The 72089-nt window shown below is 38.7% G+C and overlaps 5 protein-coding genes across 10 annotated transcripts in view; 2 read left to right on the top strand and 3 right to left on the bottom strand.

The window, feature by feature from the left end:
• The window catches only part of LOC139816409 (serine protease inhibitor dipetalogastin-like), a 4359-nt gene extending 3566 nt beyond the window's left edge, over positions 1 to 793 (bottom strand). For both annotated transcript variants that reach the window (XM_071783895.1, XM_071783896.1), the window contains exons 1-2: positions 651 to 793; positions 329 to 505 (exon numbers count right to left, since the gene is read on the bottom strand). In XM_071783895.1, coding sequence (XP_071639996.1) covers positions 329 to 505; positions 651 to 699 — 226 coding nt within the window. In that variant the 5' untranslated portion in view covers positions 700 to 793. The remainder of the gene's footprint in view (positions 1 to 328; positions 506 to 650) is intronic.
• A 1177-nt stretch (positions 794 to 1970) lies between these two features.
• Beta'cop (coatomer subunit beta') lies at positions 1971 to 9881 on the top strand. The gene is made up of 8 exons (XM_071782742.1): positions 1971 to 2130; positions 2646 to 2997; positions 3084 to 4022; positions 4093 to 4328; positions 4416 to 4754; positions 4841 to 5440; positions 6031 to 6336; positions 7581 to 9881. The coding sequence occupies exons 1-8, from the start codon at positions 2128 to 2130 to the stop codon at positions 7617 to 7619; spliced, it is 2814 nt and encodes a 937-aa protein (XP_071638843.1). The 5' UTR covers positions 1971 to 2127; the 3' UTR covers positions 7620 to 9881.
• A 5548-nt stretch (positions 9882 to 15429) lies between these two features.
• LOC139815676 (uncharacterized) lies at positions 15430 to 46903 on the bottom strand. Of its 4 annotated transcripts, none has more exons than XM_071782746.1 (9): positions 46653 to 46903; positions 40704 to 41200; positions 36257 to 36389; positions 19965 to 20600; positions 19404 to 19605; positions 19097 to 19145; positions 18700 to 18778; positions 18472 to 18630; positions 15430 to 17849 (listed from the first exon to the last, which is right to left on the bottom strand). In XM_071782746.1, the coding sequence occupies exons 2-9, from the start codon at positions 40755 to 40757 to the stop codon at positions 17671 to 17673; spliced, it is 1491 nt and encodes a 496-aa protein (XP_071638847.1). In that variant the 5' UTR covers positions 40758 to 41200; positions 46653 to 46903; the 3' UTR covers positions 15430 to 17670. The 4 variants fall into 4 exon arrangements, with proteins under 4 accessions (XP_071638847.1, XP_071638848.1, XP_071638844.1 ...); XM_071782747.1 differs by having other exon boundaries at positions 18472 to 18621; positions 46653 to 46902; XM_071782743.1 differs by having other exon boundaries at positions 18472 to 18778.
• An 8478-nt stretch (positions 46904 to 55381) lies between these two features.
• Dis3 (exosome complex exonuclease RRP44-like protein Dis3) lies at positions 55382 to 60217 on the top strand. The gene is made up of 14 exons (XM_071783016.1): positions 55382 to 55543; positions 55652 to 55825; positions 55911 to 56068; positions 56231 to 56418; positions 56496 to 56722; positions 57073 to 57351; positions 57428 to 57712; positions 57853 to 58090; positions 58166 to 58424; positions 58523 to 58766; positions 58966 to 59186; positions 59269 to 59437; positions 59546 to 59821; positions 59896 to 60217. Exons 1-14 carry the CDS (start codon positions 55490 to 55492, stop codon positions 60055 to 60057), a joined length of 2934 nt encoding a protein of 977 aa, XP_071639117.1. The 5' UTR covers positions 55382 to 55489; the 3' UTR covers positions 60058 to 60217.
• A 652-nt stretch (positions 60218 to 60869) lies between these two features.
• Wda (will decrease acetylation) lies at positions 60870 to 64616 on the bottom strand. 2 transcript variants are annotated; one of them, XM_071783018.1, is made up of 10 exons: positions 64382 to 64616; positions 64112 to 64269; positions 62983 to 63322; positions 62557 to 62789; positions 62298 to 62480; positions 62065 to 62220; positions 61608 to 61755; positions 61363 to 61531; positions 61096 to 61279; positions 60870 to 61029 (listed from the first exon to the last, which is right to left on the bottom strand). In XM_071783018.1, exons 1-10 carry the CDS (start codon positions 64454 to 64456, stop codon positions 60906 to 60908), a joined length of 1770 nt encoding a protein of 589 aa, XP_071639119.1. In that variant the 5' UTR covers positions 64457 to 64616; the 3' UTR covers positions 60870 to 60905. The 2 variants fall into 2 exon arrangements, with proteins under 2 accessions (XP_071639119.1, XP_071639118.1); XM_071783017.1 differs by having other exon boundaries at positions 62983 to 63230; positions 64112 to 64524.
• Between the last annotated feature and the right edge of the window lie 7473 nt (positions 64617 to 72089).

Genomic DNA, 72089 nt, shown 5'->3' with positions numbered 1-72089 from the left:
TCGAACAGTATTTTTTACTCATGCAAACCTCTTTGCAAGACTTGCATTATGTATTTTTAATTCATCAACATCTCATTATCGTTTCAAAAGACAACGTGATTAATATTGTTTAACGCGTTACTATCATGTCGTTAATTTCTGTCAATATATGAAAATTAATACATTTTAAGAAATTAATGACTTTGCTTTTGATTAACGCATAATGTATTATATGTATATTTGTGGAGCACGACTTATATTAACATCTCATTGTAAGTCAAGAATTATGATATAATTTTAAAGGTATCGTCAGTAATTTTTTCTAATTGAAAAAGAAAGATTAACTTACCGGTTTCGCGGCTGTGATGATTTTTACAATCTAAGTAAAGACTATTAGCATACGTCACACCGTCGTCGCCGCATATCGGACCGCCGTATATATCCGGTTTGTCGAAAATCGTACAGTTCTGATATAATGCCATCTTGTCGTCCAAGTTAAGCGCAAGTCCCACTCTATCGTGCATCCCTGTAAGATTTTTAGTTTTTTTTTCTGCAAATTGTTTCGTATCTTTTTCGTATTTTTTCGGAGAGAAATATATATCTGTGCATGAGATCAATTAATAAAATTCGAATTAAACTCGGCGAAGAGATATCAATGAAATTTGAGTTACCGGCAAAAAGAAGAGGAAGAAGAACGTAGCGCGCAAGTGAAAACGACATTATATGCTGCGAGTGCAGATTGCAGTTTCGAACGTTGAAGAAGCCGTCGCAACTATGTCCGCTCGTGCACCTGCTGCGCCGCTTTTATTTTTTTCCTCTCGATTGGATATATTGTTACGCATTCCTCTCCCGTCGTAATAATCAGGGAAATTCAATATCGAAAACGTGTCACTGCCAGGCAACGCTAGCGAAATCAATCGTAACAATGCGTCATTATTGATCCTCCGCCGCCAATTTGTCCACGTTGATTTAAACGTGATCTGTCATGTAAATTAATAATTTGTCGCGTAAAAACACGTCATGAATAAACGTGTTTTGCGTAATACGTCTGTTATCGGCGAATTAGTCAGCGTCCAAAAACGTGACGCATAATGGCAAAGGAAGTAAAGATGGAACAGAACGGAAAGCAATGAAAAGAGAACGGGAGAAAGAGAGAGAACTTATTCTTAATAATATTTTATAATTATTTGTTAATATTATCATGCGGATATTGTATAATTACAACAAAATTTTAATAAAGCTATAGTTCCATTTATATTGTAACTTTCCCATTTCGTACATGGAAACAAAAAGAACAGAAGACCAAAACATAAAGATGAAAATAAACAGACGCGACGTGATGGAATGTCGCGGTCTATTAGGCCTTGCACAGTAGAGCGTATATTAGGAATAAGAATAAATATGAAATATTATATAAGATATATAAATATAGGAATATTCCCGTAATAAATATTAAACGTTAGACTATGTTAATGTAAAAATATTTCTATATTTATTTCTTATATTTCATTCTTTTCCATTTCGCGTTACGTTTAATTACATTATTTCTAATTCTGATTCCTAATATTTAACATTTATTCTTATTCCTGATATATGTATGCTCTCTTCTGCCTTAGTTTGAAGATTTTTTTGCTAATTATTTTTTTAGGTGTTGCTGTGGCATAATCTACATTATCGACAAATAAATATCTACGTTATCAACAGATGATTGCAACAGATAATTATCTGCATTACCAATACAAGAATAATCAATTATCCATCGAGTGCAATATTATCTGCTGAGCGAGTCTTCTTTTCAATGCACACTCGCATGATCTAACTATTCTAAATATCAAAAGTATTACTTTCTTTAGGGCAAACTTGACGTTCACCCTCTATACCAACGAGATATACAATTAATAATTATCTTTAATAATGTTTTGTCGATAATTGCAGACAGTTCGAGATCACGCGCTCAAACGATATCGCGCAGAATTTGGATGGGTAACGTCATTCGCCGTGCGCGGGCGCCATTTTCGCTCGTGGCACAAGCCACGTCTCAACTTCATGGCAGGAGTATCGTGTATGGGGCTCCGTTAATACAAGCACGGCGATAATTTCGATACCTGCGATACGCGGTGGACGCGGCGAATAATCAACGGCAACAAGATGGTACGTAGAGAAACGGTAACGATGCGGCAATGCGAGGAGAGGGCGAGTCAGCAGCTCGCAACAATACTCGGAGTAACACTACTCGTGCGCTCGACGCGTTGACATTTGTTCTCGAGACACGTCAAAACATCTCTCAAAACCGCTCCCTTCTCAGGATGACGAAAAATTTATTTGCGTAGCGTAACCAGCTTCTTCGCGCGAAAAGCGTCTCGTTTATTTTCCGCGCGAATTCCCCGAGAGGAAAATTAAATTTAACACGAACCTCAAACGTAACGTTTGACTTGAAAAACCACTGTAGAATGACAATCTTGATGGCACGGCAAATTAAAAAAAAAAAGCATACAATATGGATCTCGTCGCGCAACAAATTGTATGGGTTTAATTCTATTAGTTCAGAGTTTATCTTTTTTGTCCCTCCAACGTGGAGTAAAGGAGATATAAGCTCTGAACTGGCGCAGGCACTTCAGCAATAAAAAAAAAAACAGACCCTAAATCCAAGGATTCTCTTCCCTTAGCCTCTAAGATTAGACATCAAGCGGAAGCTGACGGCCAGGTCGGACAGAGTGAAGAGCGTGGATCTTCACCCGACCGAGCCGTGGATGCTGTGCTCGCTGTATCAGGGCAACGTCAACATCTGGAACCACGAGACGCAGACTCTGGTGAAGACGTTCGAGGTGTGCGATCTGCCGGTAAGGACGGCCAAGTTCGTGCCGCGCAAGAACTGGGTCATCACCGGCTCCGACGACATGCAGATCAGAGTGTTCAATTACAACACTTTGGAGCGCGTTCATTCGTTTGAGGCTCACAGCGATTACGTCAGATGTATAGCCGTACATCCGACACAGCCGTTCATACTAACGAGCAGTGGTAAGTTAGACGACAATCCCGTTTGTCCGTCAAGCTTATGCTTATTCCTATAATTTATATACAATATCAATGTTTCTCTTATGTAGATGATATGTGGATAAAATTGTGGAACTGGGAAAAGTCCTGGATCTGCCAGCAAGTATTCGAGGGTCACACTCACTACGTCATGCAGATCGTATTTAATCCGAAGGACAACAACACTTTCGCCAGCGCGTCTCTGGACAGAACTGTCAAAGTGTGGCAGCTCGGCTCGCCCACAGCTAATTTTACCTTGGAGGGTCACGAGAAGGGTGTCAATTGCGTAGACTATTACCACGGTGGCGACAAGCCGTATCTGATATCGGGTGCCGACGACAGATACGTCAAGATATGGGATTATCAGAATAAGACCTGCGTACAGACACTGGAGGGCCACACGCAGAACATCTCCGCCGTGTGTTTCCATCCGGAATTGCCGATCGTTCTCACGGCCTCGGAGGACGGTACCGTCAGAATATGGCACGCGGGAACGTACAGATTGGAGTCCTCCCTCAACTACGGTTTCGAGAGAGTGTGGACCATAGCGTGCATGCGAGGCTCGAACAACGTTGCCATTGGGTACGACGAGGGTAGCGTTATGGTAAAAGTCGGCCGTGAAGAACCGGCCGTTTCGATGGATTCGCTTGGCGGAAAGATCGTGTGGGCACGTCACAGCGAGATCCAGCAGGTGAACTTAAAGGCGTTGGGCGAGGAGGCGCAGGACGGAGAGCGGCTGCCGTTGGCTGTCAAAGATATGGGCGCCTGCGAGATATATCCGCAGACCATACAGCACAATCCGAATGGTCGATTCCTGGTGGTCTGCGGCGATGGGGAGTACATTATATACACGTCAATGGCACTGAGAAACAAGGCGTTCGGACAGGCGTCGGAATTCGTGTGGGCGGCGGACTCGAGCCAATACGCAGTGAGGGAGAGCAACACGACGGTGAAGGTGTTCAAGAACTTCAAGGAGAAGAAAAGCTTCAAGCCAGATTTCGGAGCGGATGGTACGACACATCTTTTATCTCTCCGTCTCTTCGTGCCGACTTGACTCCTATATATCGTTGTCGCTTGCAGGAATTTTTGGTGGATTTTTACTCGGCGTATCGTCCGGATCTGGGCTCTCCTTCTTTGACTGGGACACGTTAAAGTTGATCCGTCGCATAGATATACAACCTACGCATGTGTATTGGGCAGAGAATGCCTCGTTGGTGGCATTAGCTACGTCAGATCAATATTTTATACTGAAATATCAGGCGGATGTTGTCGGTAATGCCACAGAAAACGCTGAGGACATTGAAAATGCATTTGAGGTACGCTTGTATGCTTAATTGCTTTAGCAAGCTTTTGTGTATTTTTTATCTTCCAGTTTTAAGTAATGTTTTAAATAATATTTTTAGATGGTAGCGGAGATGAGCGAAGTGGTGAAAACCGGCTTATGGGTCGGCGACTGTTTCATCTATACTAACAGCGTCAATCGCGTTAATTACTTCGTCGGCGGCGAAGTGGTCACTGTCTCTCATCTGGACAGACCGATGTATCTGCTGGGATATGTACCGAGAGACAATAGATTATACCTTTGCGATAAGGAACTGTCTGTCGTATCGTACGCCTTGCTCCTATCGGTGCTAGAATATCAGACTGCGGTTATGCGAAAAGATTTTGAAACTGCCAATAGAGTATTGCCGACGGTCCCGAAGGAACATCGAACGCGAGTGGCTCACTTCTTAGAAAAACAGGTGTGTAATTTAGTGCGATATATGTATATTGTTGCATTAATTATGATTTATTGAAAACTGTTTTTATCTTTGTCTTCATCTTACAGGGTTTCAAAGAACAAGCTCTAGCGGTATCGACGGATCCCGAGCACAGATTCGAGCTAGCGCTTGCACTAGGAAATCTCGAAACCGCGCATACTCTCGCCAAGGAAGCGAACAGCCAGCAGAAATGGCGGCAATTAGCGTCCCTCGCCACGCAAAAGGGAAAACTCTGTTTGGCGCAAGAATGCCTGCACCAAGCGCAAGACTTCGGTGGCCTATTGTTGCTAGCTACCAGCACGGGAAACGCGGATATGATACAGAAGCTTGGCGCGGTAGCGGACGAAACGGGAAAGAACAATATTTCCTTCTTGTCGAACTTCATATTGGGCGACGTGGACAAGTGTCTTGACATCCTAATCAAGACGGACAGAATTCCCGAGGCCGCGTTCTTCGCCAGGACATACGCGCCCAGTAAAATCTCCTCTATCATCAAATTGTGGAAGGAGAAACTGTCGGCGGTGAGCGAGAAAGCCGGACAGAGTTTGGCGGATCCCGAGCAGTACGAGAATCTTTTCCCCGGATACAGAGAAGCCCTGAAGGTGGAAAAATTCTTGCGGGAAGAAAGCAAGAGAAAGATTCCAGCTTCTGCATTTCCTACCGTTACGGTACGATCGTATTATTTATAAATACTAACGATATTAACGTATCATTGATAAGAATCAAATATTAGAATCTCAGTTATCGAAATGGATCTCGAAATGAAATGTCGAGATACGCGATTAGTAGCGCGTTAAGCCGATTGATCGAAAAACAATAAACTGTGATCGCATTAATACGACGCAAATCGTCTCGCTGAGACGAATCTGGTACTCGTCTCAATCTCGAGCGACAGGTATAATAACAACAAAAGCGCCGTGAAGGAGTTGAATAATATTTTTATAGAGGTACTCATAATCACGTGATAAAATCGGGTCACGCTCGTTACTGATAATAAAAAAAAATCTTGCGTCCCCGCATCTTTGTTATCGCGTAGTTACAGCTCGAGAGAACTATATAAAATCGATCTCGCGCTTGCCGATAAATCTTGCGTTTCGCCGACAAAGCTATCCGCCGTGTCATTACGAAACAAAGATAATTAATAATCACATAAAATATTTTAAAGAATATAATATATATTTGCGTATACGTATTATTATTACGTATAGATGCGTTACAAAGAAATTGTATGACTAAACATGTTGTATTAATTTTATAGTCTAATGTCGAGCGGAATCCGTTGGAGGAGATGTTGGCCGCCGAGCAGTCGGGCGCATTTCAATATCAGGGCATTCACAGCATCTCCGAGCTCGAGGAGAAGCCGACTGAAGCGATGGTCGACAGATTACAAGATCTTTCAATATCCGGAATAAAGGATTTTCTAAGTAAAGCAACCACGTCCACCGTGAAGCCAGAAGTACCTGAGAAAGCAACGACGAAGCTCGCGAGTAGTGCCAGGCCTCTCACGATGGACGACGACGATCTAGACATCGATCTGGAGATCGACGATAATATCGATACTACAGTGAGTGTGGTATATTATTTGTAATATTTCTAAAATAGTTCTTGATGCGTTAACTCTGCCTCCGTTCTCTAAATATGTCTCGTTTCTTCTTGTTCCGTTTGTTTCGAAGGACATACATTTTACAATTAGAAGCATTTTGAATGTTTTACAATTAAAAATAATCGTTTTACCTTAAACCGATAATCTATGTACAAAACTTGTAATATAAGCATCAAACCTCGCAATCGTAAGATCGTTGAAGATAAGCCAAAAGCGAGAAAGGCGCGAACAAATAAGAGTTGGAGGGCGTACAATTAGGCGACGGTTTAATACTCTTAAATATGGACGTAACTTTAGACGGGTATAGCATTACGAAAACACGTCAAGAAAGGGGCTGCATGACGTACCTACATACCATATACATGCATAAATCCCATGCACGTGCAGAATACACCGAAATGCACGTCTTATTTACATAACTCCAATATATGTATTATGTATCATGGAGCAATATACGTGTAACGCGATTAATGCGTCGCTAAAAAGCAATAAATCGTGGTGCAAATAATGAAAATGTAAATGACAGTAATGCAAAAAATGGCGAAACAGTTTAATCTACTTAGCAAAACATCCCAGTCTATTTAGGTGATTTCGTATTAACGACGCTGTGAAATTAATGCATATATTTTTTGCAAATTAACTCACTCTCCCGAGAAGAATTTATATACATATTTAGATTTATACAAACCTCATCTATATCAAAATGTATCTGTATCTGTGTGCATACATGTTCATTGCGAAAATCGGCGACAGATCATTAAGCCCGGTCCCGGTGTAACTGATACGAGCGCAGGGAGAACAGTGGTACGCACTCTCTTTCTCTTTTTCTCTGCGAGCTTTTGCGAAAGGCCTCGGGGGCTTGTTTGCTGCGAGGCAGTCACGCCGCATTTTGTTTACAGACTTGTTGCCATAACACACGACTCCCGAGTCGAACCGTACCCCTCCTACTATAAGGTTCCGACCATTACTACGTTTTGTCACGCTCTGCTTCCTTTTTTCCATTCACTCGATGGTGCATTTAGGAATACCTGCGTTTCGATATTTCTCGCTTTTATGATTTTAAGGGAGAGAGAGGGAGAGAGAGAATGTAAAATTCAAATTATTTTTTAATTATTTTGTAAACGCAATGATTATACATATCCCGTAGCAGTTTGCTTGAGTATTGGGGAACGTTTGTAAAATAACTGAATTATTTTCTGTTCCAGGGTGTCAATCTCGATGATGATCTCCTCGAAGAAGATTAACCGTTGAAGCAGGAGCTGAATGGCGTACATCCATCGTACTTTCATTCTCCTTCTGTTATCAGTCATTCCCCAAGAAAAGAAGAAAACGATGAGAGTCGTTTAGACTCGAGTATTAAGATTATAAAATTTATCCCTGTGCGCAAGTATGTTTGTATCACTGCATGAATTAACAAAGGTAACGCAGCGCGTATTTTCCGGTTGGCATTAGCGAATGATTAAAAGTTAAATATATTGTTAATATAACGGGAAGTATAATATGTGCTCCTATATTTCTCGTACTTATCTCCGTTTTATTGCGAACGTTTTTCCGTTTCCTTGTTCCTAAACGCAAAACAGTAAAAGCATTTTATTTCTTTTATTTATTGAAACGCATAGTATAGCGTATTTCTAAGAATGAGCAGATAAAAAAATATTTATTAGCAATGATTTCTTGACGCCAATCAGTCCAGTTATACGTCTAAGTTTCAGGGTTTTTTTTTAAATTAAATTTTGAAGACAAATAAGTGACGCGATATTATTTTTTGTTTAGTTTGAAGCGGATTTCAAGCGGAGTTTTAATTTAGAGCTTATTAATAGATGGATAAAGCACAAATATCCAATTTGTTTTGAGAAGTGACGAATGTCGGACGATGAACTCTTTCATTCGCGCGAAAGGGATCCTAAATTTGCCGAGAAACAAGCGCCGTGCATTTCCAACTTTGGACATCAGCTGCGCGTATTCGTCACGTTGCATTTTCCTTCGGGATTTTCGGGCCGGCCGGGAGTGCGTGCGTAAAAGCCGGAGTCGAATCGATACACTCGTACGTGTCACAAGGTGCCGGGGGGAAAAACAAAGAGGCGCAGTTAGCACGAGCCGTACGTGCCCGGCCGTGCACTCACGAAAGAGGGAACGGGCGTGCGTGTTGAGGCAAAATATACTCGTTATTAACGCCAACAGGAAAAGGAGGTGCGAAGAGTTAAACTTATCTGAGTAACCGAGGAAATAGCGCAATTTTTTTTCATATAGAGAGATTAAACACGATGTTAATGTATCGTAATTTTTTTTTTTTTTTTATTTGACTGCGCAATATTGTTCTTCACGCGCGTTCTTATTTGCATGTTTCAAATAGACCTACATGTTTGCCGGTAAGCAACATCCCCCTCATATGTAAAATACAAAATCAATGTAGCGTAATTATAATATAATTATTTTAAAACATCGATGTTAAAATATTAACGTCGTAATTAATTAAAATGTCGACGTCGCTGAATGTAAAGTAAACATCTAACGCAAGCGTGCGTGATTACTCCGCCGATATCCGGAACGTTTCTATACGTGGTACGGGACGCGAATTTAAAGCGCGACGCGTTGTTTTAATAACGTGTGCACCGATCAAAACGATAATTCTCCCATTCCGGCCGATGTCGGATCGGAGTGCGTCAGCCGTCGGCGCGAAGGTACGGTTTTTTTACGCGCTGAAACGCACTCGTTGCAGATCCTCGGCGGAACGACGACGCTGAGGTCGGCGTTCTCGAATTCGAGCCTCGCTCGCCCGATCGCAAAAACGCACGAATAAGCTCCCCGGGTTTGTCGCATGCACGCCATGCACGCGCATATTGCAACTCGGGTTTCCGACCGGTGGAACGACAATGAGAGAAAGAGCCGCAATAGATCGGGCGAATTATCGCGCTTATGACGATATCATGGATTATTGCGTGCGAATATATCTGTCGCAGCAATTTCGTGTAATTAGCTTTTTTTCGCAAAATTCCTAGAGAATCCACAAAAAACCGTGATATTGTGTGGTATGAATAAAATTACACCATTAAAAATAAAAATTACACAATTTTACTAGTGATTTAGCAAAATTCTATAGGTTCTGTTAGTGAAATTGTGAGCAAAAATGTTTATTAATCTGTATTTATAAATATAAATATAATTATATAACGTTATATTTATAATTTTTATTCATTCCACAATATCCCGGTTTTTTGTGGATTCCTTAGAGATCTTGTAACGAATTACACGAAATTCCTGCGACATATCCATTTGGCGTTTCGCGAGAATAATAATAATCTTTGTTACAATGCACAAAAATTTGAGACCAACAAGTCTCATAACTACGAAAGACATGAAGAAATGAGAAAGAATTGCTCCTCGCTGATCTTTTTTTTTGCTCGTACATAAAAACAATTTTTATTACGATCCTTGGACGCGCGTGTTCACATTCTTAAATATTGTACATATAAAATAGAAAATAAAATGAAATTTTCTAATATTAATATTATTAGATACTATATATGTCCATAATTTAGATATCAACAGATCTTCTCAGGTTGTTGACAAAATAAAATAAAATTTTATAATAGATATTAATGTTATTAGAGCTAGAGAGACTAACATATATCCATAATTTACAATTAGATATCAATAAACATTGATCTTCTACGGTTGCTGATAAAAAGAGACACACGTCGCATAAACCACGTTTATATATAATTCAATATCAAAGTAGTTATATCAAGAAAAATGATATTATGATCTTTGAAACGTGTCCGGCGCCAGGATTACTCATAAAATTATCACGTTCGGATGTTGTCCACGTTAACAAGTCGCGCGATCACAAACTAATCGAAGCACGATTTGCAACTTCTTCGACTGACATTCACGATGCACGGCCGTCTGTTTTCTCACCGATGCCAAAACGCGTCGCGGACAGAGTCAATCTGTCAGCTCCATTACGCTTTGCCATTACTCTCGTGCAACATTTATTTCGCATCCGTGTCCACGCGTCGTAGAGCTTCTCTACATTTTAACGTAATGCGCGTTTACGACGAAATTTTCTCGTGTACGCGACGCAGCGCTTCCCGTAAAATGGATCGAGTTATCGAACAGGAACAATTCCGCGCGGGCGTTCATTTTTTAAGCGGGCGTTTTTCCTCAACCCCTGACAAATCGCGGAACGAAAATACGCGGCTGTTCGCCGCGCGTTTACGTTAAAGGAGCAGAAAACGTAAGCTACCGATAGAGAGAGACGGGATGCGGGATACGAGACGGGAGATCCGCGATAATCCGCTCATCTACCAGCACGCGGACCTCGCGGCTCGCGGCCGGCCTCGTCGTCGGTGGGCGAACGGAGAGGTCGGAGAAACAAGAGCAGGTAGACGACGAGCGAGAGAGAGAGAGAGGGGGTGAGGGAGGGAACAGGGGGACACGAAGATGCAGAAGAAGAAAAAGATAGCTCGGCCGTACTCGAAAATAGAAACAGCCGCGTTGACACTCCGCTACAAATTGTCCGCGTCATGACGCCGTGCCGCCGCCGCCGCCGCGCTTTAAGAGCCACGCGTCTCTCGCCGTGGTTTCTGCTTCTCGCACACGGAAGAAAAAAAGCCGCTGACCGGAAAGATGATGCCTGAAAGAGGAGGAAGGGGATGGGAAGAGCAGAGCGATCGATAAATCTCCTTTTCCTCTCGCGAGACGCTTCCGCGTCCGATCTCTCTTGATCTCCCTAACGGCTGGTCTATTTTCATCGCTACGCGCGACACAACAGCGTAACGCGCCGTCCGATAGTCTGCTAGGTCAACGATTGTTTTAATTTATTTCACTTCGTTCGATTATTTACTCTCTACCTTTTTTTACTTGTTTGTGCGATTTACATAATCCTAAAGGAACACATTTTACTCGCGGAACGAACGTGGTTGATGGATAATTAGCTCGCTCTTAGGCGGCGAGACGCGGAGGAATTCGTGTTTCTCGACGCTAGTTCTCTTCGAGTTCTCTCTGTCGAGCCATCGGGGAATTCATGACCCCGCTTTTCTACGGGGAGGATCACCATAAATCGGTCGGGCGATACCCGACACACTCTCGGCTGCTCGTTTGACCGATTTTCTTTTTTCCGCGACGCTCAATTAAATCCACTTTTAACGACTGTGCTCACCGGTGCATTAACGGTGCCTGCAGTGTTTAAACTTCTGTTGCTATAATCGAATTAGGACGAAGCGAGAAAAATCCACGCGTGTATCGAAAATAGATTTTTTATCGTTCGATCTTTTTCTGTTGGAAAATAGGAAATTACTTCGATCTTTCTTCGGCATGGAATTGTCCCGAGAGAAATGCAGCCTCACGTCCAGCAAAACTGATTTCCTGATTTGCCGGTCCGAAATAAAATAATAAGATAATCGCTATTAACACCTCGATTCGTAAAAAGAAAAATAATAACTTGAAGGTAACAATGAATTCTTGCTATCTGTCGTTCGTTTAACGCTAAGTTTTATTTATTTATTTAACACGATTACGTTCGAATATGAGTACGCGAACAGAGTATAGATAAACGAATAAGTTTTTTTAAAAAGATAATTTCTTAATTAAGAGGAATTCAACACTAATCTATTCTGCGAAATTATCAGTTATAATTAATTCTCTTTCACCGATTAATTTTACTCTCTCAATCAAAAAAAAAAAAAAAAGATTCCTTCTCTTTTATCATTTTTTTCCTACATAGTTACGAACGCAACAAATTTCGCGCATCATTTCGGCTCGCGATTGACCGTAAAGGCACGTAACAAAGTTTTAGTTTTAATCATAAAGCCGTAAGAAAATAGACCAATCACAGTCGATTATTCTTCAAGCGCGAGAAGAATAATCGACTGTGATTGGTCTATTTTCTTACGGCCTTACGATTACAACTAAAACATTGTTACGTGCAATGGCCTTAAAATTGACTAAAACGCGAAAAATCCTTCTTTTTCATCTCAGAAGAGAGTATACACAGGAGCTACACGATGCACACAGGCAGCATCCCGTGAAGCTGCTAATAGTCGCCTAAACGATCGTCCTCCGCCGTCGCTATATGTCACGATGTCACCGCCGCCCTCCACTTACACGCATCGCCACGCATGCACGACGCACGTGCGTGTGAATCCCGTGCGTTCCTCCCCCGAGCGCCTCTGGCACGCGAGGTCGTCGCGTACTCCCTTTCCTTACGTCCGTTCCGGACCGAACCGCGCGAATTCATCCGGGTAATAAAAGCACGCCCGAGATCGCAAGAAACGTTCACATATTCGCGACAAATAAAGACGTGATCCTCGAAATGAGGGTTTCTACACAGAGAACATTGTTCCTAAATTTTCTTCGATTTTCTCTCCTTTTTTAAATAATTAAAGCTCGCTTTTGGACTATCTCTAATTCCCGTGAGATTTTAAAATCGAAATCTTATGTAATTTGATATGACGTGTATTTTAATGAGTATGTACATTCTAATCCTAATTTATACTTACTAATTCTTCAAATGTTTTTTGTATTACGCGACACGTAAAACCATGAATAAAATTTCATCCTGAATTCTGACGCAAACAACGAATCGTACAATGTTGAAACAAACGTAGAGTTCTTCGTAGATACGGAATAATTTCACTAAACTAAACGTTTGATTTGTCAAGTAACCAATTAAGATTACTTTGAGCAACTTTTGAGTAAAGATTGTTTAAATACTCATCAGTAATAAACAGGATTGATTTCCCCAGAGATCGCTCGTTACTCATACGCATTTTACGAGCAACGAAACGCGACTCAAAGTTGCGTACAGCTGCTGCGCGTCATTCAACGAACGTTCTTTCTCCCGCTCGTTGTTCGGATCCGGATACGGCTTATCTCGGATTCCCAAAATCCTTTCGGTGATAAGACAATGAATCGCGAACTTCCGTCGTAGTACTTAGCAATGTAATATAAAATAATAATTGTTATAATAATATAAAATAATATTTTAATAACATAAAATAAATAAGCTTAACAATTTAATCCGCTGAGAGTGCTTCATCGAATCTTTGTGTGATTGATTAATTTTACAAAATTATTAATTAAATTACTATAATTATTAATTAAGTTTAGCCAAGCTGTTGGGATGTTGGAACACCAAAACGCACGTGCACGCGCAACATAGCTGACTCGTGTGATAATTGACTTTTTATTATACGCTTTAGTATCGCGCTCTGTAGTACATAATGCGTAGCTAGCCGAGTCCGCTATCGTGTCTGTTTGGATAAAATGGATCTGATGTTTACGTTGAGCGTGTCAAACTGCGTCATGTAAAGCATTCGTTTCTGAGAGACAAAGGGAATTCGAGGGATTTATACGGGAGTTCGAAGAAGGATGAAATGATGCCTCCTCGAATTTCGATTCTCTCTCCTAAATCGGATAACGGGCACGAACTTGAAAAAAATATCAAGTTATTAAAAAAAATCTAATCAGCAAAGAAGAACTGGCGCTCATTGATATTCCGAGAATCGCGATTCCAGGAAGTCCTACGACGATCAGGGAAGTATTAGTATAGGCATCAAGAAATGTGGTTAGGTGCAAATAAGAATCTCATTGCGCGTTTCCAGAAAAATTCCAACTTTATTATCCTTCTTCGTACACATTACGATCAAGACTGGCCTAAAAAGGAGTGCGAGCAAGTTAGCAAACGTAGATATAAAAACGTAAAAACAACAGTATATAATCCATACCTTTCCAAATAAACGAGCTCTTACTTTTAAATAGGACTTCATTTTGCCGGAAGAGGATATATACGAATATACATTACGTCTAAAGCCTCGTGTCCACGATGCTAGAAATCGGAGATCTCGGACGGAAAAAGAATTGACCAATCGCATTGTTCAAATGTGATTGCTTAATTCTTTCTCCGTCCGAGATCTCGGAGCGATTTACATTCCACCTTCGGTTCATCTTCGTATACGACGTCATTCTTCGACGTCGAAGACTCGCCTCTCGCAATCGTATATAACTACAATCGCCCGCGGACTAATTATTAAATAAAAGTCTTTCGCGCGATACTGTACGGCACACCCATTTATAAAGCCCATGAGAAGAATATTCCGTCAAGTGCTCCGTAATATTCTTAAAATGGGCTTTGAAAAAGTCCTTTAGCAAACGCGACGAACCGGCTGCGGTTCGTTTGTTCAATTTAAATCGGCGGACGATTTAACGTATATATCCGGCGAAATTTATTTGCGGTCCCCAGGAAAAATGCCATAACGGCGTCATCGACGTGCTCCCTCGCGCGGGTTCCCAGGCCGGAAAGCAAAAGATGCACGTGCTATTTCCGCGTCCGATGTACGCGCGGTGTTGACGCGGCCCGCGCTCGTAGCGTTCCAGATTTTACGAGGAATATTAAAGCCCACGGCGCACGGCTTGTTTTGCAAAACATCGTTACTCGCAAAACATTCGCGCCGGCCATTGGTCCAGTTCGCTCGCCCTCCTCCTTTCCCTCCCCCCCCTCCGGTGCACGCTATTCTCCTCCAGGCGTCCTGTGCGGCAGACCCCTGCGCTAGGATGCAGTAGCGCGAAACCGCGTAGAAACTATTCTCGGGCAACCGGATTTTTCCAAGTTTCTTCCTTGTGTGTGGATCGGTTATTTCTGTCCCGCGATATATTAAAATGTTGAATAAAAGGCAAAAAGCCTCCTTAACGAAGTTAGAAATATATTTAGAATACAACGTTTTAAACATGTAATATTGAATATGACATTCATCTAATAACGCGTCGCGTTGTGTAAATTGGAATGATATTTATTTGGTGTATTACATAATATTTATTGTTACTATGACGTTTACATAATAACGCGACGCGTCATATTAGGCAAATGTCATAATAAATATCACGCGTGCAATTGCATATTTTAATAATAATTTTTATGACGTGTTGAAAGTGGAGCTCGACATTTTTATACGTTCTCGGATAGATTCCTGTAATTGTAAATTAAAATATCTAAATCGAAATGGTTTAATAACAAAACTCTCTCGAGTGAAGTGACTTCCTGAAAGAGAATTGTACTTTTCGATGATAAATAATTAAGATTTATTTTCATCATCTCTTATCTATATACGTTGCTGTTACACTTTTTCTTTACACGTGGATTTGCACCACTATACCGCAGCTGCCACAGAGTGCTCATACACGATCTCGCCCACACAGTACAGGATATTTTGAGGGACATTTGTGCATCCGCTGGATATCCACCGGATATTAAATATCCACTGGATATCCACCGGTTATTGAGATATCCCACTTTATCTGTAGGACGTCCCTCAGATAAAGTGTGCTGTGTGCGCGGTGTGTAATAACTTTAACACGGAGCGTTACATTTAATAGAAGCCAATTTTAGTGGTTTATACATAAGATTAATTCGCAGTATGAGTTTTCTTAAAGTCGTTACTATGTCGTTACTATGTCTACGCTAATTTTATATTTACATCGTAATCGTCGCAGAAACAATTTCGTTCTAATCTGCATAGTTCACATAAAACGTACATTTGTACGATTAAACATATATGTATAGCTCTATTAAATTCTATATATTTATATATATCTATATATATATAAAAGAACTCTCTACAACAAGACGGCTTTTCTCTACTCTGCATCGCTCTTCTTATTACCATGGGTTCGTACTAACTAAGAGCTACCGCTTCCGCAAACGTTCATACCGCAATAGAAATATCGTTCGATCGTTCCAGCGCAAAGAAACGCGAAAAGCGCGCTTAAACACGTAAAAATTTTGCGCGCACCGTCGGTCATAACTCTCGTATCTGGAATAACGTTTTTTTTTCTTCCATCAGAATCACACAGGTCTACAAAATTTTATTTTATTATTTTCTATAGTCTTTGTACGCTGAATCCGTACTGTTAGTTTTTCTATGTTCTTCATCGCTTTTGTAGTATGGCGTCGAATCGTGACTCGTGACACACACGTATGGTTCATAATAAAGATAACTTTCTTTTAAGTCTATACCAAATGTATTTGTCTCTCACATGCTCTTATAACCATAAAGTCAACAAAAACAAGTTTTTTTTTAATTTTGTATTAAAAAAACATCTTCAATCCTATGTATTAAATCTATTATAAAAGTACTGTAGTGCAATAGTTAATTTACTGTTTTGCAAAGGTCCAGAATAGGGCAATCGTCGTACTTTATTATAGCTAATCTTGAAAAAAAGTTTGTAATAAAAACGTGTTTTTAAGGGCTTTAACCTCATTTTTCTCGCAAACCTGACGATATAGGACATCTTTGCTTGCAAATTCGGATTCAGCGCACAAAAAAACTATAGGAACCTAATACTTTCCTCTTCCCGACCACAAAATCATGCAGACTTGTGTTAATCCAGAAAGAAACGCGTTTTCTGTTCTATCGCGATGGAAACGATATCTCATTTTTTCATTTCCATAGTGAACAAACTCCCTTTAGTGAACAATCTCCCCATAGTGAACAATCTCGCCTCTCTCGTCAAGATATTAAATACTGTCTAGCAGTCGAAAACAATGTGCGAAGATATAGAGGTATTTTCAAACGTGTTACATCGTCGAAAAAACGAGGGTAAAACCGAGAAATTTTCACGATTATCTTTCACGATCACCCTGCGTGTCGTTCTCACGCGGCGATCTGCGACCGATCGGGACCGCGACAGGGCGCGATCGCAGCTGTCACTCTCGCGAAAAAGATTCAGGGATCGCCGAGAGAAATCATCATAGGTATCTATTATGTGTCGTAATATTTCGCACGATAAGCGCGGATTACCTTCGTATACGTATTGCGTGTCGCTTACGTATTTAACGAGCGTGAACGAGCGCATCTACGCAGCAAAGATGCAGCACGAGGTAACATATACCTTTAACATCGAATTAACACAACAATAGCAATTACACGTACGAGTTTCACAAACGTTTACGTTGTATTTGGTTGTATTTCCCCCCTCCCTCCCCCCCCGCGCGGTTAGATTTCGCGAACGGCTATCCAAAAACATCGCTAAATCGATTATCAGACATTACTCGATAATATTTGTTGAATATAATCCGCATTATACCGCATTATCGTCGAGAGATGCGTTTCCGCGGGATCGCGCATGCATCGCTCACCGTTCGTCGAATAGCGAATCCATCTCGTCGCGATCTAACGCGCCGCGCGATAGATCACGTAGGATCGTCCCTCGATCCTCGCAACGTCGCGTCGTCGCTTCGTCACGTGGCACGTAGCGCTGCTGCTGCTGTTTGACGGCGTCGGTCGGTTCCTCACGCGTTCACATAAAGCACTTGGAACGCGTCTGGAACTCCATCGGCGCGAATCCGGTCGTGGAGACGCCCGACGACGTCGCGGAGCCCATCATGCCGGACGGGACGCCGACGCCGCCGACGCCGACGCCGACGCCGACGCTGGTCGACACGGCGTTGGTCCCGGGCTCCTCCTTCACGTTTACCACTGCGACAATCGTCAGACGATTCCAATGAGACCGTTAAAAAGAATTGCGTATATGTCGCGGTATTTACGACCGCCCGCCCGCGTGAAAAAAAAGCCTGTTCGTTTTAGCTTGATTTCTTCGTACGGTTCATCTTTTCACTTTTTCTTTTCACGTTGGGGAGAAAAAGAGAAAAGATGAACCAAGAAGTTCAACTAAAACGAACAGGCCTAAAATCTCGATGTATATTAGCCCTAGCTAGCCGCACTTATCTTCGAGTTTTTAATTCGCCACGTTCCGCTCGACTTTGTCGCATTATTATTTTCATTCTAATTAATATTTTTAAGCTTGCAATGTAGGAATTGAAAGTACAGAGTCTGAATAACATGTATACGATAATATCAGGTCAAGGAAACGATTTTATAAGAAAAAGATTGCAACTAGAAAATCGAAAAACATTCAGCGGTCCACTGGATGTGACGAGCTAGGATTAAATTATCATGCGTCTTTCACATAACGTCATCCGACGCTCAAGTTCAATATGTATTCTGCGAACGCGTTATGTATAAAAAAAAAATGAACAGTTTGTTTGAAATCGCGTTAGGAAACGTTAGGGTTTTAATTGTTTATTAAAATCGCGCTCACTTTCGGGCCAGTAGCATCTCCCGGGCATCGTATCCGTGGCCATCGCGGATTCGTGCCTCCTGCTGCACGCGGCGAAACTGCTGCCGAACGTGCCGCCGCCCATGGAGCCGGGCGATCCGGCCGTTCCACCTGGAACATCCAGGTAATTGCCTTGAAACGCTTTGTCTGGTCGTTCAGCGTTACCCCGCTCGACAAAAGAGGGTGCAAAGTGCGAGAATAGTGACTCACTTAACGAACTACCCAGTTGACTGTAGCCGTTCATAGCCGGGATTTGCATCGACTGCATCGGCTGCAATTGCGGCTGCAGCTGTGATCAAAGAGACCTCCAATGACTCGGCCGAATTATAATAAACTATTTGGGTATTCGTACGTGCCGCTTATGAGAAACTAAATTAAATTACTGTAATTCTATGCTAATACTTTCACGAGAGATGAATCTAAAGCAAAAATTAAAGAAAAGTTTGGTAAATATAGATGATTTAGGCGTTGTTCTCTATTATAATAAATTAAAGAAAAGTATCTTTGCTCGAAGTATCCTTCCCTCCCCTCCGAAGTATTTTATATAAAATCTATAAAAGAATGTTTATATAATGGACATATAACAATCTTTAGCATGAGAACTCACCGACTGGCAATGGCTATATGAGAGTTGCGACTGTTGGAGACTCCATGCGCTACAATGAAAATAAGTTTAGTACTAATTCGAGGAGGAATATATTATTACAATTAAGATACACACATATTTTTAATTAATTAAGATTCAGGTGTTGATGAACGGGAGTCTTTTCTCGCTCTAAGGTCTTCAGTCGTGAACTGAATTCGCATAGCGTACTCTCTAAATCTGATATCACTGATATCAGTGACTATTCACTGATTCAGATTTAGAGAGTATGTGATAATTATTTCATGATATTCTGGAAAATATTGAATACCTCGTATCGTATCGCGTATAAGCGGTGGGGGCGTACGAAGGGGGTGAATGGCCGAAAATGTTCCTGGGTCCCAGATGTACGTGGGTCGCCGAGAACGGATCGCCGAAGAGCGGTTTGTGGTACGGAGCGTTTCTGTAGGGACGCTTCATTCGTCTCCGCCTTCGGTAATTGCCGTTCTCGAACATATCTTCGTACTGCGGATCTACGATGACGCAGAAAACACGTTTTACAACGAATACCCACTAGGACGCAAACGACTTGCCATAAAAATGTATCATCTAATTGTTTAAATAGACAGTAACTCTTAAAAGGAATTAAAGATATTTTCTTTGAAATACATTATGAATCAATTTATATCTCTAACTTCAGCTCTTTTTTGATAAGAAAAATTCGTTGGTAGAAACAAATAGAAAGAAAATTCGGGAATTGAAAACCGAGATGACAAATTCAAAAACTAGAAAATTAACAATTTCCAATAATCCTTCATAATTCGGCCACTTTCGCAATGGAAACGAATAAAGCTGGTAAAACGTGCGATAATGAAAAATGGCATTAATTTACCGAGCGTCCAGAAATTGCCTTTCCTCTCGCCGCCACCCTCTCGGGGCACCTTGACGAAGCACTCGTTCAGCGACAAGTTATGCCTGATCGAATTCTGCCATCCTTTCTTGTTCTTCTCGAAATACGGGAACTTGGCGGTGATGTAGGCGTAGATCTCGCTGAGAGTCGCCCTCTTCGCCGAGCTGTGCTGTATCGCCATGGCGATCAGGGCGACGTAGCTGAAGGGCGGTTTGCTGTTCGTAGCGGTGGAAGCGCCGTTGGCGCCGTTGTTGGTGCCGGTCGCGACGGTGGTCGCGGTACTGTCGGTGGTGGCCGCGGTGGGCGTGGAGGGTGCGGACGGCGTGGAGGGATTGCTATTGGTCGTGCTGTGAAGGGCACCGACGGGCGACGAGCCCTTGTCGTCCAGGTGATGGTGCGTCGAGCCGGCGGCGGTGGTGGTGGTGGTGTGCATGGAGACCACCGAGCTGGGGCTGTGCAGACTGTGATGGGGATGATGATGGTGGTGGTGGTGGTGGTGGCTCAGGGAGACGTGGTGCGTTAAACCACGGCCCAGGCTGCCCGGCACCGACGACGAGTCGAGGTCCTTCGCGTTGCCGCCGATGCAGCCGCTCTGCAGCTCAGACACGAAACCGCTCACTGAAACAAACAATATGAGAAATTCCACTTTCCCACATCTGTATGTATATCTCATATATTAGAAGCGATATCTTTTTATTAGACAGAAGTTAATTTTGTTTTGCCAGTAATAATTAACAAATAGTTATTTATTTCGACCTGACTGGCCACCTTTATTAAATGTTAACTTGTCACGACGTTTCGACAATGGGTTGTGGTTGTGGCCCTTATGATAAAGGGCAAATAACTATTAAAATAAAATAATACAACAGTGAGGAAATTTTCTTTGCCAGTGGATAAATAACAGTAATGAGGCTTTTTTTACTATAACTGATAATCTTTATTAATAAGTCTCACGACGTTTCGACTCTAATTCGAGTCCTTTTCAAGTGTATAATGTTCTAACAAAGACTTTCGCTAGATCTAAAGACTATAAAGAAACAGAACGGGGAATTTGTTTAAGCTACAAATAACTACGTGAGTTCATGGATTAAATAGAAAAGAAAAATTAATAACGTCGTGAGACTTATTAATAAAGATTGCCAGTTATAGTCAAAAAAGCCTCATTACTGTTATAAAATAATGAATAACTATTTGTAATTCTTTTATTAGTTCGATGCAAAAGGTTCGTCACGTATCTCAAAAAGTTAAAAAGATTTTAGCAAAATCGGAGTAAGATTGTCACCGCGGATTTCAGTATACTCTTCGTTCCGTCTAGAACAAAATTCTTTTATTCCAATAATCGCAATTTTCTACTCCAACCTTATTCAATATAAAATTTATATTGATAGAAAAACGGTAAATCTTTTGTACCGATTACTTTTCCAGTGATAGTTGTTGATGAGCAGCAAGCACAGTAAGTTTTTGTAGAAACTTTCATTCGATTTTGAATATCGTAATTCTTTTTCTTACATAAACTTCCGAAATTCTTGTAGCTCGCCCGCACATACGATCACTAATATTCATAATTTAATTTTACTTTAATGAGGGAAGCATTTTAAGTTGCGGCACCGAAATTAACAGAAAACCAAGCGAGCGATCGCGAATTCTGAGACGACGATCGGACGTGGCGGTCACTCCGAGAACCTGGACAATGGATTGAGCGTTCCATCCATCGATCGACTGATCCGCCCGCGCGTGAACGTGCCACGCAATTCTCAGAAATTTCGTCCGGGCAAAACAATTGACCTATTTAAAAGGAACTTGTGTGGCTCGGGACACCCGAGGCCCACACGGGTTTTATGTTTAGTGCCAGGAGTCGATATATGAACCGATAAAGCACGAGCGAGAGAGAACGAGCACGCTCTAGCGTGCTCCGGCGATATTGAGATAACGCCGTTTCTCAAATTAACCCTTTGACGAGCGCGAGCTTTAGACGTCTGACTAATTTTTGGACTCGTATAGGCGCACAGCTTAAAGATTTTTTTTTAAGCGTACGATTTATGACACAAAGGATAACGATATAAAATCAGTGAGAGTAATAATAAGAACATTTATTCTCAGCAATACGTTTGCAAAAAGCACGAAGAAAATTTGGAAAGAAATTCAGAGACTAGAACTACAATTCGAATATTTGCCGATAATTTGCCGTGTTATGCAAAAGTCTGATAACATGTTTTGCAGCAATATTGAATTTTCTTTCACGAATCTGTTTTTTGCATTAAAATCACAAAACGGAAAACCCCGGAGAGAGAGAGACGGCGACGGGAGAGGGAGTGAGAGAGAGAGGGAGTCGCGTGTACTCGGAAGTGCTGCTGCGTATACGAGAGCGCACGGGGGGCAGTATCGAATGCATCGGTGCCCCGCGGCACGTGTAACTGGAACTGGATGTAACAGGACACCGATAACTTACGTGCGCACCGCCGCGGGCGAAATAGGGAAAGAGGAAGAAAAAGAGAGAAGCGGGGATAAAAGCGAACGAACCCGGAGCGATGCAAAATGCGGATGAAGCGGAAGAGCGAAAGTCAGCTTGACCACTCTTGACAAAAGTTTATCTAATTTAACCGACGCAAACAAGGCGGTCGTCGTTCCATTATCGTTATTATCAAAATATCGAAGTATTATCTCTCATTATTTGGTATAGTGAAATCGTTAATAGAAAAATGGCCAAACATTTCTTTACCTATTCCTGATTTTCAAAACATTCATTAACAATTGGCTAGTCTACATAATAAATTTTTATATATTACAGATAAAATCGTTAGATATCATAAAATAAATATAAATAAATTGTTCTGCATATATAAATTTTTCTGTCAGTTTTCTTTAATTTAATTGCTTGGTCTTTATATCATATTGTCTCGAGAACGGCCGGGGAGCATAGAGTGATCACGGAGACACGTTGACGAGCAAATTTGCGGTTTACACCACCGTGTAATTGACATCGTATTACGAGTCGTTAACCGCGGACGTTAACGGCCGCACAAATTGCTTTGTGCATGCGTAAAGCGCGAGGGAGAAATTCTCAAAGTGCGAAATGACGATCGTAAGGAAAGCGGGGAAATGGGACTATATATCTTATAAAATCTCTTCGCGTCGCGATATCACATGCGACGTAAAGACTCTATCCCTCAAATTATCATCTATTACATTATAAATCATGGATGCTTATCAAAGCATCTACGAGTAACGAAACGAATGTAAATCATGTATATTTCTCTTTGTCTCTTTTTTTTCTCTATCTTTAATATTGTTAATAAATATTATTAAAAGCTATACTATATGTTTATATTAAAGCTATATGTTATAAGAACGTAACATAACACAGTTTTCCATTAAACTTTAATATATTAAAATTATTTTATTTTATTAAAGTTATTATATGAATAAAATTACGTAAAATATCGTTTTAAAAGGCCTTCTGTTTGAAATATGTCTTTTTCCGTTACACACAGTTCGAACTTTCAACTAAATACTAAATAAATGAAAAATTCGCTTGAAAGCGCAATGATATTTAACGCTAAGGAGAAAAATAGCTTATAGAACTCAGGGTAACATCTTGCGATCTCTCGGTAATACAACGATCACAACGTTGAAAGTTGTACGCCGTGTGTGTATCTCGATTCGTTGCACGGGAAGGTATTACGTATCTACAACATTGTCCCGGGTTCGATGATATACGGTTACGGCTTGCGAAAACGCGGACACGTGCTCCGGGCTAGAGATGGATCCGCCAAACAAGATGTCCGCGCGACACGGACGCTGGGTGTAAAATTTCCCGATATCGCGCCGTCTCGTCCTGACGAAGAGCTCGTGTGTTGTGGAAACAAGGATATGTGTGCCGTGCTGCGCCGTGCTGCGCCGTGCCGCATGCCGTGCCGTGTTCACGCACATCGCCGCACATCGATCGGCGATGATCTCACGAACCTCATGCACGAACTCCACGTTTTTCGAATGACGCAAGTTTCTCCGTTCGCTGAATTACTGTAGGCGCGATTTCGATAGAAAGCCACGGTCCATTTTCTATTTTATAATCGACTTGATCGGTGCAAGGATCATTTGAGGACTATACGACTTCATCGAGTATTATAATGTTGATATATGTAAACATTCGATTGAAATTAATTCATTTATCAATCGTTAAGTGTATCTTTCAAATTGTAGACTTCATTATTCTCACAGTGTGATTTTGAACAGTAAGATAATATTGAAATTAATCAATTTAACGTAGATTATCAACTAAGCAGCGCACTAAATTTAAGACTTGATAAAATACTTTTCTCTAGATAATATATTTTGTTCGTTGTATAGATATATTAAATTCACTAAAATTTAACAAAAATGTATAATAAAAAAAGGGAGAAATATTACTGCTGTACATCATTATTAAAATTAATCTTGAAATTATAATTTCTTATTTTTCTAAATATTGCACAGATATCACGTCGCGAAATAGGTAATTATTTCCAGCTTTTCTGTGAAAAATCTTTTCAAATATTACATTTACATATCTTTTTCCATCAAACTATCAGTTCGATATAGCTACTCGTGTCGCAGATTCTTTATTACGTAATAATATTAAAGCGTGAAATTCTATCTCGCGGATTTATCTCCGGCTTCGAGTTTTTGCATATTTTCAGAAATATGACTTTTTCCGTCGCGAAACACGCGCGTATTCTCTATCACCCTGAGCGAACACAAATTTCAGAAATCGCTCGGAGGACCGACCGGAGAGAACAGAGAGAAAGAGAAAGAAGGGGAGAGGAGAGAGAGAGAGAGATTTTAATGTAGCGACGAAGATCTCTCTTTTCAGACCCGTTACTGGCCTCGTGGGTATACAATTTCCCGCAGTAGCGAGGGCTAGGATCATCCTGGTACACGCGGGGAGAGGCGGTGTTTTGAAAACAGGGATACGCTACCGTGCTCGGCTATTGTCATAACAGCGATCCGCAATGACCTGATGGTCGCGACAAACTGTAGGTATTACACACGTACACGAGAGCCCCCGATCAGAAAAAGATACTATGAGTAACAACCTTACATATAATAACCGGCTGCTCGATCGAGCTCAGCAATCAGAGAAACGTAACTGACTTTAACACGGGAAATTCGATGCTGCCGATAATGTAAGATCGAATACGGTATTCTCTATTAAGTATTTAAAACGCACTTAATTCGTATATGAGCATGTCACTAAATCGGCCTAATAGATTAAAACAAGTAGATCAGAATTCATATTTCCGCGAAATATTTAATCTTCAAATTTAAATTGATTTTTAAGCGATTTTTCAATTCATTAATCTTTAATTCGTCAATTTCTTTCATATTAAAAATAGAAATTTTAATTATAACAATTTACAATATTATATTATTATTATATATTACGTAATGTTATATAAGGTAATAATATCATATTATTATTGTTATTAAATGAAGCGGCTGTACGCGAAAATTGTCAACCCTAACAGTACTCCGGATTAACGAAGGAACAAAGTGTCAACCGGAAGTTTAACGAAAGAAAGACAAGCTCGCATGATACTCGTGACGTAAAAAAAGAACGGAAACGACAGACGAGGCGTAACGCGTAGAAGGTATATCGATTAGCCGGGGTGCAAAGTCGATCTCCGGGGCGAAGGTCATCGTCTTCGTTGTCGCTGACCGTTGTCACTGGCCGCTGTCGTAGAAAACCGTGGCATTCGCATTCCTGAAATGCTGCTGCTGGGTTGAACAACGAGGAATCGGCATCCGGCGCCGATAAGCGAAATACAATACGCCGTGACATCACGCTGCTCGGTGAATCGCGAGGAGTGACAGAACACGCGAACGGCAACGAGATACTTGCCATCTCGTCTTCGACGACGGATGAGCCTCTCGTGGACTGCAGCACTCCGTTCATTGTCGTCTGGTATTTCCAAACGTATCAGAGACACGACTTCGCGCTTTGGAAATGATAGATTTCGTCTCATTGATAATTACGACGACATTAAAATCGACAATTTAATCACTGATCGTTTTCTCGGCCGCACAAATGACGGAATCGACTCTTCGTCAAAATTAAATCGGCACAGATTTAGTATAGAGGAGAGACTTGTGTGTCGAATTACAATCTGCGAGAAGTCGCTTCGATCGAGGTCCTTCCTTCGTCGATTTCGTCACAGTCGTTAAGACGTGTACATTCCAAGAACCGTGAACTCATTCCGCGTTCGGCAAAATTGCAAGCTCGGCGAAACAGCGGCGGCGAAGGATATCGAGGAAAGCAGCAATTGCATTTTCGTATTCCAAATAATTGTGGCTTCGAAGGCCGATTTGCGTAATGTTTGTGTGTTACGAGAGCCTCCTTTAAGCTGATCGTTGCATTCCGTCCTGAATTACGAAACTCCTTGCGACTTACTTCTGCTCTCGCTTTCAGGTGGAATCTTTTTCTTCTAGGTCTAATTATAAGGATCCAATAATTTTATCACCGACTTCCCATTATCTAATATTAGTAAATCTTTTAGCAAAAATCCAATAATTTATATTTCAATTCATGATGAGTTTGTATGTTTACACACCCACAGCTTGGACACATTAATCATATGATAAATATTGAGTTGATAAATATTCTCCAAAAGTTGAAAAAATCTTGAAGGTGCAACAAACATATCTGAATGGAAAATAATCAAGCGATTTATAAGAGAATAATTTTTATCGTATTAATTTATATAGAGACTAAATTTTGTATTGTTTCATTATATCTTTTTATATTTCTTTCCCTTTCAAATGCTAATTACAGAAATTTCTTATCTCATGAGATTTAATAGAGGTTATCATACAAAGATTATCAATACATCACTATACTATCTAATACACCACATACATCACTATACTATCTATTGTATCGCGTCCTGCAAAACTTCTATTTCATTCACCATGTCTTTCTCGATATTCCGATCGGTCGTCCCACCGGTGTGCCCGCGTTAAAAAATTTAGTGTAAAACAGTTGTCTTTCTTCTAAAGAGTCCTGGCGCGCAATTACACCGGATCGGAACAGGATTCGCGCGAGGTAGGAGCACAGATGTATGCCGGTGGGTGTCGCGTAGCAAATCTCCAGTTGCAGTCAGGTGTGTTGGCGAACAGTTTGCGACGTTATCGCAATCTCGGTGCCTGCTTACTCATGCATCTTAGCTCTTTTTCTCTCCCTCTCCATCCACCCTTTTCCCTCTCCGTACTTACGTACGTACACAGTACCCGGCGTGTATTACATAGAGCACGCGTTATGTTTCCGCGCGTGTGTGTGTGTGTGTGTGTGTACATGTGCATATGTACGTACGCGCGTACGAATACGCGAGAACATATTTCTCGCTACTGATAGCGGATTGTTCTTCTTTCGAAACGCACTATCGCCGCCGGATATAAACATTTTGTAAGTTGCCATTGATTAATTAATTTCTTCGGACTCGGTTTGTGTGTTATCGAGAAAGACGTTCCAATCTTCTTTTTTCGAGGATTGATTGTGAGCTATGAATGATTCGGGGAATCTGATGAGCCAATTTCGGAGTCTGAATGCTTATCCACGACAAAACGAGATAACCGAAGTGATTCTTCTGTATCTTCAACGTGATAAATTATGCAGCATCCTGTTCTATTCGTGTAATATACGCGTATTTTTCAAAGTTTTATACATATTTTTGTTAATTTGACCCATATAATGTAATCCCGTTAACTGGCTTCAATTAAGCGATGCACGCGTGCGTTTAGAATATCATGGATAATGGATAATTCTGCGTCAAAGTAATTCGACGGGATCAAGTGGCGGGGGCGCGCGCAGGGGAAGAAAGGGGAAGGACACGTGACCGCGTATGTGCAATTAGAGTAGGAAACCGGGGGCTGAAAATGTAATACGCTCATTAACAGAGCTGCTATAAATGGTCTGAGCTCTTTTTACCTTTTACCACCGGAGAAAGGCTACACACGAAACAAAATTTATCTATATATATATATATAAAATAAAAGAGTGCAGAATGAACGGAAACACACATTTCCACAAAACTTTGTTATTCCAAAATTATATAACCAATGATTTTTCACATTTCGATATCGCGACATTTGACATTTATCGCTTCAACAAATGGAAAACGTTCGATGAGCGGAAAAGAGACGGACGGAAAGAGAAATGCGCGCGCGCGCGAGATGATGAGGCTGAGGTCAACTAGTAAACGGGCTCGAGAGCCTTGCGGCGATTCTTGCAATAGAAATCCGATATTCCATCGGCAGCTATCTCTTTATCTTCCTCTCTTTCTTTCCCCGCTTTTCTACGCGTCTTTAAACATTAAACTCGAGCGATGATCACTGACTCGCGTTTATCATCATGTATGTTCGATATACAGGTAGTCGATTAATCGCTACTAATTGATCATTTCGTATTTCGTAATTGTAACATTATTTCCAAAAAATCCAACCGCTCCAGAAAAACTTTTGACACTTTGATCGAAATTGCAGAAATGATAAAATTTTAATTTTATTTTATTTAAAGAAGAAAGGACATGTTAAACATATATCCCCTGCTATCTTTCTCTTATATCTTTTCAAATTATGTATAAAATGCATATAAATTAAATTAAATGTGTATATATTGTATACATATAATTTATATATATAGAATCCCTAAAAGAATTACATTGAAAATAAATAAGTAGACGAAATGAGAGAACTAATTATTCAATTGTCAAACTTCGTCAGATCTTTACAGAACCTCTCTATACGAGCTATTCGTTGAAATTTCAAGGTTCTAAAGAACACGAAAACCAAGCCCTAGAAAAAAAATTATTTTGACGGATATACTGTTCTAATCTCTTTCGTAAGATACGAAGGAGCGAAAGAGGGAAATTCTATTGTTAGAAGTTTGCGAATGTTAATCGCGTGTAATGTATCGGTCAAGATAAGAAGTTGAGGAGGATCGGACGAGGGGGGACTTAACGAGGATAAAAGACAGAGAGCCCCCCGGGGTCAGAAGGTCAATTCAGCGACAGTTTATCTCGCGATATCTTCCGCGTGAGCCAATCACCGTCTGGTATCTCGACCTTAGTCGTCGTCGGCGTCGTCGTCGTCGTCGTTGTCATGACGTAAAAGAGAAGGGGATACGCCAACGTTGGCAACGCTACGCAAGCTCATATCCGTTTTCCGCAATGATGCGCATACGTGGTTGTCGTAAATATCGACAACATCGAAATCTTTCATTTCCTGGGGTTTGTGACCCAGTTATATACTTTTTTTTACTACATTAGTAGTAGATTAAGACAGTGAATTAAGAAAGAAAAAGGAAAGAATAAGTAATTTTACCTGCTTTCACATTTGTATGACTTCTTCATTTATCTTTTGCCGATGAGTTTACTTATTATTATATTAATTTTGGATAATGTTATGTCTTTTATTTTCTGTTATCATATTTTTGTTAATCGTATAATCTTCACTCTTTCTCTACTATTGTCTTGAACCATTTTTGGCGGTTTCCTTTACTCCAATATTTGTCAGAATGTGCTGGATTGATATAATGTGTCAAAGATAAACTCGATGAGATTAAATGAAACTGAATCTTTATTACAACTGTGATCGCTAGTACATAAGTCTTTCTTCTGGAAGCGATAAGCAAAAGATGTGACGCGGTGAGTCGCTAGAAAACTAGAGCTGAAACGTAGCAAAATAACTGAGTCGATAATTACCAATAGAAATAAATCTTTACCCTAGTAACTTTGTCTGAAATCATTATAACTATATAATAAACTTGACATAAGTATAAATTTGAATGTATACGTTAGTTCAACAATATTTATGTCATAAACATTAAAATTGTCACGATTGCTTCGATATTATTGTCATAGACGCGATTTGACATTATCGTGCGCGCGTTTATCGAACCGCAGACGATGTTGTTACTTTAGAGAAAATTCATTGTTCAACTTTTCGTAAGACAATCGAGATGACGCGATGTTGAAATGATGTCACGATTCCGAAATCTCAACATCCGGAGTTCGCTGGAAGCGCGCGCGGAGGACCGCTCGCTTACGTAAACCCGCGTTTATCGATCGTGGCCATTGCAGCCAGCCGACGCGACGGCTTGCGATTCAAACCACGTGACAGACAATTAACTTGTGTTTTTAACCAGTTTTTATGTCAGAAGTAGAATCAGAAAATTATTTTTTCGCTGCTTTCGCGGTCTTGGTAGCTGCAGCTTTGGTGGTTTTTGGTTTGGGCGTCTTGGTTTTTGCAGCCGGAGCTTTGGTAGCTTTTTTGGTCTTGGACTGCTCTTGGTCTGAGCAGCAGCCTTTTGCTTCGCCGCGGCTTCGTCCCCGTGTTGCCGATATCCCTCGGCAGGCCCCGTCGTTAATTAATTTCAGCGAGATAAAATAAGAATTTTTGATATGAGAGAGGCAACACGGGGATGATGGCGCGCCACGGTACCGCACCGTCTTCTTTCGACAATTTTTTTTCTCCGCGTCAAAGACGACGGGCGGCTACGACGCATCATTATCTCCGTCGCTATCGTGTTTTGTGATAGTAAATATGAAATGCGAGAGCGCGGCCTGTTTTGCACAGGCGTCACGCCCGCCATCGTCCGGCATTGATTAATCGGAGAAGCCCCCTCGCGCGGCGCGGCGCAATAATGATCAGTCGCGAGCGAGAAACGTGAAAACACGAATGAGCGAAGTCGAGTCGATTACCTAATTAGGGTAGACGGCGTTAATTTTTAGACGAGGGGGCTCGACCATGCATTTCTCGCGATTCGATTCGTCGGCTCCGGATCGGCCGATTTTATCTCCGCATCACCGTATTTTTCCTCCTTCTCTACGTCACCCTCTGATGGCGATTAAACGCCGCTACGCATTGTTCGATTCACTTACGAGCCCGTAATTACGGCATAAAATTATACCTCGGATAAAATTATTTAAAAAATCAAAATTAAAGCTGTGATAGGAGCGGCGATATACCCCCAAAAACGCGCAAACATCCCAAAGCAAAATGTCAATTGCCAGAATTTATCCGAATAGCGAATTTCTCTACCACAAAAAATAATGGACAATGATTTCGTTTTTTACACTCATTGTCAGTAATTATTTGTAATTTTGTTTTTAGTTGTGCATACGCGATATACATATATTTCCAGTAAATTTCTGGTATATTATCGTCTCATTGAATCTTTTTCTTTTTCCGCCGAGGTACATTACGCGGCTTATCGCGAAACTTTGGCGGCTTCTGTCAATTTCTCGTAAGGCCGAAATGAAACATAGCGCCATTTCGCGATAACGTTCTTCACGCGCGATATCCCTTATCGCAAAATTAGCGATCGTCTCCGAAGCGATTACTGTTGTTTACTACGCTTGTATTTTGATGTGAATACTCGACGATTGCATCCGTGACCCTATTTCAAAGTAAATAAACAGGGTCATCGATCCAGACTTTCCTCAAAAAATCTATCGCGCTGGTACATGTGTTACCTAAGTCCAAAACAGAAATGCCATCTCAGAGATTATGATAATTGGAAGCGAGGAGCGTCGCCATATAATTAAAAACTATGTTGATACAATTGTTGAAACTTGGGAAAATTATTAGGCGCGAAAACGTGAAGAATTCTCTTCTTTCTACGAACTTAAATTAAATATTAATAAAATGTCAGGGCGGCAGTGTGGTCTAGTGGTAGAGCACCAGACTCATAATCTGAGGAACCGGGTTCGAGTCCACTAGAGCCATGAAGCATGGAATGTTTTTCCGATAGCTGCGCCCCTTCGTGCAAGATAGGCTCTTGTGCGGAGAAAACTGGGCTCCGTCTTTCGAAAAGAGACGTTAAACCGTTGGTCCAAAGGGTTAAAGTGAGAGGAGAAGAATAGTATTGGTAGTAGATTGCGAACCCTGCGGGGATATGCGATAAATTACAAATTTTACAGATTTTTTTTTTTTTACAGATTAATAAAATGTCTCTACGTCTAATAAGTGTCGGACGAATACGCGAGATAAATTAGAAAATAACTTAGTGATTAATGCGAAGAAATATAAATGTATTTTGTCATTCAAAAAAACACAAACTCTAAAATTCGCCTATATAAGGTCGAGCATATCTCGCGACATATCTCGCGCGAAAAAAATCTTAACAAAGGAATATGCAATTCGTTGGGACATCCATTTGGACATCTAGATTTCATCGATCATACAATGGACCGCAATATAACCATAATAATAATCAGGCCGCGGCGCGCAGAGGCGACGCAAATAGTAATTAGATCAGCGTTTAAGCGATAATCGGCTGTCCTATAATTAGATACGTCAGCTATTTCGTACGGCTTTATCGCGCGGCCTTTATTGCCTTGATAAACTTGCGCCGCATAGTATAATCGTTGTTAAACAGCGAATAAAGACGCGCGCGAATTATAACGGATGTAAAGAACGCACGATCCGTGACCCGTGAGCCACACATCGCCCATAACTTTTATTTTATAAAATCGACACAAACAGCCGAAATTCCGAAATCAACTTCTCCGCATCTCGCGCGCGAATGCGGCTTATCAATGCGGCTATGCAATCCACAGAAAATTAAAATCTTTTTCTTTCTCTTTAACGAAAATTATCATTTTACAGAAAACATTCATATTTAGAAGTCAGAATTAAATCTGTCTCGCGATAAATTAGGATATACAAAGCGAGGGTTGAGAAAAGAATGATTGCCGATACTTCTCCCGACCGAATGCCGGGGTCTAAATGCGAACGGTGCGGCCCGGAGTCGCGGCTTCCACGGCGGAATCCACCAAGGAGTTCTCGTCGTTGAACGATACGTCAAGCTCCTCTCTCGCCCTGAGTGAGAAGCACGCACAGCCTTCCCGGATTAGCGACCATAACTCTTGTACGTGGGCGCTCTAAACACCCCGATTCACGCGACGTGGATCTAAACACGCGACGCGACGCCTCGCTGCCACCGCGCATCCTCCCTCTTGTTTCAGCATCCGTTCTGGACCGCCCGGCGACTCCAGGCGACTCTCTTCTGGTTCGCCTCGTAATCGCTGCTCTCGTTAGGCAAGTTCCGAGGCAACTCGCCATTTTCTTAAACGTCATATCTTTGCGTATCGAACCGTTAAGTTACATAATTGAGCGAAATTGGGTTGTAAAAATAAGGAGAAGTTTGAGAGAAAGAGAGAGAAAGATCATTCTTCACACTCTATAGACTGGCGCGTGTTTTTCTTTTCATTTCCAACTCGTTAGAAATGAAAACTCCGTACGTAGAAATTATTTACATAAAGTAAACTCTCAATGCAAGTATTAAAAAACAGGCAACAACCAATATCAACCCACACAGAACATAACGACCATGGAACGTCCATTGAACCTCCATGATGGATGAATCAATCGTCCCGGGAACATTTGTGGGCATCCACTACATATTCACAGAAAGTGGTAATCGGCACCAATTCTATGTAATTTGGTCGTCCTTTGAACGTACCGCGAGGTATATATTAGACGTACATCTCAACTGTCTCATGGATGTTCAATATTATACGTTCAACAGACGTAGAATGTACATCTAATAAACATCTACCGGTATGTCCAAAGGACGACGACATTACATAGAATTGGTGCTTAACACCAGTGTTTGTGGATAGCTGATAGATGCTTATGCATGTCCTCCCCACACAGAACAAAAAGCTCTAATAGATGTCTACTAGACGTCCATCATGGAGATTAAAAACCTCCATTAGACATCCATGTAACTTCCCATGGACGTCTACTACACATTCATAGTTCCGCATTTCACACCTCCATTCGACCTCCATTAGACGTATTGATAGATACAACAAATTAGATAATTATTTATAAATCGTATCCAACAAATTATCAAAAATTGCTTTGCAGACCCCTGCTATGTGATACCTGAGGTATCACTTCAGATGATCTGCAGCAAAGAATTATCGCAGTCAGGTCTCTCACAGGCTCGCCTCTTAGGGTGCATTCGGGGAGACGCTATTAACACTATAAACGCAAACGCTATGAACTTTGTTCGAGGAGCCAATAGCGCGACAGCGATAGCAAGCTCCCCGAACGCAGCTTAAGCGCCAATAGTATTTCGTGCCTCACCTCGAAAATAATAGCGAAAATAGCGCGAGTGATGACGTCACGCTGCCTTTACAGTGACGGACAGTCAAGGTATTCTTCTGGATGTCCTATGGACATCCATTTTACATCCATTATAAACGTTCAAAGCGGCACGTATCATGTATGTGCAATGGATGTCCCGCTTTTATCCATCGAGACAAATCCAACTAAGAGCCTGCTGTAGACGTTTAAATGACATACATATATCGTCCATCGTGGATGTGGACGTTTTGCGGACCTATGGACCAATTATGGACGTCCAATGGATATTTGGTTCTGTGTGGGAATGAATTTAATAACCGTAAATCACATCGCTTTATTTCATCGTTGGCCTATCGTTCAATTTTCAACGCTATTCTATTACATGAATGAAATTATTAAATTCTGTGTTTTACTATTTAATAGTAATTTATAATGCCAACTTTGATGGTGGGGAGCTATTGAAATTTATATAGCTTTAATATCTAGTATACTAAATTTAATACGAATAAATATAATACGTTAAATAAATATAATACCACCAAGTATTATATTTTATATTTAATATTACCACAGTAACAAACGCGTAGGCTCACATCAACACTGCTCATCGATTATTAATTTGTAGTAGTAGTGTACGAAAAAACTACGAAAGTTCTTTTACTCTTTGACTCCTCGGCCTTCACGCATAAATATCTGTTGCGTGCCTTTTGATAGGCTTATCTCGACGGAGGCTCGAAACTATTAGCGATTATCTTCTCGGCGCGTATCTGCGTAACACAGAGGACATCGATACCCGTCTAAAGTTTCACCCCTGTAAGTAAGAGGCCGACGGGATTAATCGGGCGAGTAGGAGCCATGTCGGCGAGGCCGTATCTCGGCCTATCTATTTATCCGGACATTCAGCGATTAGCGAATAATAAAGTCCGGTAACACGAACCCGACGACGAAGGGAGCTGTGCTTATCATTCTCTCCCTCTTCCTCTCTCTTTCTATTATCCTCTCTGTAAATGTTCCTTGCCGACCGACCGACTCGACGGTCGCACGTAGAAAGACGAGCCCCGGGCAATCGTATACCGACGATACAGTCGACCACCGTCGAACGACGGAGAAACCGTCGACAAGAAGCCCGTCTCGATATCCCGTCGAGAACGAAGAATGGGAGGAATGCCACGTGTCCGGCGGCGACTTCGAATCCTTCGATCCCGAAGGATCTTGCTAATCGCGATCGCATTTGTCCTCGCGAACTCGATACGCTCGGAGAGTCTCTCGAGTATACCTATGCGTCATTGTAAGTGCAGAAGGGATTATTTGGAAATATGTAAACCTTTTAGGCAAGAAATATGTTAAACTCTTTAGGCAATTTATAGATCTATTTATATTAATATTCATTTCCGTAATTGTATTGTTGACTTATTACGATGGCGATGATCGCAAGCCGAGCCGGTGGATCGCCGCGCTGCCGCGCCGCGCTGCCGCGCCGCGGAGCGTTAAATCATACGCGTTTCGTCACCGCGAGATAAATCGCGGGATATTTCTATGCCCCGCGGACTTAGGAGCGCGATGATCTCGTCGGTGGAGGAGAAACCGTAATCGCAGGGGCGGCGAGAGAATGTGTGACTGAACGCCGCGCGGAAAGATCGGCGCTCTCTTCTCGCGCGTCGCAGGCCGCCCACGGTATATCACTCTTTCTCTCTTCTCCTTCTTCCCTCTCATGAGAAAGTCATCTCTCGCGGAGAGGCCCTCCCTCGCGACGATGAGCACTCTCGACTACAGTTTTGTATTATTAGAACGCGGCCTTTAGCGACAACCGCTCGGCTTCTTTTCGCCGAGGCTGCCGGGCCGATTCGGGAATTCGTCCAGAAAGATTGTTACTTACTTTATTTCTCTCATATTCAATCAATTTCAAAATAATTGGAATTAATTTAGAAATATGAAAATTGATGAAAGTGAATATCTTCAAATTAGTCCGATCGATATCTTTTTCATAACGCATAATATAATCAATAACTGATGAATATGTAATAATTATCCTTGATTGATAAAACCGAGTTGATTTTTTTCTCTCGGCTCGTCATGATGTTTAGAGATAGTAATGTTTGGAAACGCATAAGGTGCGCGTAACGGAAGTAATGAAGAGGATGTACCTTGATGAAGAGGCGGCAAGGGCGACGGCGGCGACAGCTGAAACGGCTCCTGTTTGATCTTCAGGGAATGAGGAGAGTCCTGCATGCTACTGAGTCCTGCGGAGCCCAGATTGCCATTCCCCTGCTGCAGCTCCTGAAAACGACATCAAATTAATGAATCCTCCCTCCCGTGTCTTTCTGCGAGCAAAGAAAACTATTCGCATTGTATTTTGATTTTATTCGGGATTAAAATCATTTTGATTTCATCATATTGTGTAATGAATAATTAATTATTGCATAGATGTGCCATATTGGTATAAAGTTATAATATATAGATTATACAAATATGGTATTTAAATTAGGGTGCTGTCACATGGCAGTCAGAAATTCGGAAAACGGAATCTCGGAAAAGTAACGGAGAGGGGGTCAACCAATCAGAGTTAGCTCGATCGGTGCGATTTTTCAAGGGCCGGGCTCCCCATGGAACGACTTTTATGGAAAACTAAATGGCATTCTAACCTTAACATATTTTTAAATTAAAGAAATTTCTATATAATTTTAGAGTAGGTATAATAAAAAATACGTCGACGCTTTATTTTTTAATAGACTATACTACTACGGTAAGTATCTTTTTTCTTCTAAAACAATAAAAATAATTTTTTCAATTTTTACTTATTCCGGAAATATCAGTCCATGGGGAGCCCAGTCACAAAAATTTCGGACTGACAAGTCCGCAATTTTTGCATGTCTGACAGTATGTACATTAACTATTTATGTATTAAAAATTGTGTATTTATATTATTTTGTAGAGATAGAGATCATGAAATGGAAAAAAATTAAAATACTTTTAACGAAAGAAGTTATTAAATGCATTTAATAACTTCTGACCCCCTCTCCGTTACTTTTCCGAGATTCCGTTTTCCGAATTTCTGACTGCCATGTGACAGCACCCTTAAACTATATAGCTTCTCAGCGAACGAGTCAATGTATTGGAAGTAATTCTTGTACAACGTTATTCAATTAATTATGTCGTAAAACTTCGCATTACATTTCGATATTATATAGGAAATTAAGATTATTTTGATTTCACATTGCATAATGAGTAATTAATTATTATATGGATGCCATTGATATATAAAATTAATACATCTTATCTCTCTCTCTCTCTCTCTCTATCCATTTATATATGTAAAAACAAATGTCCTGACTGATTGACTGACTGACTGACTCATCACAACGCCCAGCCCAAACCCCTAAACCTAGAAACCTAAAATTCGGGGAGTATATATTCCTTTTATGACGTAAGCACCCACTAAGAAGAGATTTTTAGAAATTCGACCTCTAAGAAGGTGAAAAAGAGATAAAATGTGTTTTCACGGATTCCTCAATATCTCTTAGGCCCGATGAGAGATCGACTTGGTTTTTTATTTAAAGTAGTTACATATCGTAATGAAGCACGGGTATCAAGCTAGCAAATTATAAAAGTACAGAAGGTATATAAACCTGCAACTGTAAGAAGTTACATTTCTATAAGGACTTAAAATGATCACTATTTCAAAGGCTAAATAAATTAATTATAAACCACAGACTTATAACGAAGCAAGGGCTAACATTACATGTCGATTAATAATACCGAAAGTAATTTAACTACACGTTGCTATGATTCGGGTTATCAGATAGACTTGGTTATTCTACGGAACGATCGCAAGACCCAAAAAGGCTTGGACAACGCGGGTGCTGTAAATCTTCGATAAAGGATGGCGCATCGACGAGGTAGATTCACATCATCCTAAAATACTCCCTAAAACATAGTCTCTCGTGTAGTAGACTCCGAAACGGCGGAGGTAAACGAACTAGGGAAATCCGCGGCGGGACGAATGGCGACAGTAAAGAAGTTCCTTCGAAGGAAGAAGGGAGAAAGAGAAAGAGAGACGCGAGAGAGCGGGCAGAGGCCGAAAGACTTTTGGCTTGGTGCTTGCGATGTTTGAAGTGCCGTCACCGGAAGCTTACAAACACCGACTCGGTGTTGTGACATCGTATTATGCCGGGGCGAAACTTACGGTCTCGCTAGATCGTTAATTTGCGATCCGGTTTTACGAGGTTCCCATTAGGCCGCTTCGCGAATCGCCAAGCTGCGAAACTCGGCGCTCGATCTTCGAACGGCGAGAAGACAATTTAATATCTAGCAGATATCTAGCGATCCCTGCACCCTGCCCAATGCGCTCGATTCTTTCTTATTCTATGCGATATGAGAGAATAATTTCATTAATTTTTTTTCCAGTTTTCAAAGCTAATTTTCTTCGGAACGAGACGTCGCGTCAAAAAGATTTTATTTTATATTTTCGATCTTTCCCCTTTCACTCTTGGTTAAGGGGATCCTGCAGCCGTATAATTTACCGACATTATCGTTATTAGATGGATCTTTTAATTAGCTTTACAGAATTGCAAGTTTTTGGTTTAGAATTAAAGTCCGCACAAAAATCTAGGGTGCAAAACGCGATTTTATATCAAATGGTGGTCGAATTTATATGTGGTGGTCGTCACGTATAACAAAAAATATTAATTTTTTTTCGTTTTTGATATAAATTCGACCACCATGACCTAGATTTTGATGCGTACTTTAATTCTAGACAAGAATTTTGCATTTCTATAAAGCCAATTAAAAGATTAGTGCTAAGAAAAAAACCGAAAAAAACCGGCTAGGATCACGGCTTTAGGATCACCTTAAATATGAAATATCGAATTCCATGTATGTGTTTATACGTCTACTCTACATAATTGCGAGAAAATGATTATATAAGCGTAAAAAAAAGATTAAAATTATGATATACGCGCAATTCATATCACGTTAGTTTTATCGTACTAAAAATAATCCCTGTCTTATCGTTTCCGGTCGCAAAATCGCAATATATTCTTATGTTTGTTGCGCACATCTGCTCTGGTGGACACTCGAAAATCTCGTGGTGAATTACGTGATCGACATGGATCAACGACGCGACCGATAGTTTCATTATCGGAGTCTCGATAAAAAAGTAACGCTCTATCGTTTGTCACTTTCCGCATGATACTTTCACGTGATGCTAATGAAGTATTCAAGGAAATGTTCAAGGTCAGATTTCGCAATTTTTCAACGCTTGTACGTCCAAACAATCGCGCGGAAGATTAATTTCTCTTTTTAAATATTTAAAATTTACTAAAAACTTTTTCAGATACGTTAACAAGAAAAAGTCTTTATACTCTTTAAGTAAATAATAAAACTCGGAACACTCCAGTGTTAAAGAATAAATTTACCCATTGCTTTTTTAGTCAGTTTACATAAAGAATATAGATCTTGTTTTACCGATTCCTAAGAACGATTGAAATATTTCTTTTTTTTTTATATTAATATAGAGAGCAGCTTTAATATTCATTCTCCCGTTTAATCATCTCACTGAAATCCTTGAGAACTCAGGAGGTTGAGTCGAGCTAACGAGCAGACAGTAATCAGAGTTGGCATCGATTTTTAGCTCGTGTTCGCGAAGTCGATCGCCACACTAGCCGGACTAATCGATGGAACGACACACGCTCGATAACCCAATTTTAATCCATTCAGCGATCACGATCGTGGACAAATCGCGCGCGAACATCGATGCTGAAATCCGCGACGTGGAAATCCTTCGCCCCGAAATTTCGTTCGATAAATAAAAAATCGCCAGATTCTATTTAACTGTGCTTTTTTTCCTTCGTTATTTTTGCTTTTTCCCTTCGTTATTTTTATCTCCAAAGTTCGCGACGTTTCTTCGAGATGCAAGAAAAAGAATATAAAGTGAGAGCAAAGAGAATTTATTATAACATAATTGAATGACAGAACGGATTCTCGTTAAAGCTGCTCCGAAATATTTGTGTGAAATTGTCGCGGAGTATATAGAAGGCGTGATTCGCGAGTCGTTGTGAAATTTTCGAGGTCACGACCCCCCGACTCTTTTTCTTTTTCGTTCCCCTGTTGGAAGATAAGAGCGTGCGTGACGCGACGTTAAGTCGGTCGTCTTTCGCGTCGTTCTACGAAATGGGGAAAAACTTCACGGAAAAAAAAACGAGTGACAAGAAGAGCGAGTGCCGAAATGCAAATAGGATATAACAAAGTTCCATGTACCACGCATTCATTGCTTATTATCGCTACAAACGAAACTATAGACACATTTCAAGTATTTCACTCTATTTCTAATATTCCATGAACACCTAAAACATCCATTTAAATTTCTTATTCAGCTTCGCGAACATTTTTTAATTAATTGTGTACGCCCTGAACTTTTTGACACCTTCAAATCGATATTGAAAATTAAATAGTCCTAGCTAATTGATAAATAATTAACATCACGTTTATCCCTGATTTCAAAACTCTTTTGGGATCTGAACATTAGATTCGAAAAATTCGCCTTTCTTTAAAAGATATACTTAGAGTCTCGCTGCACAAATTTCTTTCACTTACCCCAGACACGGGGATGATGTGCGAGACCATCCTGGACCTGTCCACGTAATTCATAAAGGCGTCGGCCGTCGCCGCTGCATTTACCCGATGCTGCTGCAGCTGCACCCAATCACCGGTCGGGATCTCCACAATTGCACCGCCGCGCCGACGGGCTCCAACAGATAAGGGTAGAACAATGCTTCCGAGTTACCGTCGAGCTTTTCAATGTCCGGAATCTTGTTTCACTGACACTTCGAAGTCGTGCGAAATCGTATCATGCTCCCGTAATCGTTCGTAGTAAGCAAAACACTCGTTTCACATCGGCGACACAATTCGCACAATATATCGCAATTCGTCGTTAAAGGAGGCTAAAGTTGTCCTGGATACAGTGCGACGGGAAAGCGCATCGCGGTGTGTTGCGATCTCGCACTTTACATCTTCGAGACGAGTCGTTCGTGGCAGCCAAACGCGAAGGTCTCGAAAGATTTCCTTCAACCGGGAAGCACAATTGGGAAAATCTGTAACAGAGTAAATTTCACGCCTTCTGTGAATGTTTGTAATACACCGATGCGCGAAAAGGAAAGAGTTTGTCTGGAAACGATTGAATCGATTAGTTTGGGAAGTAATATGTATGGGATTTAGCTGGAAACAAATATTTTATTCGTTTTGAAAATCACAATTCAATCAATTCGAAAATCAAATTCAAACTTACAGTTTTCCGGCAAATGGGACTTAACGTTTTTACGCGTTTTTATGATTTTTGTTTTTTAGTGAATATTGTATTATATTTATTACGTATGATTATACACATAATAAATTAATATATCGCTTTTTCGAATATATTTTATATTCATATTTTATTTAATAATAAAACACAGTAAAATGTAATTTATGTAATGCATATTAGGGAGTTTATGAATAACTCTTACAAGAATGTACATAATCGCTGAAGATTATAAGTAATCTTGTTTATGTTATTTATAGTTATTATATATATATATATATATATATATATATATATATATAAAATTGAAAATCACGCATAAAAACTCTTTTATCAAAATCTCAATGATGTGTACCGTTAAAATTAGAGCGCACGTAATTTTTGCCGCTTATTAGCTCCCCGATTGCAAGTCCGTGCAATCCGATTCGCAATCTACGCACAATGTCAAAAAATGCTGATGCAATCATTAACGTAACGCTGTCCGGAATCAGGTCAGCTGACTCATCGAAAACATCACGCACATTCGCAGTGTCAAAATAATTATCCAACGTACACGGTCTTGCAATTGATAAAAGATTAACTTCGTATTTCGTCGCAGTCTTCGAGAATCCAGTCAGGAGAACGAGAAAACAAAAAGAGCGTATATTCACGAGCTTAATTGAATGCAGTTCTGCAATGCGGAACCAACTCCAAAATCTTATCTTTCCGTTAGAGTCAATTTCGCGAAACAAGAAGAAATAAAATGTGTGCCAACATTATTTCAAATATTATGATCAAACTATAATTCTCCTCAAATATAATTCCATGTGTTATATGCGCGTTTTTAGAAAATCTCCTGTCCACGATACAGAAGAAAAATCAATACAGAACTGAAAATTACGAAAATGACGCTCGGTTCCTTATTATATAATTGCATCCAATTATCGGAATATTATTCCCGAGATCAATGGACATCCGTGTCAAAGTTTGTCATTAATACAAAACGTCGTCGTCGAGATCGGTGGAGGGAAGCTGACGTTTCCCGACATCGGGAGACACGACGAAGAGAAAAAGGAGTTTAAAACGACGACCGCGGTATCGAAATTCGGGTTCTAAGCGTGTTCTAAGCGAGCAGCGACACACTCTCGCTACTCGGCCGTCGGCGACGAGCGCACTATTTTCACGAGAAGATGATGAGCCGGCGAGAGACGCGCGAGACGACGTCTCTACACGCCGCCGGCTGACGGTTTCGGAGGGATGACGAGCGCGCAACAGCTGAGCACTTAGCGCCCTTAGTGACGACTGGGAGGAAAGGGACCTCGGGGTCCCCGAGGACTCATCGGGACTTCCGCCGGCGCTTGCGACAGACACGAAGAGAACTTCTACGTTCGCCCGCGACGTCGTAAATTCTGCCCCGATCGTGGTGTTTACGATTTTTCGGGGTCGTTCCCCTCTTTAATTCTAAGCGCTTCTCTAAAAATTGTTGGAAATTTTTCGACGGCGGTCCGCGATCATGAAGCGAGTTAATGAAGCGCTCTTATCAATCGCACTCGCACCAGTTAAGGGACTTAAGATATTTATATATCTGTTGACGGGAAATCGTTCCCCCCCCCCCTCGTTCTCTCTATGCCTTCGATTAGATTATATGTTTGGCGACATTATATTTTTATATCTCCGCTAATTCGTAATCCGTCGTAATTTTTGTTACGCAACGAAAGGTCTGTTGCGAGAGGTCGCGTGTGATAAGAGACGTGTAAACAGTTCTACTAATCAGCGCTCTCTCAGTGTTTACATTTTTTGGATCTTAATGTATCTCTCTAATGTAGTTACAATCTCCAATGTTCCCGAATTGCTCGAAAAAGATTTCGCGTATATCTCTCATAAGTGTTTTTATTTTTTTTTTTAATATATTAAACTTTACATAAAAACGTAGGAATCTCGAGATTTTCAGATAATTTCCTTCCGCGTGCCGCGTTTCTTCAGCGCTGTAAAGATACAAATTTAACTAAGAAGTATTATATCATTAAAAATATTAAAAAGGTTAAGATATTTATGCGCTTATTATATCAAGAAATTGAATGATTGATAAAGCTAATTGCTACAAATCTTTTTATTGAAATTTACCTCAAATTTTAGAACGATTTTTTCAATTCTTTCTGCATTTACCGAATTGCATCTATCTTATTGCAGTAATCATCTAATTACGTATAACAAATGTTGAAGAAAACTCTGATTTTTATTCAGTAACTCGAATTAATGGAATTAATGAAACTATGTAGATATTATGCTCCCTCTAGTTATTAAAATGTTCTTCAATCCTCGTTAATTGGTTAGGCAGTTTATAGGTATATAATTTGCAAGATAGACCCAGTTAATAAATCTCTAAATAAATAGTTTAGTTACATACAGAAATATGTAGATTGTAGAATAACTCTTTTTTCCTCGCTTTTCGTTATCGCACGTACCTTATCTTATACATCCTTATTGCCAAGTACAAAGGACGTAAAGTCAAGTTTTGACAGTTAAACATGCATTTGTTTCGCTACTATAATAGCGAAACTTCTTTTCTCGTTTCTCGTTTCTTGCTTTGTTAAATTCATGCAAGTTAAAACTTTCACGCTTTTCAAATAAGAGACTTAATTCCTTCATGTCACGACACAAGAAAAATGCGCGCGTATTTATGTACGTGTAACAGAACGTGTTTTGATGCGAGATGACGATGCACTGACGTTACTGACGTTAGTAGTTGGATTCACGTGAGTTCGCCGGATCGCGAGTATGAGGGCAGGCGCGCGGCGCCGATCGGTCGGTCGATCGGCGACGTTACGCGGCCGACTCTTTTCCACGTTTAACCGCGAGAAAAACTCCGCTTATCTTCGCGTGTGCGCGCGTTGCAGGGAAAGAAGAAGAAATATTTATCTCGCTGTTTAGTAAACAGCCGCCTGTCCGGACCGCTACAAATCGGTTACGGCCGCGATCGCGGAACTCAAGTTTATAAACTTTCCGGTGATCTCGCGTACCACCGCGAGTGTCTGAGATAGCCGAAAAAAATATTGCACATGCAAAACCGGCGGCACGCGCGACGATGATTTACTTCTCCTTCCGCGCGAGCGATAATAAGGAATTTCATTCACCGCGTACCTCGCGCGTTCTCTCCCTCTCTCTCTCTCTTTCTTTATCACTGTCAATGTATTCTAAACTAATGAATCTACGAAACAATTCAATTAATGCCTATTAAGTTGTATCTGTCAATTAAATTGCAGTCATTAACCCTTCGTCTATATACGTTTTTTTTTGCACCCTCGGAGTGTATACATGGGTCTGTCACATTTGACGCTATTTTTCTCTACTTTAAAGTCTGAAAAATTCACAAAACGTCTATCTACATTGTAGTTGACGATTTTATAGTTATTTTGATGAACATCGTTTATTTAATATTTTCTAGTAGGCTTCCAAGTTTTACATAGTTACGAGCAGATATCATTTTGGCCCGGACGTCGTAGACCCACGTATACTTGCTACTTGTTCAGCATGTCCGTTCATTACCAATTCTTCAGTAAGAGAAATTAGCTTAAAAAAAATTCAATTAATTTCAATTAATTTATGCTTCTGCAAAAAGATTCTCGAAGATTGGATAATAATAACTACTTACCCTATAATTTTGTATCATAAAATAAATATTTGCATAAATATTAGTTTGAATGCAACCTTCAATCTGAGCTTGAGCAGCAACTCCCTTTGAGAAACAATTTTGTACCACATTGTTTTTATTCAAGAATATAATGAATAAAGAAGAAAATAATCGATTATGATGATTAATGTATACTTAACTCATAAAGTTATAAATTGCACTTATTAGTATTTTTTAATGATAAATTAAAACAAAAAAATTAAATACAATTAATAAAATAAAAATAAAAACTTGTTTTTATAGAAGTCTGTGCGCCATTATTTTCAATTAATAAGATAAAAAACAAAAAAATAAATTCTATTTATCTATAGGGAGAAATACGAAATATAACGAAAAAGTATATATATAATCAATTTTATAGTTTCCCAAAAGTGTACGTTTCAGAATGCTTGACTAATAAAAAAAGTACTCAAAAATAATTCATACAAAAATTTACGTTTATTTGAAATATTTTCATTATTTAAATAGGTATGTCAAAAGCACACGTTTTCCAAACATGGTATATAATAAATGAGATTTGACTGTATTTGTGTATTTATTTGATCATTTTGAAACAAAACTTGATTAATTTAATATTAAGCTGTCATGTTTTTATGATCTTTGCATGTCAAATGTCAAGCAATTTAACAAGTGTAAACATAACGCGGCCAAAGTCAGTTAAGATAAATTTATTATACACAAGTCGACATATATCTTTATTCATTTAAATCTATTTTCGAATAAAAATAATGAATAAATATGTTTCATAGTGAATAACGAATAATCGGAATATTGAGTAATTCAATCGACGAATGCAAAAATAACGAATAAAACATTATTTGTCATTCATAATCAAAATATATTCTATCAATGTACAACGCTGCGATATAGATACGGAAGAATGCAACGCAACGCGTCTGCCGTCGCTCGCAATGCGAGGCAGAAAAAGAATCTATATCTCTACAGTACTCCATAAAGAAGTATGTAAAATTACACGAACAATAAGGAGTTCGTAGAAATCACGCTACATTTTATATAATAAAATGTACTTATTTTTCATGTAATTTTATATATTTGTTTACAGTGTAGCTGTATCTGATGCCTTTTTTGTGCATCAAACGAAACAACAGGCACATCCTTTTACTTTGGAGAAAGAGACGAGAAATACGGAAGACACGGAGAACACAATTAAGAAAAAGAACAGGCTTAAAATTAGCCTAAAAGTATATCCCCGAGATAACCGACAGAAAAAAACTTAGTTCTTTAGCGAATTTGAAACTGGATGCAGTTGAATTAATCCGTTTAAAGCCCAGATTAATTCAAGCGCGTGTAAATGTAGTGTGGAAAAGTGTGGAAATCATCGAAGTACAGTACAAGTAAATTCTGCGAAACAATTCTTTCGGCTCCTGATCGCTAAATCATTTCTGTGTCACGCACATCTTTTGGTCACGAATCGCGCGCAGTGGCCCTTTGCCTGGAGTAGCCAGGCGAGTTCGCGTCCATTGTTCAACATTAACGAAACGTTCGAGCGCTTCGAGAGACACGCTTAAAAAACCGTCTTGCGTCATCATAAAATATCATTTGTATATCGCTTTACCTTGCTGGCGTGGGTCCTCCGGATCGGGAACTCCTTCGTGGAATCACTCCGTTCACCGCGAGTGCGAAACGACGCGCGGTTCCGCGCCGCGGAAACCGGTGCGGCCACGAGCGAGAGACGGCGGATCCGCCGGGCGAGCCGATCGCGGGCACGAAAAACGGACGCGTGCGACGAGATGAAACCGTGGCGAGATCGAGACTGGGCGCCGCGAAAGAGACGGCCGGCTGGAGTCCGGACCGCGGCTATCCGCGGCGCGCGCGTGTGGTGTACGACGCGAAGGGGCGACGGAGGCGGAGTCGCGCGTGTTTCGCGCTAACGCTTTCGGACCGCCCGCCCTTCTCGACGCGCGCCGGCCAGCCCGCCCGCGGCAAGCGACGCAACGCGTCTTGACGATGACGGCTTTTTTTAGTTCTTATGGTAGACGTCGAAATGTTTAAAACGTCGATACGCGGGGTTTTCTAGAGCTCGTTATTGTCTCTAAAATTTTAGAGCTTTTGAGAAAGAAAAAACGACTTACATTATTAGTCCTATCATCAACATATGGGAGTTATGATACATATTATGACATGACTATACTCATTCTTGTGTTAAATGTCAAAAATGTTTAAATGTCGATACGCGAGGTTTTTTTTAGATCTCATTATTTTCTCTAACAAATTTAAAGCTTTTGAGGAAGATAAACGATTTCTTATATTATTATTAGTCCTGTTATTAATAATACATATTACAACTGCGATTATTTACAGATACATATATGTATATTCCTTGCTATAATTTTAATTAATTAAAACAGAGAGAGGAAAGTAATAGTTGTGAAAAAAAGGATAAAGTATTTAAAGGAAAAAAAGAAGATACTTAAGGATTAAATTTGTAATAGCGCACTGCTCTGTCTTTCTTTTTCAGTCCTTATTCAAATAATATGTTGTATTCTTGAGAAAGTTCCTGAAATTCTTTCATTTTTTATCTTAAAGTTAAACTCAAATGCGATCTCGCGGTTAAAATAACCATCGCTCATCATAATTCGTCTTTCACTACACTGCAAATTCAAGTGTTATTTTTACACGCATAAACGTTTAAAAATTTGACACATTTGACTAAAGCTCTTTTTACATATTTCTTCATATGTTAAATTACGTTATTATTTAACACGTTTAATCGCATTATTATGTCATTCAGACACATGAATGATTGTTACGGTAAATGAAACGTTTATAGTTGGAGGTCGAATTTCTACTAACATAAGAGAAACAAACATCGACGACTTGTCGTCAATAAATAACAATTAATTTAGCTGAAATGTTATTTGGTAAACTCGATATATTGGTGGCGATCGTAGCGCAGAAAGATGTGCGCTGGTCTAACGAGCCGAAGATCCGAGTTCAAATCCGACCAAAAATCGTCGGTTTTTATATGATCGCCACCTCTCGGAAGGGTTAATGGCAACCCACCGAGAGTGTATCTCGTATCTCTTGAGCACCCCTCTATATTTGAGAACTGATCCTCCAGGTTGGGGGTTAGGCGCTAGGCTAACAACCCGTAAAAAAAAATTATTGTTAAAAAACCAGAAGGGAGGCCTCGGATTTTGATAAAGGCCGAACTTCAGGAGTAGGTTCAATATTGAGCTGTGGTGCCGCTGAAGAAGAAGAGAAATTCGATTAATTTCTCGAAAAATTAAGGCAAAAGGTAACTTCTATAATGATGATTAAAAACCGATTTGCTTCATCTGACCAACGCACTTAACACCAGAAAAGTGATGACAAAACTCACAAAACTGAACTGAAAAGAAGAGTACCATTTCGCAAAATTCGCAGTAGTTGATGAGCGAATGAGCGCACACTGCAAATCCATGCAAGTGTGTTATTTTTGCACGCATAAACGTCTAAAAATGACACATTTCACTCAAGTTCTTTTTACATATTTTTTTTGCGTGTTAAATTACGTCGTTTAACACGTTTATTCGTATTAAATTATAAGTTAACACGTTCAATCATGTTAAATGACGTGATTTAAAATAGAAAAAATTGTGTAAGAAGAGCTTTAGCTAAAATAATTCACTTGGACTTACAGTGTAGTTGGACTGGAAACGCGTTCTATATATACATATACTGACAATGAGTGCTTTCCATTTAATAACATAAATTAATACAAGTATCGTTCTGTTTTTATTTTGGATTTCAAGAAAGATAGAACTTGTGTCGACTTACGTCACTAAATTGGAAATATCCGATATATTCACACGTTTCACGTAAACCACAAACCCTTGAATCAACGATATTTCTATGATTTTTGACGTAAGAGAAATTGTAGCATTTTTTGCGGCCATTGTACAATATGCAGCAATTAACGTAGCTACATTTACAAATGCGTGCATGCCAAATGATTTCGGTATAGCTTGTTCGACCTGCAAAAAAATCGTGACAGATCAAATGTCGGTCGCGAATTATTATGTAATTGCGCTTACATCGCGTTTCGTGAGGCGCGTTAAGCAACTGTTGTTTTGCTCGCCGATCGGCAAGGATGTCAGGAATTAAGGTCAAGAGAACGAGACTGCAGTGTCGTCGAAATCGCTGACCACCGTCAAAGATATCGCGAATCGCATGCATATTCGCGATTAAATACCGCTCAGATACGATTAGTCGATAATATTACGCCAAATTAATTCGATAACGTTACGCTACTTGAAATATATATATTATATCAAACTCACACAAAGGAATTTTTTTTACTTCGCTTTTATATTGATAAAGATGGACAAATTGATATGTTTCTATTCTAATAACGTATTTGCTTTAATATACGGAAGGGAAATTATTATTGAAGAGATAAAAACGAGATAATAAACGTATCTGACATATTCAAGTATAAAGGCCAAGTAAAAAATAAATTATAATTACATTTTATTTTGTAATAAATTTTTAGTCTTAATCGATTGAAAGTAAAGGAGTTTTGGCAAATTGCGATTGAAGGATGTCACAAATAAATAACAAAACCTCATCCTTTCTAATATTAATATCATTTGATATCGAAAATTCAAGAGATAGAAATAATAAAGAGAGATGAAGGAGAAGAGAAGGAGGAAAAGAGACATACCGAGAAACGAGATAAAAAATCCTGATGAAAAAGAAATCATTATAATTTTTAACAAGAAACATATTTATCAAAATTAATCTCTTTCCTTTACATTATGTATAAAATATCTCTGCGCTGAGAAAAAAGTAGTTAACTTGATTAAATATTTTCAATTGCTTATTATTTTTTAAATTAAAATATTTATATGTATTTAAATTTAATATGACATTAAATCTAACATGACGTAATTTGACTCAAATACTTAATTATTTCAATTACAAAAAATAATAATCAGCTGAAAATATTTAGCCAAGTTAACAACTTTTTTTCTCAGCGTGTATTTTCTGTTTTGCCGATTTTTGCTGTACATTTGTCGCCGCGCGCGGAAAGGACGTGCATCGAAGAGCCGAATCCCGCGGAGGGAATGACGTATCGATAAATGAAGCGGTTGCCGCAAAATGTCGCGTAAACGCGATGCGGAGGGTGAGGGAGAAAAGAGGCGCCGCAGCCGCGACGCCATGTTGGGGCGGCATCCGCGAAGCCGCCGGCCTCGCGCGATTGGTCGAGGGCCCCAATCCGGAACAACAATTCGGCGCGCACTCGTGCTTCAGCCCCGGCTCCTCGCGAAGCTTCGCATTCGATCCGCGAATCCGCGACCGACCGGCGGCGACGCGGGAAAGGAACGCGAATCCGCCGTTTAATGGCGAGAGAGCCTTCCGCAATCCCGCGATTCCCGCGGACGCGAACACTTTTCGCGCCACCTTCCTACACGCGGGATATCTCGATTTAACCGAATGAGTCGATCGTTAATTCGGGATTCGGGCTTCCAGCACGAATGTCGCAAAGCGAAAAAATTGCACGCGTATACGAGCTCGAATTATAATTCGAGAGAAATTTCGAAACCGAAAGTAGAATTTCAGGTCTGCATTACGTATACGTTATACATTTTGCGCTTATAAAATGCTATAGATATACATATAATTATAGACGTTGAAGAGAAACGAAAGAGAAGAAAAGTTGAAAGAGTACGAAAATTTAGTTACAAGGAATGAACTTGATGAAAATATGAAATATTTTTATTTACATCATTATTACGCATTCGATACACAAAAAATAGGAATCACTTTCCAAATCGAAAAGCTTACGTGTAACGAGTAGTAAAAATTAATCTCACATCATCGAGTCGATGTTATTTTATGAGAAATGCAAGATTAATTAGAGGATGTTTTTTCAAGACAGAGGTTTTGAACAAATTTATCTGACGCTAAATGCATTCTCCTTCAGATATCTGAGAAAGTTGTTTTATCTAATATTCCATTAATTGCATCTAGAAAAATAGATTTTTGAGTGATACGTAATTAAACGTAGCATTTAAATGAGATCTAAATTAATAACGCAGTTCAGATATATCCGAAAATTTATGCGGGTTATATTACGCGTATACATATAGGTACATATTATATTCGTAATATTTTATCACTATACATACCTAATATGTCGATCCTACTATAAGGTTTATACATTTTAAACAAATAGTACAACGTTCATAATACGTACATTACTTTACTATTATAGATAATACAATATTTCAAGAAAAGAGGCTTGAGATATTAAAAGTCCGCGTGCGTGAAGAAGATGACTATTATTTTTGTCCAAAAATAGTGTGTGTGTGTGTGTGTGTGTGTGTGTGTGTGTGTGTGTGTGTGTGTGTGTTTGACTTCTTTCAACTTTCCTAGACTGTTGGAACTAATTTTCACTAAAACCAAATTGATCCACGTGACGTAATGCAGTTTATTATAAGAATATTTACTACTTAAAAGAATTCAAATTTTGGAAATAAACCACATTATATAGAAATATAAAGTCCTCAAGAAATATTGAGGATAGAAAATAATTTCTTTTTTAATTAGAAGTTAGTAAATTTTGTGATAGGTCCGAAAATGACCCACAAACAGCCTATGAAAATTAAAAAACGAGGCAGAAAGGGATTAAAGCCGAATTTCACGCGTCTCATCTTAATTATACTCGTGGTCCAGCCTCGCTTCGGGGCGGATGATTTACTGGGGAGAAAGGGAGGTGAGAAAGAGCGGGGGTCCACGGAAAATCGCGGATCACGCGGGTTTGGCGACAGGAAGGGAAACAAATGGGAATAACGGCGGTCAGACCGCGGCCGCGGATATTTTTCAGCTGCCTCATGGCCGGGTGCGCGATTTGTTGACCGAATGCTGGGACTTACGGACGCCGATGTTGCTGATATAGCGGGGTATTGTTAACCCGTCACAATGACCATGTTTAGCAACATCGACCGGTCGGTCGTGTTCGATTGTTCGTACCACCCTCTCCTCATCCCGCCATTGCGGTCGTTACTGCGCTATTGTCGACAAGTTGGTCCGCCGAGAATGATGACGATCGACTCTTTAAACCCGATGTCCATTACACGCTCATTTTCTGATTTTATCTCTATAATATACAATATACACATACATGTATTCACGAGCTTGTTTTAAGTTCCGCGAGCTTTTAAACAGAGTAATGAATGGAGAGTAGATTACGATCGCACCTTTCTAAGTTCTGTCTAGCGTCTCTAAAAAAAATAAAAATAATAAGTCATTAAATTAATTACTTTTGCCCCGATAGAATTACTTTGGCGCAAAAATACAATCTTTTATAATTTCATAACTTTATACAACTACCATATCACAGGGGAAATAATAGGTTTATACGAAAATCTACGTAATCTCTGGCGTGCTCCAAACTCTTTCGAGATCCAGTTACACTTTCCGGCAGCAACGGAGACTCAAATGTGTTTGCACCGATCTCTCGGCGCTCTCTCGAGCGGTTATCAAAAGGCGATAAATCGCGCAGCGACCAAAGGAGCCTTTATCCATCGATCCGCTTATTATTTGGAGAACGGCCGGAGAAACGGGAGAAGGGAGTCCCTGTTTTGATTGGGTAATGTCAAAGCAAACTGACCCTCTCGACCCGAACTGATCTCCCTCATCCTCTCTCCTTCTCTTTTCTTCTACCTTAGTCCCGTATTCGGACTCATCCCCCCTCCCGAGTTCGATTTTACTGCCGTTTTATAGTCGTTTGTCGCGGCGAGGCGAGACAGGAGCGATTACCACGCGGTCACGTTCCGTGCGGGACGTTATAGCCGTGGCTGGAAGCTCCTCGATCGTCTCGCACACGAAACGCTCGCGATACAGCGGTTATTCTTCGGCATTAAATGCATTCGCATAATGAAATGACGGCTAACAGAACGTCAAAAAATGGGGAAAACCTGAAACGAACTGGAAGAGCAAGGGATTAGGCGGAGGATGACTGCGGTAGTATGGAAAGAAATGGAAACTAGGATAACGTCAAAGGATATTATATGCCTATCCAGAACGCCCATTAAAATAATTATTTTCGTACAAATACTAAGCCTAATTAATTTTATAATTTTTAAATATTTATTTGCACTCATTAATCCTCTATAACCCAATTTTTTGCGTCTACAAAATTATATAACGTAAAGCTGGCAAACAAAACTTCGGATAAAAAACTAACAATTAATTTACAATCTTTAAACTTTTTATTATAAAAAACTGTTTGTAACTTAAAATAAGATGCTACGCTAAGTGTAGCAAAAAATAAAATAAGACTTAAAAAATATGAGTGTGTGACTTCGAAAGTTACATGGCGTTATAGAGAGTTAACAAAGCGTACTTTTCAAATTTTGTGCTGTTTCAGACACTCCCGACCGATAATCTTTTATTCATAATTATCCCTTAATTTCGCGCACTTTCGTGTGCCGCGAATCGAATAAGCAGTCGTAAATGAAAGACAGAGATTCTAAGAAGCCGAGTACTGATTGCGAGTCTCGACCTAAATGACGCGGAACGTAAGAAGCGGGACATTGTCGTTCCGGCGCGCGCGCGCGAGAGGACCTCGTAAATTATTTAGAGCTAGACCGCGGCTCCTGTCCGGAGCGACGGCTTCATATTTTAGCGTTGCCACGAGGCGTAAATGTTTACGTTAAAGGCGACCCGCCGTCGCACAATATTGCGTTATCCTTTTACCCGTACGACGTACGCGGGCGTTGGTTGCACGCGCTCGAGCCCTTCTCGCCGCTACGCGGTCCGCCACCGCTCGTAAAAGTCCTCGCCTGCCCCCCTTGTCCCTTCCCGCCCACGTCGAGAGCGATAGATTGGGCCAAACGAATAACATAAGGCTCCCTTCACGAATAAGTCAATCGGGAGAGGACCGCCGTCGTACGGAAGCACGTTCGTCGATTCGATCCGAGTTCGAAAAGCGAAGCCGATTCACGATTGGGCGACTCGTTTCTGGATAAATCGGAGAATCTATCTGAAATAATGAATGAATAATGAAACGAATCTGTAATAGCGATAGTTATCATTCAAATGATAAGGTAAATAATTTAAATTGTTTTATACGTGCGCTACGTTCTTTGCGAAATCTATCGAGATCAGTAAATCTGGAATTTTAATCATAAAGAGCATCATTGCTATTATAATAGCAAAATGGAAAAGGCCTTGAAATGATGTGATTAACGCAACCTTATTTTATCTTTCGATTCTAATTAAATTCTAATTAAACCTCTTGATAAAATTACACGTTTAATGTATGATATATTATAGTTTGTTCAAATTTATAATATACGCTTATGATTTTTGTAAAATTTATATATAGTTTTCAATTGAAGCTTAGGTTGGAAATATATGCTTTGGAGTTGATCGTACATTTATACATAGAGAATTATAATTATTATACATATAATACTCTATTCATACACGCAAATATTATAATATAATTATATGTTAATAAATAAGATATTATATTAATTATAATGTAACAATTGATGGGCTAATTGAGGATTATCTCAAATCATCGTGAAATTATCAGGATGACCAAACTACGATTAATTTATCAAATAGTATCTCTAATATTATTTCAATAACATGATAATCTGTTATACAATAAAATTATTAATTTTTAGAAAGGATTAAGTCAGGAACGATTAATATAATATGAGTTTGCTACTTTGAGGTAACCCAGGTAGCAGAGTGACGTCAAATGGCGTATTAATAACGGTCTTAATGACGTCTCTAACGTCAATAAAACGTCATCCGGCCCTAAGACGTCTTTAGACGTCAGCCTGCTACCTGAAAAGCAATTAATTCTTGAATTAATCGCCAATTGAGTTAATCGGAATTCAGTCGACTTCAATCTTATGGCGGCTTCAATTAACTTAATTGATAATTAACTTATTAATTAATGCCTGTACTATTTATTTTGTTACAACATAGATAAAATTGTTAATTTCTTGCTGTTTAACACAGCAGAAAAAGATTTAAAATCAGGGGCAACGAATTATATAGTTAGAAATTTTGCTATAAGCAATTCTTTGATTAATTTTTCTAGTTAAGCTAGTGAGGACTCTGTTGGAGTCGCCCTTTCAACTTTCAATCCCCAAATCTTTTTTCAGGAATACAAAGATACACCTACACAGGACCACCTGCAAAGGACACAGGACAAGCTGGACGACCATCGGATAATCTAGCGCCATCTAATAGCGCGAATTCAAAACACGGCAGACGTATTCAAGCATTGGAGCGACATCTTGCGGCCGTCACAAGTACTTACCTTTCTCTACACGTGCCCGCTTCCTAACATAACATAACCTCCAAACTCCAACAGCATAGATTTGTTGAAGAGGAAAATTTGCGTTGTGTTAACAGTGTTTAAAAATAAATGTTGTTAACAACATGTTAACAACAAAGATCTTTTTCAGAAAGACGAAGGGAGGTAAAATCTTTAAGGTAATATTCTAAAGTCGTTTCAGAAATTTCGAACATAAAATTGAACTCACGTATCTCGAAAACTTTATGAACAAGAATGATATTTGAGTTATAATTTTCTCTTATCAGACCGTCAGGGAGCACTACCTCAGAGATGATATTTACTGTGGCTTTAAAAAGTGTACGAAGTGCAAGGCGAGGCCTCGGGACATGGTGTTGGAGGAGGAAGATGCTGGTGCAAAGTCTTCCTTAATTCCCAGCCCATATTTTCTTGTACTTGACACAAATATAATTCTGGATCAAGTAAGTATTACACTGAATGTATTATACAGTGTTAAAACACACGTATTCCCTGTCGGATTGTCTAAAGTTTGATTTCTAATTACAGATTGACATCCTGGAGGAAGACGTCATCACCAACGTAATCATCCTGCAAACAGTACTGGAAGAAATTCGGCACAAAAGTTCCACTGTATACAAAAAATTGAAGGCCATCATAGGAAATCCAACGAGGAAATTTTTTGTGTTTATCAATGAACATCATCGGTGTGTAATAATTATTGTGTGGAGGAAGAAGAAGATTATATATTTAATATTATACTATACTCTCTTTAACATTTTGTTCTTTCGACGTGCTTTATAATATATTTTAGATATATATTTTATGCGCTACTGTACATAATAACTATTTTACAATGTTACTTCCAGGGAAACTTATATTGAGAGAGAACCAGGTGAAAAGATAAACGACCGTAATGACAGAGCGATACGAGTTGCAGTTAAATGGTACGATACCCATTTGAACTCTGATGGCGACAATGTAAAAGTTATTTTGCTAACAGATGATGTAGAAAATAGAACACGTGCCGCTGAAGAGGGACTGTTTGTTGTGTCGAGTAAGATATACTTGATTTTGTTCTATCAAATTATATCACTTTGATAGTACATTGAATAATATACATCTTTTTCACAGTGGAAGATTATGTTGCATCGTTGGAAAATTCAAGTTTTCTGCTGGATAAATTATGCAAACGTTCTTATACTTTGGATATCCAAGGCCCGGAATTGTTTCCTTGTCATCTAGCACCCACAGAAATGCACGACGGTATAACATCCGGGAAACTGTTACAAGGAACATTTTTGGCATCGAGAGAGAATTTCCTCGAAGGAAATGTGAATGTTGAAGGAAGAGAGAAACCTGTAAGATACATAATCATTTGTGAATATTTAAAGATAGCGTTAATATTGTCGGTTTGAAGGAGAAAATCATTGAACATCTATTTTGAAAATGATTGTGTACGATTTATTCAAACCGCTCAAGTCGCATGATTTTTATAAATTCATGTAAATCTTTTTTTAAGTTTTAATGGATATCAATATAAGTGAGCAATGTAACTGAAAATTTAAAAACTACATTTTGTCATCAGATTTTCAAAACTTTCATTATCTATTAAGCAACATGAATTGCTGATTTTTTTTCTTAAATTCGACAATACATACGTAATAATCTCTTACAAGTGTCATTATTTTTATTGTTTTATTTGCCTTAGATATTTGTGCAAGGACGATCTCATCTAAATAGAGCAGTTGATGGCGATATAGTCGCAGTTGAAATTCTGCCAGAAGATCAGTGGTCATCACCCAGTGAAATTGTTTTGCAAGATGAACAAGGTGCGGATGCTGATGACGTTGCGGAAGATGAGAAAATACTGCGTAAACAGAGCTCATCAAAAATGCAAGAGAAAATACCGACTGGCAAAATTGTTGGTATTATCAGGAGGAAATGGAGACAGTATTGTGGAATATTGCAACCGAGTGCAATTAAAGAGGTAAAGAATCTTTCATATTATGACATAATAATTTTTTTATATTTGTTCTATTATATATTGTTATCGGTGTGCGTAGAATGTAAGGCATCTGTTTGTTCCGGCCGAGAGAAAAATTCCGAAAATAAGAATTGAAACTAGACAAGCCGAGATACTGAGCAAGCAGAGAATTATTGTCGCACTGGATTCATGGCCACGAAACTCAAGATATCCGCTTGGCCACTTTGTACGAGCACTTGGTAATATAGGAGACAAAGAGACAGAGAATGAAGTATTACTCTTGGAACATGATGTTCCACACAGCCGTTTTTCTGATGCTGTTCTTAGCTTCCTTCCAAAACTACCATGGATCATTACGGAAGCGGTACGTACACATATTTAGTCTAAAATTTGCTGTATTAACTAATTTTCTTGAACTATTGATCGTATAAAGATTAATTTAACTGCGCAGAATATTATTTATTTATAAAAAAAATATATATATATATTTACATATCTTTATAGGATGTTGTGCAAAGAGAAGATCTCCGACATCTAGACATCTGTTCCGTGGACCCACCAGGCTGTACTGATATTGACGATGCGTTACATTGCAGAAGTTTACCAAACGGTAATTTCGATGTCGGTGTGCATATTGCAGATGTATCCCATTTTATAAGGCCTGGGACTGCACTGGACAAAGAAGCAGCATTACGCGCTACCACCGTATATCTTGTTGATAAACGAATCGACATGGTTCCAGGTAAGATAACTTCATTTTGAGTAACATTGTAGGTAGGTGTAACGCAAATTAACATAAGATGTTTCTTTATTTCAGAATTGCTTAGCTCAAATCTTTGTTCCTTACGAGGTGAGGAAGAACGATTTGCGTTTTCCTGTATATGGGAAATCGACCGCGACGCAAACATAATCGATACGAGATTCTGCAAATCTATAATTTGCTCGCGTCAAGCAATGACGTATGAGGAAGCTCAATTGAAAATTGACGATGCCACTCAGCGGGATGCTATCGCGGCGTCATTGAGAGGATTAAATCAATTGGCAAAGAAATTAAAGAAGAAACGTTTAGAGAATGGGTATGATTATTCAGAGATGCAATATCTATACTGATTTATTTTAAATTATACCCAATCATTTTTCACGACAAATTAAATTTTAAATAATTTATTTGCAGTGCTCTAACTTTAGCGTCACCGGAAATACGCTTTCAAGTGGATAGCGAAACGCACGATCCCATTGACGTGGAGGCAAAGAAGTTGAGAGAGACTAATTCTATGGTGGAGGAATTTATGCTGCTCGCGAACATTAGCGTTGCTGAAAAAATATTGGCAGAATTTCCGGAGTGCGCTATGTTAAGAAGACACCCGGAACCACCACAAAGTAATTTTGAACCGTTGATTAAAGCTGCCAAAAATCAGGTATTGCCACTTAGCTTAAAACTTTATGTAATTCCATGTTTAGTTACAAAGGTATTTAAGATTTTAAAATTAAAAAATTCTATTTCCTTCAATTTTTAGATTTAAAAAAGGAATTCGAGCTATTGTCAATGTTATCAGTTATTTTGTTATTTAATAGCGATAGCGCTGCAATATATTCATCTTAAAATTGATTTTACAGGGTTTTACTATTAATACAAATACTGGTAAGGAATTAGCCCGATCACTGGAAGAAACTAAAAAGGAATCGAATCCTTACTTCAACACAATGTTAAAAATATTAGCTACGCGATGTATGTTGCAAGCGGTATATTTTATTAGTGGAATGCACCAACCAGAAGAATTCAAGCATTACGGATTAGCGTGCCCGATTTACACACATTTCACATCTCCTATTCGACGGTAAGCCGTTTGAAAGCCGTTAAGGAACATTATTATTAAATTAATTTGAATTCACGGTTTCTTAATAATCTATATCTTACAGATACGCAGATATAATTGTGCACCGACTGTTAGCTGTATGTATAGGCGCCGACGCGACTTATCCAGAGCTATTGGATAAAAAGAAGAATCACTTGTTGTGCCATAATCTAAATTATCGGAATCGAATGGCGCAATATGCCGGCCGAGCGTCAGTCGCACTGCACACACACGTTAGTTTGATTTATTATGAAGTTCCCTCTTTGACAACCTTGCTATTCAATACTCCGATATGAAATATTATTTATTAAAAATTCTAACAACTGTTTTATGCGTTTCAGATATTTTTCCGCAACAAGGTTCAAGATGAGGAAGGATACATTCTTTTTGTACGAAAAAATGCTTTGCAAGTGCTTATACCGAAATATGGTTTGGAAGGCACTGTATATCTCAAGTCTGCTTCGTCGTCCGTCACGTTCACGTACAATTCGGAGGATCAATCCCAAACCTGCGGCGAGGTCGTATTTCGGGCATTTGATCCTATTGTTGTACAAATGAGTTTGGACAGATCTAATGTTCAGCATGAAAGATTATTCTTTAAACTCGTAAAACCAGAGGTAAGGAAAGGGAGCATGCGAAAACATTTATATACATATATTTTTAATGGTTCTAATAATTTGTTGGATTATAGATCCCAGATTTCAGCGTTCCCCCATTGAATATCGAAACTACTAGCGCAACTGAAGAAAATTCCACTGTGAAAGAAACGTTGAAACGGAAGCCAGAAATTCAGCAAGAGTCGACCATCGTTCGGAAGAAGAAAGCCGGAAAGAAAAAGAAAAACAAGAATTGAGACTATAATTTTTAAATATAATGCGAATCACATAATAATAATATACGCATTGGTTTTTATAAAAAAAATTTGTATTTTTGGCTACTTTTTAACATTATTCACAACTTACAAAGTCTTTATAACAAGACAGAAAATTGTCAATAAATCTTCTTAGACAATATTCCCACAGGAAACTTATGTACACAGTTACACATACATAAATGTCTGATAATTTCTCTCATTGAAAATTACTAAATTCATATATTCTCTTTCTCATTGCAAACTTAAAATTTTCCGTTGCACTTTGCGGTAAACTTGACAAGCGACAAATTTAATCTCATGAGATAAACGACATTGAATACTAAAGCGAATTGATGATAAACATAATTAAAAAATAAAAAATCTTCACTGGGTTTAATCGATATGAATGAGAAACGAATGTACCTTTGGCGATAAAAGCGTTAAAAATAATCAAAATGAAATTAAGGTACAATAAGTCAATAAGTATAGTAATATGAATTTAGTTATATGCAACATAAGGCCTGTTCGTTTTCGCTGCACTTCTGAACTAGTGCAACAAGTCAGAATGAAACAAATATATTTTCTTTTATTCTAACTCATTGCCCTAGTTCAGAAGTACAGCGAAAACGAACAGGCCTATACTGAAAGATGATGCATTTCTTATAAATACTGTAAAAACTTATCATGGATAGCATGACCAAATCTTAGATCATATGTATAAAATCAATTTAACGAAGACAGTCTCATGTTTGCGGAAAATTGTCACTATACAGTATCAAATAAAAAAAGAAATTAATTTTAAAGTACGTTTCATATTCGACTAGCACGATAATAAATAATAAAGAAGATTACTTAGTGCCGATACAAATCAACGAATTGTTTTTCTTATAATAATTCAATGAGAGAATGCTTGAGCAACTTGTTGAATAAACTTGTGGCGCCTCTGATTGCGCCAAAGCGCTTGATGATCCTCTGAAAAGAGTAGGCAATATGTAAACAAATCTAAATTTGAGAAAAACAGAAGATTTAAGCACATACCCATTCAATGTTTTGACGAAATCTTGAGTAGGCCACAGTCGTACGACTCCATCTAGGCTTGCACTGGCGATGTACTGACCATCTAAACTCCAGTCTACATTCATAACGGTATCTTTATGGCCTTTCAATTCAGTCAATAAACCATTAGTTGCTAAATCCCATATAGATATGGACTTATCGTCGCCTGAATGAAACAAAGTTTCCGTCAAAGAACAATTCATTGTTAAAATATAATTTTACGTCTTGTATTTTTTTTCACATAATTACCCGCAGCTGCCAGATATTTGCCATCTGGACTAAAAGCTAAGGTGTAAATGGTCGATTGCGCTCCAACATACACTCGCCGTAGATTCCCGTCATCTTTCGACCATAGCCTTATTGTTTTGTCCGCAGAACCAGTCGCTAAGTATCTTGCGCTTGGATGAAATTTTATGCACTGAAAATAGAAGATACGTAAATCCAATCATTATATTACTATTCTAAAATAGTTTGTAATGATTTAAAAAATATACATTGACATCTAGGAAGTGACCAGCGAATATTCTTAAAGGAAATGTTCTATCCAATGACCACAATTTTGCAGTTCTGTCATGTGAACCTGTGGCAATATATAAATTGAACACACTGGTATCCATGCACCATATAGGATAACTATGACCGCTGTAACAAGAAAAAGAACAGTTAGAAATCACACATTTTATTCATGTAATATAATATACATTACATGTATTATTTTTTATGTACGTTTTTTTTAATTCAATCTTATTCTAAAAAAAAGTGACTAGTCTGCAGACAAAAAATTCACTGAAATTAACAGAAGCCTTGATTTAAAGATCTACTTTGGAACAAGTTTATACCTTTGATTTATAGTTGAAAATTTACTACATGGAATGAAAAATTACTTCAACACTCAATTCTTCATAAATGTTTGGGCTGCAGGAAAAATTTTGAAGAAATAGGATTATTTACCTATATATTGCTGTACATGAATAGTTATTGAGTCTCCATGCTCTCATATCCTTGTCGCTTGATACAGAAAGGAGAATATCTACCTCTGGGATAAATCGTAAATCGTGCACTACATCCGTGTGGCCTCTCAGTATTATCGCCCCTGCTTCGCTTCTTCTGTAAAATGATATAATTACTTCTTTATTCTAACATATTGTACTCAAATAAAGGAATGATATACAATTGCAACTCACACTGTGTTTTCTTGTTCATTGAATCTATAAAATGGTGATATATCACAGGCAGACGGAACACACGTTTGCTTATTTTTCGTTTTGACCAGGACCGTTTCACCTATACCCCACAAGCGTATTTCAGCTGTACTAAAACCTACAGCCAACTTATCCATCTTAGGTGCGATAAGACCGCAACTTGCACTGCAATAATATACAAAGATACATTAAACATAAGTAATTCCAAGAATCATAGAACAGATTATAATCTGATACTTGCTTTTCTATAGCATTCTTCACCGTAAATAATCTCAATGGTTGATGAGCATTATTCTGCATCAATCGTATAGCTTCCTGCAATTCTCTCATTTCACGATCCACACCGGTACCAGATGGCTGTTCCATATGGCCATTAATACTTGCTTCATATCTTTGACTTTTCTCTTCAGGTACTTCTCCATCCATTTGAGGACTGTCTGCCTTTCTGATTATTGTGATGTGTGTATTTATAATCTATACAAAATTGTAAGAAATTCAAGTTGCTAAAAATATTATTTTATTTTAAACAAAATTTAAAAAATAAAACAGCTCCTTGATATAAAATTATTATCTTTATGATTGATGTAGTAAAAAGATTAATCTTCAGCAGAATTTAAATGGTTAACGAAAGAAGATGTACTTGAAAGCAATTAATTATATGTATTACCTGCATTAATATTATATGTCCGTATTTGGTAAGATATTGTCTCAGGCAAATATGAGCCGACTCAGACAGATCTACTTTATACTTTCTAGTTCTGAACGCATTTACCAAAGGTCTCAACTCAATATCTTGCACCGAAAATACACTAGATAATTCTTCTAAAAAGTCCTTCTCCGTTTCGCTGACAAACTCATTCTGATGCGTCCTTAGAAAATCGGTAGCAGTCTCTCGATTACCAGTATGTAGCATCTCTAAGTAAAGATGACAAAATATTGGATACAAAAGTCCCAGCAACTCTATTCTTATTTTTTCGTTGAGTATGGCATTCATCCATTTCTTGAATCTAAAAGGATTAAAACTTTAGCATCTTGCAATCCTCAAAATCAACTTGTCACGTATGCAAAAAAAATGGCATTCACACATTAATTATAGAGACTTTCAAGTAAGAATCTGGTCAATTTGACAAATAATAGTGGCTGCGTTTAAAAACAATGTACTATATAAAGTTTATATATTAGTTAGAGACACATGATGACATGTTCTGTATGAGAAAAATGAAAAATTATAACAAATATAGGCTGGGTTTGTTTTCACGCTTTTGTTTTTATATTTTGGATTGGTTCTACCATGGTTTGTCATTACCAATCAACACATAGTGGCCAGACACTTACTTGAGGGTCTCTAATCAATTAATGTCAACTTTTCGATAGAAATCTCAATCTTAAAATTAGAATTCCATTTAAAAGTCATTTGTCATGTCAAAATCTCGATCATCTTCATGTTCTTGGTAGCAATCACATAACTTTTCCCTTTTTTAAGATAAAGAACACTGAATGAATGAACAAATTATAGAAACAGAAGACTGCCTGCGTGCCTGCACCTTCTGTACCTAGTAGGAAAAATTAAAGATGGACACATCAAATTTCCTGTTCTTTCCTGAGAACTTGGAGCTGCATAAAAGCTATACTGACTGCAATGCTTGTGACGTAATAAAAAAATTGCAATATAAAATGTTAAGATTTATAATTAGTAGGATTCAACCAGACGACAAAATGCCTTTATCTCGCTGGATGAAACGAGTAATCACTAATCACATCGCGCGGTTTGAGAAGGAGTCTTGTAAAAACTGTACCGCTGATAAGCCTGATTCGCCGCGACGGTGTCAATGGAAATGGCACTGAAAACGATCGAATTCTCTTGCGAGGAGCCGCACTCCGCGGTCGCGCTCAACGTCGTCTGATCGCTGTTCTGACAGAACAACTGATCGCCCTTGCGGTAAACGTCGTGGTCCTGGAAAAAAACAACAACAGCAACGATGTAGGAGGTTATGAGCGCGCACGCTCATTCATGGCGAACCACGCGCGGCGTGAAAACTTCCGGACGAGTCTCCGCGACACCGCACCTGATAGTGACGCCTTTTCAGGTAAGATTCAATCGTCGCGCTGATCACCTCGCTCTTCATCCGCTTCATCTTCATCGAGGCCCGGCGGCGACGGCAAATCCCGCGACGGTGCCCCGAACCGGGATCCGCTGACGGTGATGCGTGACAGTACGCCGTACGGATGGCGAAGCAGGGCACACAAACACACCCCGCCCGGGGGGAGAAAGAAGAGGAGAGTCGAGACTCAAGAGAGAGGTTGTGTAGTTGTGTTGTGTTGGTGCAACGGTATACGCCATAGACGTAACAAGTGTATGTAGACCGCCGCCACTGCCTAATAATAAATAATAAGAGAAGCGCATCCGGCGGCTCGCTTGCTGATTGGCTGACCGCGGCCACCAATCACAACCGAGAGTGATGGTCCCACAGCTGATTCCATGTGGCCGCGTTCAGCAGACATAAGGCCTTTACACATAAAATCCCGTAAAGACGTAAAACGTAAGCGTAAGAAAATCGACCAATTTCAATCGAGTATTTTCCCCTACTGGGGTTACGGACAGCACAATACTCGATTGGGATTGGTCGATTTTCTTACGCTTATGTTTTACGTTTTTACAGGATTTTATGTGTGAAGGCCTATAACTGTTGAGTTCGTCTTATCAACACTCTACGTTGATTGGTTGGTTCTAAAAGTAAGAGCCAATCACGTTCGACTGCTCCTGAGCGGCTTGGTCTGCTGAACGCGCCCCACATGTGCGAAGTAACGAGTATATGTGAGTGAGAAACTGAGAAAGATTAAATAATATTATTAACAAATCTTATTTCACGTTGATTACAATGATGGAACTAAAACAAAATCATTTCTGAATAATTAAATTGTGTCAGATATACAGAGGTTACTTTGTTTAGCGGTCAGCTGCGGGCTCAATAGGAACAATGGAGGGGGTAAGGAATACGCTTCTAGTTTATGAGTATACGGTTTTCAGAGCATATTCTTTTTTACATTATTAAGAATAAAGCAAGCACACGTTTATATTTTAAAGAAAGGCGAAGGAAAACGAAAAAAATAAATGATAAGTGTGACAAGAACTTTATTGCTTTTCGTAGTTAAAGGAAATATACGAATTATATGTTCCATTAACACATTGCATGTGTCCTCCCAGGATTTTAATTTTTTTGATTTAGAATAATTTTATGATTGACAATCAGATAACTTTTTTTTTAATTTAGACAAGAGTAAAAACCTGCATGAATATTTCTTTAACAAATATTATTTAAAAATACGTTCGTCTGACAGAGCTTTATATAAATCGAAAATTCCATATGCATGGAAACATTGAAAACTGTTTTCTTTTTTGAATAAAAATCGACTCGATCGACAGATGGTATTTTATCTTCTGAAGTTTTATGCGAGGAAATATATACTGTATCTACGATTATACAATATATTATTTTTTGTCATGTATAATATTTACCTATTACATTTAATTATTACGTATATATTTTAATTTCTAATTATTCTTAATTAGAAGAGGTACGTGTAATTGATATCCGTTTAGAATTAATTGTAGATTTTAATCAAAAAGTTCTTAAAGGAAAAGCGATTTTGACTATAGAAAGAAAACCTTCTATTAATGATGTGAGATAGTGAGTAGACATTTTCTTTCATATCAAGCTAAAAGAACTCGTTTTTAATATATAATATCAAATAATTAGATTTTAGATAATTTTATATTTGTTATATTACGTGTCACAGACATTGATGGAACCCACTTAAATTATCGTATTAAAATTAATTACGCTTTTAAAAGTTTACTTTACATAGATTTACCACAAACTGCTATGTATATAAAGGCCATTGCACGTAACAAAGTTTTAGTCATAATCGTAAGGCCGTAAGAAAATAGACCAATCACAGTCGATTATTCTCCTTGAGCTCGAAGAATAATCGAGTGTGATTGGTCTATTTTCTTACGGCCCTACGATTATGACTAAAACTTTGTTACGTGCAATGGCCTTAACTCTGAGTAAATATAAGATATTTTTAGAGAAGTATATCTACCCAAAGTTATTGATGTAAGAATTGAATACATCCACAATACTTTCAGATCAGGTAAAATTCAAATTGAATATGAAACAAGTCCGATCCTTCCTGCATTATATTGGCTAACCCTGCGCAAACTGCTTATGATAGACATCCCTTTTTATTTTCTGTAACAACAACAACAAGGTATACTGGCTAAACAATTATATATTTTTCCACATGACTATTTTCTTAGAAATTTTACTTCAAAGTTAATATGTCCGCACATTTACAAAGTGTATGCGAAGGTCCGGAGATAGCCGTACATACATTCCTTCAAAGTAAACCGTTACCATTGTAAGCGGTAATTATATTGCTGCGGGCTGTGGGCTCACTAGAGAAAAGACGTCTAAATGATAGGACCGAAGTATTTACCGAAGTATTTGCCAAATTTATTGACACATGTATGAATACGTTTTGTTTTGCCACGATAGAAACCATATTGAATATTTTAGATTATATGCATAGTAATCATACACACATTTCTGCACTCTTATTGCATTATTTTCTGAAATTGTATTATAGATAAAAAATCCCGCAAATATCGACTTGATAGACTGCTTATTACCCATCTTGATACCCAAATTGGGTACTTAAGCATCTTATCAAGCCGATGTTTGAAGGATTTTTGATCTGCAGTAACAATGCAGAAATGTGTGCATGATTATTTATGCATATAGTTTAAAATATTGTCAATTGGTAACATTACTGGTCGTAAAATAGCAGACGTAAAGATCGTGTGCACCTCGAAGTATTTTTTAAAAAATAAGTATTTACAAAAAAGAAAAAAAAAAGGATAAAACTGTTCGAAAATAAAATATAAATAAATGTGAATATTTTATTTTTATTAGGCATTAACTTCTTTTACAATCTAGTTCGCTTAGATCATTTTTAAAAAGTAAATTATTGATTTATATATATATATATCCCAAAAGGGTTAACAAAACTATTCAAATTGTCATTCAAGTGTATAGATGGACACATGCGGATATCTTTCCTTCCATTCGTTAACCAAACAATCGTCAATGTTACAATGTATGAGATGAAACTCTTGCAGTTTTGGACATTGTTCTAAAATAATGGAACACTTATCAGGTGTAACAAGTTTCGCCCAATAAAGTTGTAACTGTTTTAAGTTTTTGCACTGCGTTAATAATTTCAAATTGTGATCAGTAAGGACAATACACTGTAAAGCAACTAATTCCAGACGTGGCCAGGAAGAAAGTAATCTGTGCAAGCAATCATCAGCGTTTGAGTGATGGAAACTGTAACAAAAATTATATAATTATTATAGTATTCCAAAAAGTGTGCAAATTAGAAATTTTCATATTGTTTCCTCATCATTACAGATTGCTACAACTGCTCCTATTCAGAACAATTTAACATCTTATTTTGCTCATAAAGCTTCCTCTTATGAGGAAGCTTGTATTTTGCTTGATGCATAATTATTAGTATTTATTAGTTTGGCTCCCTCATAGAGAAAGCTTTATGAACCAAATAAAATAGGAGCAATGGTAGCGATCGATCTGTAATAATGAGTAAGCAAGTTCCAAATTTGCACACTTTTTTCAAATTTTAAGTTTAATTTTTTTTATGAATTGATAGAAGGTCAGCTTAGTAGCACAAGTGGGGTTTTACAATCGACGCAATGTCAAATCAATGTTGACTTTGGGAGTTCAGGCTATACGGTTTATATATGGACTCCGCATATGGACCTTTGATCGCGTATATATAAAGCTAGGTATAATCAATCAAATCTTATGAAATAGGGGTAGAAAAAACTAAAGAATATAATAGAATTATAAATAGCCCAATATCTCAAAATTTGCGGAAGTTAGAGCTACCACGGACATTTCCACATTTCTCAAAACATTCAAAATTTTTATAAAGTTAAAGAACTTTTTTACCGATTATCGCCAAATTCAATACCAACCTTCTTTTAATAATATTCAATTGATTAAAAAAAATCTCAGCCTGATATCGCACACACACGCGCGCGCGCGCGCGCACGCACGTACATTTTTTACAAAAAAAAACACAAATTTCAAACAAGAATATAGTAAACAAAATTGTATCATAAAAAAATTATTGTATTAAATAAAAATTATTTTTTACATGTATTTAAAAAAATTAAAAAGCACACACTTACTCGGGAAGGTACACCTTTCGTAAATTCTTACAGTCAGTGAGAACGTTAATATCCTGCGATGTAAGATTAATATCGCTCGGGAAACGTATTACTTCCAAGTTAGGACACACATTTATAAACTCTGTTGCAGCTGTATCTCTTATACAAGAGAGAAAGGCAGGTTCAAAATTGAACTCACGCATCCGTTGATTTTTTTGTAGTATTTTGTAAAGACATTCAGGTTCTATACATGTATTACGAAGATTTAAATGTTCCAAATTATTTAATTTTTCTAGATACGAAAATCCTTCGTCGTCTATGCCAAGACAATAATCTAGATTTAATTCTAAAAAGAGATATGTGTTAGGCATATACAATTTACCAATAATCCCGACAATCACATGTTTCATGTACTTTATATGTATATACGTACCTTTCAAATTTACACATATCTCTGAAATTTTGAGTAGGGCAAGATTATTGATAGAACGGCAGTATCCTAATCTTAAGTGCGTCAAACGTCTGCCACAATTATCAAGAAAGTTATTAAAATCCTCAACATTAAATATGCTTTTTGTAAGATCTAACTGCTGCAAATATTTACATCTAGATGTAAAGTAACAAAATATATTGCTCATATTGCGTCTTGCTATATTACTTTCTATATTACTTTTTAAAGTATCAAAATACTTTGCGGAAAGTGGGCAGTGTATATTCAAACGTTTATAGAGATGAGGGTCTTGTGTCAAATTCTGGAAGCGTCTATTTACACAATTCAAGCGGCATAACGTCATCAGATCCAAGTTTTTTAATATTATTAGTAGTATTTCATCCTGCAAAGATAAAATATAAAACTTTAATACACGAGATGATATTGCAATAAATATTATGAAAAATAGGCTTCTTAGAATACTTTACAGAAAACTCAGATATATTGAAACGTGATAGCTCCTTGGATTCATCCGAAGAGAGTTTTATACGCTTTCCATAATTCGAATCACATCTGTTTAATACAAGACGACACAAGTGACTCTGTTTAGAATATGCCATGTGGTCTTGTCTGTACGTACATAACATTGGAAGAAATTCATTTTTATTATTAACAGAGTAAAGAGATTTTAATATTACTTACTTAATGTTGATAATAATACCTTCTACTACAATATTTCATTACAGTGCAATATTCAGAAAGATGTCGTTGCAGATAATCTATATCCATGTGTGCATTTTTGAAATCTGCTGTTAAATTATGAATATCCTCATGGTGTGGAGAGTACATGCATCTGTTAATTGTCTTTAACAGATTAGTTAAACTCTTCTCATAATTTCTAGGACGAACCAACTCTGATGTACCGATAAGCATTACAGCATCTAGCTTTGTGTAAAAGCCAAGACGTGTTTTACTCATACTGTTTTTAAAAAATAGTCTTAGCATTTTTGTTTTAAAATCACGCGGGTGTGATAAGGGTGGAGAAAATAATCTTGATGTCGGGGGTACAATCTCAGACTTATAATCAGTTCTACGCCACAATGTAAACCACTCATTATTAGAATCATCTTGAGCCGAAATTTGAATTACGTCTCCAGGTTTGTTTCGTGACGTTTCGTACATACAAACTCTGATTACATATACAGCTTCATGAAACTCGATATCTTCAAAAAAGAAAATATAATTATACTCTGTTCTCAACAAAAGCGTATCTTCTTTAAGGGGTCATCTCACTTTATATAACGTCAAAAAAATCGAAATTTTTTTATTTAATTTTTCGAAAGTATATGTTTCTATATAAGAATGTCTTCCATAATTTTGGTGAAGAAATTCAGATTATTTCAATGCTGGAATCGCTGATTAGGAGTATGTTTTCTTAACAATTTGTCAGGAGGTACTTAAAACTTTAAACGCGTTTTTCTCGAAACGACATTTTTGCATGCTGCGTTGAGAGAATCTTGAAAACCAAGGCGCCGATCGGTCTGAAATTTTACTAGTTTATTTTACACATGTATGGCTATGTCCCGAACTAAAATTAGGTCAAAATGTTTATTTTATCTTACTAGACACTGCAGACGCGCGCTTCGCGCGCGCTATTTAGCTTTAACATTATGCTATTACTATTACACTATTAACCCTTGATACACACAACTGTCAAAATATATAATGACAGCTGCAAATGAAGTAAGCGCAGCAAGAGAACCAATCGGCATCGCGGAAAAGTGACAACAATACCTACGACATCCCCTTTTTAGAAAAGGAGACTTTTTACATTAAAATATCCCCCACAAAGGTAATTTTTTTCAAACTTTTCTTCAAACCGGCGCCATTTTGTTACTTTTAAACAAAAATTATTAATTGAGGTTCGGGACATAGCGACACTCGTACAGATTAGAATCTGTTTGACTTTTTGTTTAAAGTAAGCCTGAATGAAAAAATTGATAAACGCAGCGGACTTACATTTTTTTTGACACGCCATTTTGACGCTGCAAAAATATAAGATAAAGTAAACGATAAAGTAAAAATTTTTTTAAATTATGACAAAAATTTTTTGGTGTTATTTAAGAGTGCCCTAATAAATCCCAAAAAGTTTCATTTTATTATATGGTGTATTTACTGTGGAAAAAATGGTTAAAAATAGTCTAGTTTTTTTGGGCCGTCAAAGTGGGATGACCCCTTAACAATACCTTACTTGTGAATTCAGGTATCACTTACCAATATAATTATTTCCGATCGGTCTTCTACGTTGATGCCATGGCGGCCATTGTATACTGTCATAAGTTGTCATGGATTCTTCGTATTCCCACGGAGTTATTGAAATGTCGATATCATTAGTCCATTTACTCAACTTCTGTTTTGAAAAGTCAAAATGTATCAAATAGTAGAAAAAAAGTATCTCTATTACCGATTTTATCCCTTGGTTTTCCAGGGCGTTTTTTAAGTGAAAAATCGAGGTTCTGTGTACATCGCGAGCGAACAATCTCGAAATTCCCGAAAAAACGCCCGGGAAAACCAAGGGATCGGGATGATGTCGCTGATCGGTAAGTGAAATATCGGAAAAGCGGAAATGACTCAATAGTGTGAAACTCGAGTAGAAAAAGACCGTTTACGACACGTTCAATCAAGAAAAACATCATTTATGCGGTCCGATTTGAAATTAGAGGCATTTAAGTTATGATTCAAATTACGCGAATATCAATTTCATCCGAGAGTAATAATTGGGAAAATGGATGCAATATATGTGATCATTGTCAAGCAAAAAAGTTTAAAACTTAAGCACCTGGAATGTGTTGTTCAATCGGAAAAGTTAAATTACCGCCTTTAAATCAACCACCCGACACACTCCTTATGTTTGTCCACAATAACGATATTGAAACACAAATGAAGTCGTTTGAAGGAAAACGACGCCCGGGCGAGAAGCCCGGGTAACCAATTGTCTATACTAATATATATAAAATTCTTACGGGTGGTGTGTTTGAACGTTAAAGAAATCTGTATTCTCTCTATTTATATCTTTTGTTAATAACTTTTT

This window comes from Temnothorax longispinosus, chromosome 7 (genome assembly GCF_030848805.1).
Source record: "Temnothorax longispinosus isolate EJ_2023e chromosome 7, Tlon_JGU_v1, whole genome shotgun sequence".
In the NCBI taxonomy this organism is placed as follows: Eukaryota; Metazoa; Arthropoda; class Insecta; order Hymenoptera; family Formicidae; genus Temnothorax; species Temnothorax longispinosus.
This window is presented reverse-complemented; position numbering and strand designations above follow the sequence as displayed.

Coding starts and splice junctions, on each gene's coding strand:
- Dis3 (XM_071783016.1), top strand. CDS start 55,490: ATGTTAACAACAAAGATCTTTTTCAGAAAGACGAAGGGAGGTAAAATC. Junction 59,187..59,268: donor TTCACATCTCCTATTCGACG/GTAAGCCGTTTG, acceptor TATATCTTACAG/ATACGCAGATATAATTGTGC. Junction 59,822..59,895: donor TTAAACTCGTAAAACCAGAG/GTAAGGAAAGGG, acceptor GTTGGATTATAG/ATCCCAGATTTCAGCGTTCC.
- Beta'cop (XM_071782742.1), top strand. Junction 4,329..4,415: donor ACATTGAAAATGCATTTGAG/GTACGCTTGTAT, acceptor TAATATTTTTAG/ATGGTAGCGGAGATGAGCGA. Junction 6,337..7,580: donor ACGATAATATCGATACTACA/GTGAGTGTGGTA, acceptor TTTCTGTTCCAG/GGTGTCAATCTCGATGATGA.
- Wda (XM_071783018.1), bottom strand. CDS start 64,456: ATGAAGATGAAGCGGATGAAGAGCGAGGTGATCAGCGCGACGATTGAA. Junction 63,323..64,111: donor GCGAATCAGGCTTATCAGCG/GTACAGTTTTTA, acceptor TAATCCTTTTAG/ATTCAAGAAATGGATGAATG. Junction 62,481..62,556: donor GTGAAGAATGCTATAGAAAA/GCAAGTATCAGA, acceptor ATATTATTGCAG/TGCAAGTTGCGGTCTTATCG.
- LOC139815676 (XM_071782743.1), bottom strand. CDS start 40,757: ATGAATTACGTGGACAGGTCCAGGATGGTCTCGCACATCATCCCCGTG. Junction 19,606..19,964: donor AGGCAATTTCTGGACGCTCG/GTAAATTAATGC, acceptor GCGTCATCGTAG/ATCCGCAGTACGAAGATATG. Junction 18,779..19,096: donor CATATAGCCATTGCCAGTCG/GTGAGTTCTCAT, acceptor CTTTGATCACAG/CTGCAGCCGCAATTGCAGCC.